This window comes from Marmota monax, unplaced genomic scaffold (assembly GCF_021218885.2).
Source record: "Marmota monax isolate L192 unplaced genomic scaffold, Marmota_monax_Labrador192_F-V1.1 WCK01_AAM20220418_F8-fsc00014, whole genome shotgun sequence".
Lineage (NCBI taxonomy): Eukaryota > Metazoa > Chordata > Mammalia > Rodentia > Sciuridae > Marmota > Marmota monax.
In genome coordinates, this window is record NW_026695222.1 from 11,538,422 (window position 1) to 11,610,510 (window position 72,089).

The following is a 72,089-nucleotide window of genomic DNA, read 5'->3' on the forward strand; positions in this document are numbered from 1 at the left end:
TCAAAGGAATTTTCCCAACTTGAAAAAGAGCATCCACAAAGGCCTATATATAAAATTACACTTAGTAATGAAAGACTGTTTCTCCCTCTAAGATCGGGAGTAAGCAAGGGTGTTCACTCTCACCTCTTACAACATAGTGCTGGAAGTGTAGACATGGGTGAGGGACACACAGATTGGAAAGGAGGAAATGAAACTTTCCCTATTGCAGATGACATAATTGTCTGCATAAAAAATTTCAAAGAATCTACTAAAAAACAATTCCTAGAAAAATGGGTCCAACAAGTTGACAGGATGAAAGATCAACATACAGCCATCAGCTGCATTTCTATACACTAAAAGTAAACAAGTAACCATTGACATTAGCATAAAAATATTGATGTATAAATCCAACAAAATATACACAGGATCAATATAAGGAAACTATCAAGATATTAATGGAAAAAAATTAAAAGGAACCAAATAAATGGAGAGATATCCCATGTTCAGGGAGAGCAACATTCAATGTTGTCAAGACATCAATTCTTCCTAAGTTGAATTATTGATTCCATACTTTGCTAATCAAAATTCAAGCCGGTTATTTTGTGGATATTAATGAGCTTATTTCAAAGTTTATTTGGAGAAGCAAAAGATCCATAACAGCCAACATAATATTGAAGAAGAACAAAGTCTTTAACGTTTTCTGTAAAGTTACAATAACCAACACATTGACAAATCTAACAGAATCTAGAGTCCAGAAATATACCCACACAAATACAGTCAATTGATCTTTTTTTAATATTTATTTTTTAATTAAAGGTGGAACATATCTTTTATTTTATCTGGTGCTGAGGATTGAACCCAGTGCCTCAAGCATGCTAGGTGAGAGCTCTACTGCTGAGCCACAACCTCAGGCCCCAGTTGATCTTTTTCAAAGAAACAAAGGTAATATAATAGATTTTTTTTAAAAAAAGAGGCTTTTCAACAAACAGTACTGGAACAAATCCAGATGCAACAAGATGAATCTAGACACAGACCTTACACCCTTTGTAAAAATTAACTCAAAATAAATCCTAGACCTAAATGTGAAAAACAAAGCTATAAACTCCTGCAAGTTAACAGGAGAAAACCAAGATGACATTGTTTATGTCTTGGCCTTTTAAAAAATTTAGATAAGTCACAGATTCAGAAAAAATTAGAGCTGAAGTTACAAATACTTCCCATATACTTCCTGTGTATGGCTTGTGTTTTTAATTTTCTTGACAGTGTCTTCAACAGAGCAAAAAAGATTAATTCTAATGATGTCCAGCTGATTGATGGATTGATGATTCCATCAACTATGCCTTGGTGTTGAATCTAAAAAGTCAAATCTTCCACAGACTAGGAGAAAATATTTGCAAAACACAAATTTATAAAAGACTCTTATTCAAAATATATCCAAAAACTCTTAAAATTCATTATTAAGTAAAAGAAAACTCTATTTTTAAATGGGGAAAACACCTGGACATCACATTAAAGATGACAAATAAGTATATGAAAAAATATTTTCATCAAGTGAGTAAAAGTAATGAAGAATCTAAGTAAAAAAAAAAATCTTGTCCATGATAGTTATGGCTATGCAGAAAGAAAGAAGACAAATTATATATTTGCAACAAGAGAATAAAGAATTGTATACATCCATGGAAATATACTGATCTTCCTTTGAACTCATAAAGAACAAATACTGAAAACAAATGCTTAGGTTACTAATGGCTACCAACATGATTTAGGTATAATAATTAGGTTAATTGAGCTGCATTCCAAGATTGATGTAGCACATGATAGATGAGTAATTTCAAGAGATTTTTCAATGATGCATTTCCAAGCATCCTTGGAGTACCTCTCCATGGACAGGAGAGGAAGCTGAATGAACTATAAGCACAGGTTGACCAGATAACTGGAATAGCAACAGAGAGAGGAAAGCCATTGAAATTGTCCACGTGCCTTAGTGGTTAACAGTGATCTGAGCCTGAGGAAGAGCTAAAGAGTCTCTGGGTTCATGAGTTTCTTTTTCATATCTCCTGAAGGTCACCAGGGCTGCCCTGTTAAATCAATGTAGGACCAGAAAATCTCACAACCTTGTTAATACTTTATTTTTATATCATATATAGTATATAAGCAATAACTGTTTTATTATAGGCTAACAATATTGCAGAATTAAAGGTCATAGAATTTATTTCCATTAAATCCTGACTGAAAAGGAGAGCTAAAATTCTCCTTAAGAGGTAAACATAAGAGAAGATCTTACAGTTATGCTCATTAATTAAGTATACCCAGGCATGCGGGTTGGTTTGGGATGATACTTGGCTAACCTTGAATATCCCCAATAAATGTTTACCAACAATTTATAGAAATATCTCATTCTAAGAAAAAAAAATATGTTGGTTTGATAAATGAAAGACACCCATTCTAAATGTCACCCTTCTGTTTGGTGTCAAGGTTAACAAAGGCTTTATTGATCACCTGGCTTTACATTAATTTAAATTGGGTCCAAAAAGTCAGCTTAATGTGGAACCAAACTAGGTGCCCTTCAACAGATGAATGGATATAGAAAATGTGGTATATATACACAATGGAATATTTCTCAACCTTAAATAAGAATGAAATTATGGTATTTGCTGGTAAATGGATGGAACTGGAGAATAGCATGCTAAATGAAATAAGCCAACCCCCAAAACCAAAAGGCAGAATGTTCTCTCTGATATGTGGATGCTAACCCACAACAAGTGAGGGGAAGATTGGAAGTTCATTGGACTAGACAAAGGGAAATGAAGGAAAAGGAGGGGGAATGGTAACAGGAAATACAGTAAAATTAATCAGACACATCTTTCCTATCCTCATATATAAATATAAGACCAATGTAACTCTACATCATATACAATTACAATAATGGGTTCTTAATTGGAATGAGTTATACTTATTCTATGGATGTATAATATTTCAAAATATATCCTACTGTCATATTAAAAAATAATAATATTTTTAAAGGTCAGCTTAAGGAAGTATGAATGTTTTTCTTACATGATAATCAAAAGAGGTGATTTAATTGTAACTGATGTATTGGAAACTGATACTTATCTTATACTCACCCATTACTTGCTTAGAGAAATATATAAATTTCTGTAATTCCATATTTATATTTGTAGTTCTCTTGAAATTACTGAACCTGAGATAAATTACGCCTGTGAGGACCTAGCAGAAAGGAAGGGAAATTCATATCCATTACTGACCCAAAGCTAGATGTCCTGTACCTATCTTGCTGGGTGAAGTTTTATAACTTTGTTTTTAACATTACTTTCTCTTCCTCTGGCTCCTGGAAGCCTTTATTCTTTAAGTTATTCTTCAGAAAAACTAACAGTAACAAGTAAAGCATAATTTTAATTTCTTTTTTCTCAATCGAATCTTAGCATCCCTTGGGTCTTCATAATCTGTCAAGTTTTTTACAACCTTTCAGTAGAACAGGGATGGGAGATCAGTGGATTTAGAAGTATTCGTTTTTTCTTTACCTTTCCACAAAATACCAAAGTTATATAAGGTCAATTTTTTAATTGCCAAATTAAAATGTTCTTCTTAAGTCAATAAAGCCTAAAACTTTCTCTTCTTATGCTAATCATAGAGAAATAATAGACATAAAGGAAGAGTGTAAATATTACATATAAATATGCAATAATGTATATAAAAGGGAAATAATGTCATTAAAATTCTACAAATAGAAAATTCTATTTGAATGTGTCATTAGTTACAGAGATAGTGTTATATATGGAAATACATTCTTCTGTGCTAATGTATGAGTTGCTAAAGTTCAAAACCTAATTTTCACTTTAGAATTTCTCTATCAGGCTTGTGGACAGGGCCTAAATTTTAGCTGCTTGAAAATGGAAGAGGCTGGTGGTGCATACCTGCTATCCCAGCCGCTTAGGGGGCTGAGGCAGGGGGATCGCAAGTCCAAAGCCAGCTTCAGATACTTAGCAAGGCCCTAAGCAACTTAGCTAGACCCTGTCTCAAAATGAAATACAAAAAGGGATGGGGATGTGGCTCAGTAGTTATGTCCAATCCCTGGTACAAAAAAACAAAAAAAGGAGAATGGTCTAATATTAATGAGTGTTAATCTCCTTATAGGAAATAGTATATTATAAATAGATAACAGAATTTATTATTTTTCATCACTTTTCTACTAATTATGGTGTTAATATCTCTTAATCCGGGGTACATTAATTCCAATAGTTTTTATCCTAAATTAACATAAAAGAGGAGTTTTTTATACAGCTGAGATTTCCTCCAAGGTGACCCCTCCCTCTCACACCCACTGAGGAAATGAATCACCGCTGGGTCCCTTCCTGGTCACCCCTCCTGCAGGTTCTCTTCCACCAGGGAGGGCGAGGGTGTCTATCATGTCTATCATCAACCCAGCTTTCACGGAAGAGGCCTGAAATCCACATCCGCTGGAGGACCCCTGCGACCTCTGGCTGAACAGGAAGTGGCTCAACATAGACGGGGTTGTCCTCAGATACCCTTTATCCCCTCAACAGAGGCAGGTCTTCTGTCCTCTGGAACCTCAGCATCTCTGGAGCCTCTCCTGACCTGTACAGTCGTGGGCCTCCTATTATGAACTAGAGGGTGCCTGGACCTGCAAGTTCCCCACCAGAAGCCACTGAGTGGACATGCTCTCTTACTAGACCTGGAGCTGCTCTGAAGAATTTTAGAGCGAACCGAGCACCCTTGCTCAGCAGCCTCATCCAAGGCCTTGCTTTTTAGAGCCCACCCTGAGGGAGCTGAGTCCCAACCACGGGAACTCCACACTCCCCGGGTCTGAGCACAGCCCTCCCACCCAAACAATGCTGCTTCCTTTGGGGCTCTGAAAAAAAAATCTCTCTCTCGCCCTCCTTTCGAATTAGCTTCAGAAAATACACTGAGAATTCAGAGTTCTGTCAGGACAGCCGAGCTTCCCCAGTATTGCTCCAAATTCAGCCACCTTCCCTCCATCCACCCCACCAAGGGCAATAGCTCCAGAGTCCTGTTAGCACCACACAGAGGCAGGCAGGCAGCTCTCTGATCCCTCCCTTGGCTGGGCCAGCTCCTGCTGCCTCCTTCTCTAGATTCTATTAGCTGTAAATGGTAGGATTTTCTCACAGTTAGAGAAGGAATGCACCTCAGCTTCCACTTAGTAGTGATGATGATGTGTTAGGCTACAGAGGATTCATCACATTAAGAGTTCCTCTTGCTCTTTTGTTAACCTTTCGTTAGGGTTTGGATGTGAGGTGTCCCCCAATAGCTCAAGTGTGAGACACTGCAAGAAGGTTTAGAGAAGAATTGATTGGGTTATGAGAGCCTTAACCCAATCTGTGAATTAATCACCTGGTGGGATTCATTGAGTGATAATTGAAGGCAGGTGGGGTGTGGCTGGAGGAGTCGGGGCATTGGGGGCATGGCTTTGGGGTATATATTTTGTATCTGGAAAGCGGAGTCTCTCTCTGCTTGCTGATCATCACGTGAGCTGCCTGTGTCTACCATCCGCTTCCACCAGGGTGTCCTGCCTCACCTTGAGCCCTGAGGAATGGAGCCAGCTGTCTATGGACTGAGTCCTCTGAAACTGAGCCCTCAAATAAAACGTTTCCTCCTTTACAATTGTGCCAGTTGGGTATTTTAGTCACTGTGGCAGAAAAAGCTGACTAAACCAACTTGAAAAATCAAAGAGCCATTGTGTAAACTGCCTAGATGACAAGGACCTGAGGGAAGCCTGGAGGAGCCGAGGGCCTCAGACCTACCCCCTCAAAGACCTGGATTCTACCAACAACCTGGGCCAACTTAGAACACACCTTCCCCGCTCAACCTCCGCATGAGAACACAGCCCCGCTCCCTGCTGCCGCCTCCTCCAGGTGCTAGAAGCTGCAAGCTGTCGGATTCTCCCACATTACACAAGAAATGAGCCCCACTTTCCCCTTAGTGGTCATGACTATCTGTCAGGTCACCAAGAAGGACACAAAGGGAATATTCTCTCTCTCTGAACTATATGATGGCCTCCTTTCTTCCTCCCCTCCCCTACTTTCAGTGTTTTCAGTGTTTCTCAAACTTTCTTTTTCCATAATCATCCTGCTAAGAAGTCTTTCTATATTTTTTGCTTCCCTATCACCCTGTTTTAGTTTCCAGTAGTTGCTGCGACAAGGGACTCAAACTGGGTGGCTTACACGGATCTGAAGGCAAAATACACAAAATTAAAGTGTGCTTGGGGTGGGTTCCCCCTGGGGCTGTGAGTTCCCCTCCCCTCTCCCAGCTTCTGTTAACCTCAGATCATTCTTCGGGTTGTAGAAAGCGTTCTCCCCGAGTCTTCACATGGCCTTACCTCTGTGGTCTCTCTGTGTCCAATTTCACCTTTTTATGAGGACTTCAGCCATGTAAGATTAGGGCCACTACTAGTGACTTTAAGATAAACCTGATTGCCTGTGTAAAGGGAAGGCTGACCCAGTTTTCTAAGGGCTTAATAACAAACCTGGGCTCCCATATAGGCATTGTATATATTTTGACTTAATCCCTGACTTTGAACTTTCAGTAGAATCTTAGTTTTTGGCTTCAGGACTTCAACATGGGTGAAGCTTGTTACCAAAAAGCCCAATATCTCCTGAGCCAAAAGAAGGGGCTCCTCAGGCAGGAAGAAATTCCACAGGCCTCCAAGATTCACCTATTCTGATATTCTGAGACCCCAAAGGTGAAGACTTCAACATATATTTGGAAGATGGATTAAATCCATAACACTCCTCCCTATGAAATTTTAATAACACAGATATATGTGCTTGTTTATGTGTGTAGGTAGGTTTTTATATGCTGGGTACTTTATACAGGGTAAGAATAAATCTAGAACTTCCTCCTGCTATTCTTCAGGGTTAAGTTTCACTAGAAAAAAAATTAAGGTAAAAGTTAATAAAAAATACCTGAGGCTAAAAAATTTTAACTTTATAATCATGCTTGCTGAATATAATGCATAGGCTATAAGGTGATCCCAAGTGCCCTGTGCATTCTTATGTTCACACCTTTATATAATCTCCCCTAGAGCGTGGGCAGGACTTGTTATGTTCTTCTACCCAGTAGGACATGGAGAAGGAGATAACTGTCACTCTTCCAATTATGTTAGGTTACATAACATAACTTATTGCACGGAGTACTGGAGTCAGTCTCTCTCTCTCTCTCTCATGCTGGCCTTGAAATAGAAAGGAGCCAGGAGTTGCAAGGAGTAGTGTGGGCTGCCTATGGAGAGACCAGAGAGCAAAGAATTGTAAGCATCCCACAGAAACTAGGGCCTCAATCTAATGACCACAAAGGCCAGAATTCTGCCAACAACCCGTGTGAACTTAAAATGAAACTTCCCCAGTTTAACCTCCAGAACAGAATACAGCCCAGCTGGCACCTTGATTGGTACTTGGTGAAACCCTGAAACAGAAAACCAGTTAAGCTGTGTCTGAAATATGGACACACAGCCTTGAAAAAAAATATGTGTCATTTGCAGCCATGAAGTTTATGGTGTTTTGTTACTCAGCAATGGGAAACAAGTACACTGGACTCAATAAAAAATAAATCAGTCAAAAGAAGTTTCCAGAGTTTTGTAGCACTTATCTTGCACATGTTATGTATCTCCCATGAATTCAAATCTCACTGCTGTTGTGTGATACCCAAGAACACATAGCAAGAGTAATTATGTATGAAGGAACACAATTGTGCTGGGAAGATTGAGTTTTGCTGAAACCATTGTAATATCTACAATGTGTGCACGTCCCGGGAACGAATTTGTACCTTGTAGGGGAAATATCAACCTTGAAAAATGCATGGCTCAGTGCTTACTTGGGGGGAATTGGAAGAGGGGTTTTTGCCTGGTGGAAGAGCTGATTCAAAACAGGAGCTGCCTCCACCTGCAGGTCATTCTCTGAACTCAGATCAGCAGCAAACTGTCCCTAGCTCGGGATCTTATTGGAGGACATAAAGAAAAATATGACTCAGGTTCAATCTCATATTTTTAAATGAAATCAACCGTCTATTCATGAAAAATATTTAGTGTCTACTATGTCCCATGCCATCCTCCTGTCCTGATGCAGGCGGAAGGTGCTAGCCTCCCTGGTCCCCTTCTCCTCATCCTACGTATAGTTTTTAAATGAAGGGTGCTACCCAAAGACTTAAAAGCAGCATACTACAGGGACACAGCCACATCAATTTTATAGCAGCACAATTCACAATAGCTAAATTGTGGAGCCAACCTAGATGCCCTTCAGTGGATGAATGGATTAAAAAAATGTGGCATATATACACAATGGGATTTTACTCAGCAATAAAAGCGAATAAAATCATGGCATTGGCAGGTAAATGGATGGAGTTAGAGAAGATAATGTTTAACTGAAGTTAGCCAATCCCTAAAAAACAAATACCGAATGTTTTCTCTGATATAAGGAGGCTGACTTATAGTGGGATAGGTAGGAGGAGCATGGGAAGAATAGATGAATTCTAGATAGGGCAGAGGGGTGGGAGGAAGGGAGGGGGCAGGGGGTTAGCAAGGATGGTGGAATGTGATAGACATCATCATCCAAAGTACACGTATGAAGACATGAATCGGTGTCAACAGAGTTTATGTACAACCAGAGATATGAAAAATTGTGCTGAATATGTGTAACAAGAATTGTAATACATTCTGCTGTCATTTTTTTAAATAAATAAAATAAATTAAATTAAGAAAAATAAAATGAAGGGTGCTAATACGTTTCACCCAAAGGTTGAGTAATGAGGCCCCTGACCTAGAATCAGACTCTCAAGCCATCTTGGAACAAGGCAAGGAATGTGAGAGATTATCCCAGGTTTCTTTAGAGGATCTTCAGATAAAGAATTCAGAGTGCATCAGCCTGAGAATTCAGAGTCAGTCAAAACTGGAGATGTCCTAACCTTGGCCTGCAAATGTCTGCCCTGCCACCAAAAGGGATTGTCTCATAGTTCAAGAAGGCCAGATGAGGACAACAATTAATCTAATTTCAGCAGAAGCCACTTCCCCTGGGTAACCCAAGTGGCAAAAAATAATTGGCCAGAAAGACAAATCATTCCATCTGTATCAGCGATGTGTCACTGAAGGATGTAGGCACCCAGTACTGTGTGAAGGTAGAGTATCCCCACGTGGAGTTTATGACGGGTCCAGACACCTACATGTCTGTGAAAGATGAGCACAGCCTCATACACCATTCCCTGGGCTCATTAAGATGAATTTTTAACAATCTGTACCATGCACCAAATTGATACACTGTACTTCCACCAAAAAAAAAAAAAAAAATCCCTGTGGGTTAGGATTTAACAGATGGCCCTTCTGATAAGCTATTCTAGAGTCTTGTGCCAAGTATTGAATCAAGCCATGTTTTTTTATAGGCCACACACTTCCCTGATGGTCAACATCACCAGAACTGAAGGTCATAGGAAAAGGGATATTCCCAAACAAAAATATAATATATTTGTGTACAGCATGGCTACGAGCTAAATGTTTTACAGGAGGTGAAACTGAGATTCAGTTACATTGAGTGAGAAGGGTATGTTGGTCAACTTTCCAAAACTGAGACCTGGAAGGCTGAATGACTTTTCTAAGAGTTTAGGGACAACTCAGACCTCCACTATATGCACTGTGTAAGACTTATTCTTTACACTTGAGGTTTCAGTCTAAGAAGTCTAATCTGAACTCTAATCCTCTGGCTTCAGAATGGAATTCCAACATGAGTGAAGTTGGATTCCAAGTGCCCAATATCCCCTGAGCCAAAACAAAGAGACCTCCCCAGGCAGGAAGATGCCACCTTGCCTGCAAGACCCCCCTCAGCCACCCCACATTACCATCCAGGATGTCATGGGGTACTGGCAGCAGGAACCTGAGTGGTCACCATATTCCAGTCTAGGGCCATGTTGCCCACACAGACATTCAATGACTAGACATGTCATCTCTCCACGGCTGGAGCTGCTTCTGGGAATTCTGACACCAGAGGAGAGGCCTTGTGTGCAGAAAGCCCTGCAGGAGGGATCAAGCCATGCTCCTGACACTGGCTTTCCCAGCTCTTCCCTGAGATTCCACTCCCTCCGTCTCTCTTCTCTTCTTCCCTGAGGACAACCTACGTTTCCTTCTCCTCTCTTCCCTCTGAAGTAACCTCATGAATGCAGTGAGATCAGGGGTCTTCCTGCTCAGCCAGGAGCCCTGACCTTCCCAGCAATGTTTCCCTGAGTCCAGGCACATTCTGTGGCATCCAACTGATCAAAGAACACCACAGATTTCCCTGAAGCTTGCTGATGGGAACAAAGACTTATTTCCTGCCACCCTCTCCCCGTCTCACCAGTCAAGAGTTTCCTCTCTCCCTAAATTCCTTTTAGCCTGTGATTTTGATGATTTGTCAACTCAACACAATATGGGGTATGTGGGTCAGTGGAGTATTTCCCAATTTTTGAGAACCCTAAGGCTCCACTATCTTGCCACAGTCTGGCTGGGCACAAATCAGGAGCCACTGAAGCAGGAACAAACTTTATTTTTAAACTGCAGGAAAACACTTCACACAGCTCCCGGGGAATCCTCCCCGAAAGCCACGAGGCTTGTCCAGGAACCCCCAGCCGAAATATCTCTCCCGGAAATCCCTCCTCCTGCACTTCCCCAACCAATGAGAACTCTCGGGGAATCCCCGGAAATCCCCACGAGAACTCCAAAATAGTGTGAGAACTCAAAAGTTGCTGCAGAGGCGGATAGTAATGCCTTGCCTGTCAATCAATACTGTTGGCAAAATGCCAGGGGCCATACTCCGTGGTGGCTCTCAGCATCTCCCCCTTTTTGTTTAATTAAACAACAAGCAATGTGGCTTAGGGACCGTGCCTGTTAGGCAGTCCAATTCAACATATGGTCCTTACCCGTCATCAGATGAACTGACCTCTAGGCGTCAGCCTCCTGTCTTAGGTTGGTACCACTGCAATTGGATCATACCCGTCACTGACTACCCATCCAGCATACAGCCATACTTGTGGATAGGCCTTTGCACCAGTGGGGGGGTGAGGTTCTTTGCCTCACCTCTGTTGGCCCCCAAATTTGGCCTTGGTGCCAGTGGGGGGTGAGGTTCTTTGCCTCACCTCTGTTGGCCCCCAAATTTGGCCTTGGTGCCAGTGGGGTGTGAGGTTCTTTGCCTCACCTCTGTTGGCCCCCAAATTTTAGACCATCACTAGTAGAAGGGAGGAGGATGCAAAATGCCATGACACTAAGCCAATTGAGGGCTCCTTTGAAAAATTGTACCACCGATGACACCATCAGCAAAAATACTCCAGCACTACCACAATTCGCTGCACCAACAGATAGTTCACAATGCATACAAGTGATACATAGTCCAGGCAAGTTCTCCAAGCAGTTCAAAGCAGAGGAATCTGTCAATATGTCCATTTCCTCCCAAAGTAAATCGACTCCTTAATTGAGCATTACATGTTGAGTTATTATTCATTGATGCATCAGTTTTTACAGTTTGTTGTGATAACTATCGAAGAAGCTGTAGTTTGGTTTTATCTTTGTCTTCACCGGCACTGGGATGAAGATAGGAATTTTGGCAATGATGCTAAGAAACAAATTATGTAACATTCCAACAGGCACTAAGAAAACAATTTTTTGAACAATTTACATTATCCTGAACAGAATTATTAAATATAATGAGAAGGAAAGGTGAAAGTAAACAAACAGATCTGTTAACCTCCTTATTTGTTCACATATTAAAACAATTTTCAACAGCTGTTTACCCAATCTAAATTAAACCATTAAAATCACGTGAATAAAAAAATTCGGATCCATTTATTCATGAGCGCTCCTCATATATGATATATGGACATACGCACATACAGACATACAACACAAAACAGAAGTGTGCACACATAACATACAACACATAAGACAATAGTAAAGGCCTTGTAGCTTTACCTAGGTGAAATCTCCATTGCAATGCTTAAAAATTCCACAGTCAAAAAATAAAACTGATCAGAAAAACATTAACCTAGGTTTATATGAGCTCAAAAATAAAATAGAACTTTATGATGTGGGAAAAGGAAAATAATAAAATAAATATTGAAAAAAGCATCTTGGTTAATCACTGTCGCAGATGTAAGAATAGCCAAACTGGAGTTCTGGATATCAGCTGTTATGGATTTGAGTCAAATCATCTTCCTTTTGGCCTGTAGAAATTGTTTTAGTTAATCTCTCTGGAATCCAAATCGGCTGCTGTTCTCCCTGTGGAAAAACACAAACAGAACCCCGACTCCAGACAATCACTGGGTCAGGACCTTTCCATTGTCCTGTTAGAATATCCTTCCAAAGTACCTTAGGCTTATGTACATCTTTTGGACACATATGCCTTTCCGCAGCACTAAGCCCTGAGGAATCCAAATTTAAAAAGTTTACAGTAAAAAGGGTTATTTTAAGTTTATCTTTGGGTGACATATACCCCTTTCCAATTCCCTCTTTTTGCTTTAGTAAGTACATTTTAATAGTTTGATGAGCTCTTTCAACTATGCCTTGTCCCTGTGGATTGTATGGAATTCCTGTTATATGAGTAATGCCAAATGATGAGCAAAATTGTTTAAAAGAGGTAGAAGTATAACCAGGACCATTATCTGTTTTTAACTGTTTTGGAATGCCCACAGTGGCAAAATTTTGTAAGCAATGAGCTATAACATCTTTAGTTTTTTCCCCGGAATGAAGGGAGCCCATCAAAAATCCGGAAGAAGTATCAACTGTAACATGCAAATATTTTAATTTTCCAAATTGTGGCAAGTGTGTGACGTCCATCTGCCAAATATGGTTAGGTATCAGTCCTCTAGGATTGAGTCCAAGATTAACTTGTGGTAAAAAGGTCACACAATTTTGACATTGTTTTATTATTTGTCTAGCTTGTTCCTTAGTTATTTTAAAACGCTTTTGTAAAGTATTAGCATTGACATGGAACCTTTTATGAAAATGTGTAGCTTCTTCTAGTGTAGAGAAAATATGTATGTCATGTGTAGTTTTATCTGCTAAATCGTTGCCCAAACTAAGGGCTCCAGGCAATCCTGTATGTTCTCTGATATGTCCTATAAAGAATGGATCTTTTCTGTCCCAGATTAGACTTTGTATAGCAGAAAACAAAGAGAAAACAGTAGAGGAAGGGGAAATCCTGCCAGCATCTTCAAGGGATACTATAGCATTAACTACATACTGACTATCAGAAAATAAATTAAATACAGAATCTTTAAACATCACAAAAGCTTGTAAAACTGCATTAAGCTCTACCTTTTGAGCTGATTGTTTGGGTACTAAAAATGTAAAAGTTTGATCAGGGGTAACTACTGCTGCTGTACCATTATTTGACCCATCAGTGAATACATTTGGAGCATTCATGATAGGGGTTTTTCTTGTCATTTTTGGAAAAACTACAGGATGCGAAGACCAAAAAGACAATAAAGGATTAGATGGTAAGTGATTATCAAATGAAACATTAGATTTACACATGATTATTGCCCAAGTATTTAACTCATTAGCTAACTCATCAATTTGATCCATAGTATATGGAGTAATAATTTTATTGGGAGAAATTCCAAACACTCCCTTTGCTGCTTTTATTCCTTTGAGTATTAATTGTCCTACAGCCTCAGGATACCTAGTAAGAATAGTGTTAGGAGAATAAGATAAATGTATCCACAATAATGGACCTTCTTGCCAAAATACTCCTGTAGGAATATTTTTTGTTGGTATTACAATAAATAATAAAGGCAAACTTATATCAATTCTATCCAAATGCATATTTTCCATATATGTTTCAATAATTTTTAATGCCTTTCTTGCTTCAGGCGTTAACATGAGGAGTGAATTTGGATCTGATGGACCTTTTAGGATATCAAATAAAGGTCCCAACTCTCCTGTTGGTATGCCTAGATAAGGCCTTATCCAATTTATGTCTCCTAATAACTTTTGAAAGTCATTAAGTGATTTGAGTTGATCTACTCGTATTTGAATTTTTGGTGGACGGACCATGGTTGAGGATAATAGAACTCCTAAATAATTAATTGGAAAATTTAATTGTACTTTATCTATTGCTATCTCTAGATTATAATTTTTAAATAAATTTGTAAGTGTGGCATAACATTCTAGCAATGTGTTTTTATCTTTGTGTGCTAACAATACATCATCCATATAGTGAAATATTTGTAGTTTAGGATTTTGATTTCTAAGTGGCTGGATTGCTTTGTTAACATAAATTTGACACATAGTTGGGCTGTTAGCCATCCCTTGAGGGAGTACTTTCCATTCATATCTCTGATCAGGACCTTCATGATTCAGTGCAGGGATAGTAAATGCAAAATGTGGACTATCCTCAGGATGAATTGGAATTGAAAAAAAACAATCTTTAATATCTATAGCTAAAACGTACCAGGTTTTTGGCAAAGCAGACAATTGAGGAATCCCTGATTGAGCAGGTCCCATAATAACCATCATATTATTAATGGCTCTTAAATCTTGCAATAATCTCCATTTACCAGATTTCTTTTTAATGACAAAAATGGGAGTATTGTAAGGAGATATGGAAGGTTGTATATGTCCCTCCGCTAATTGTTGTTTGACCAGGTCATGGGCTGCTTGTATCTTTTCTTTAGTCAGGGGCCACTGAGGAACCCATACTGGTCTATCTGATTTCCAAGTAATTTTTATTGCCTCAGTGACCCCTTCTGAAAACCCAGTCCATGTCTATTTATTCCCTGATCTATTTGAATTGGTGCTGCTATGCCTTGTTCTCCTAATCTTTTTTCTTTCCTGAAACCTTGTCTAGCCCTAATAGTGGGCGCATTTGGATTGATGTTATTTGTTAATGTCAAACCTAATTGATCTAGGACATCTTGTCCCCATGAATTTATAGGAAGATGATCCAATACATATGGCTGTATAGTTCCTTCACATCCTTCAGGATCCTTCCAATCTAATACCATTGCACTTCTATGGGGATTAGTCGCCACTCCTAGGCCTCGAAGCGTTTGAGTGGCTTGTTGTAACGGCCAATGTTTTGGCCATTCTTAACAAGATATGATGCTAAGGTCTGCACCCGTATCCAGTAGCCCATTAAATTCATGTCCTTGAATATTTAGTTTTAGCATGGGGCGAGAATCTAAATTTAAAGACAGCATAGCCCAATCTACACCTGTGGAGCCTAATCCCCTGGAACCTCTTTCTATAGTACTACTGGAAAATTTATCATGTAGGCTGGGTATTATTAATAACTGTGCTATTCTATCTCCTGGTGAAATTACTGATATACCCTTTGGAGAACTAGCTATAATTTTTATTTCACCTTCATAATCGGGATCAATTACCCCGGGACTTATCATAAGTCCTTTTAGCGTAGAAGAACTGCGTCCTAACAATAAGCCTACTGTTCCTTGGGGAAGAGGTCCTTTTACTCCTGTGGGAATGATTTGAACTCCCATCTCTGGAGTTAGTACTGCTCTGGTGGAGGCGCAGATGTCCAACCCTGCGCTCCCTCTGGTTCGTCTGATGAGAGATCTGATGGATAATGTGTCCTGGGCACTACCCTGATGGGGTTGCTGGGTTCCTCCATGGTGTTTCTGGGTTCCTCCAGTGCCCCGTACATTTGTGGTTGTGGGCCCCGGAGCATTGGGCCCCCCTGTCCGTTTTTTGGCAATGGAGCCCGATGCCTTTCTCCACGATATCGTGGGTAAACACTTGGTCCTTGTCTGTTTTTTGATAACGGAATACCCTCTATGGTGGTTTGAGAATGGCATTCATTAGCCCAATGTTTCCCTCTACGGCATCGTGGGCAAATACCCGGTATTCTATTCGTTTGATATCTAGCTTTGTTAAACCCTCCTCCTATGGGGCAACTCCTTTTAAAATGTCCTGTTTGATCACAATTATAGCATGTTTTTGGCCTGGCATCTAAAGCCTGTTGTACTGCTGCTAAGACTTGCCCTTGTTCATTAATGTCTCTACATAATTTAATATATGTGTTTAAATCTTCATGTTTCCATGGTCTAATGACCTCTCTGCAACAACGATTTGCTTGGTCATAAGCCAGTTGTTTTATAAATGGCATTGCCTGTTCTGTATCCCCAAAAATTCTGGAAGCTGCTTGAATAAGCTTATCTACAAATTCAGCGTAAGGTTCATTAGTTCCTTGTATTACCTTAGATAATTGACCTTGTAAACCTCCATGCCCCTGTAAAGTTTTCCATGCCCTAACCGCATCTACAGCAATTTGTGCGTATACGCCAGGATCATATTCAATTTGTTGCCGTTGACCCTCATAAGGTCCTTTTCCTAACAACATATCTAGATTTCTTTGAGGGTAACTGGCTGCTGCATTTCGTCTAGCTGTCTCCCTGCAAAATTCCTCATTGGCAACCTTCCATAACAAATATTGTCCTCCATTTAGCACAGATTTACACATACTAGCCCAATCTGCTGGCGTCATGTCCAAGTTGGTAATGGATTCGACCATGCTTACAGTGAAGGGTGCTTGAGGACCATAGGTTGTTACAGCCTCCTTTAACTGCTTCACTGTTTTGAAATCTAAAGCACGGTGAATTCGCTGCCCTCCTGCCTGCTCAAGTACAGGGCATGCTAATCTTTGAGGTCCTGTCTCAGGATCCCATCTATCAACTACGGGGTTTGAGGGCCACTCAGCTATCTCCATAGGGGGAGCTGTTGGTTGAATTACACCCTCTGGTGATAGAACGGTGTTAGTAGCAGCCTCCTGTTGTAGCTTTTTCCCTAATAGCTGTTTCTCCTCTAAGCTTTCTTCCTTTAAATTTTCTTCCTCTGCCTGACTAGCTTGAGAGACCTTCTCTTTTGCTTGATCTAAAATGTCTTTCTCCATGGTCTGAACCTCTAACAATTTACTTAACACTCTTTCAGTTTGTTTTTTACTAATTTCTAATCTGTTATAAAGATAACGCAACCCAATAAGATAACACAAAACAAAACCGAAACAGAATGAAACAAAAACGGAACAAAAAATCGTTGTATCAATTTTCCTATTTTCTTGACATGTGCATTTGTGGTCTATTTCTATCTCTTCCTCAGGGGCGAACAACTTCAAACCTTGAGCCAACCATTTTTCCCAATCTGCCTGAGAAAATTCTAGGGATAGGCAGCTTGAAACAAACACAAAACAAATCAAAACAAGAACACATTGTTTTTTAAAATGGTCACCCATTCTCTCGCCTTCCCTCAGGGGCGAGCAATTTCACTTACCTCCAAGTTTCAGACGTTCCCCGTTCGGGCCACCAAATGCCGCAGTCTGGCTGGGCACAAATCAGGAGCCACTGAAGCAGGAACAAACTTTATTTTTAAACTGCAGGAAAACACTTCACACAGCTCCCGGGGAATCCTCCCCGAAAGCCACGAGGCTTGTCCAGGAACCCCCAGCCGGAAATATCTCTCCCGGAAATCCCTCCTCCTGCACTTCCCCAACCAATGGGAACTCTCGGGGAATCCCCGGAAATCCCCACGAGAACTCCAAAATAGTGCGAGAACTCAAAAGTTGCTGCAGAGGCGGATAGTAATGCCTTGCCTGTCAATCAATACTGTTGACAAAATGCCAGGGGCCATACAGACTCCGCGGTGGCTCTCAGCACTCTCTTATTCTTTTTTTTTTTTTTTGGTACTGAGGATTGAATCCAGGGGCGCTCTGTCACTGAGCCACATCCCCAGCCCTTTCTATGTTTTATTTTGAGACAGAGTCTCACTAAGTTAACTAGGTCCTTGCTAAATTGCTGAGGCTGGCTTTGAACTCACGACTCTCCTGCCTCAGCCTCCCAGGTCGCTGGGTGCCTGGAATCACAGGCATGTGCCACTGAGCCCAGCTCACTCTCTTATTCTTCAGGAAAGCAAACTGTCCCTCTCTCCCCTCTTAAAGAGATGAGCAGTGGGGCTGTGCATGGGAACAATGACCACATCTTTCCATTGTGCTATCTCTTGACTTTCTAAGCACTAATCTCTGCACAGATTCTGAGGACAGATGAAGGTCAATTCCAAACTCACTGGAGGAGTGAAGTGGCAGGATAGTGACACCCACCTCCAAACTTGAGTAAGTTCTGACTTCTGGATGAGTAAAGCGACTCGTGTCTCTCAATGAACACTAACCCAGCCCGATGGCCCCACGCTTCCTGTGCCTCCCTCTTACGTGGCCAGGAACTGAGAAACGGAACTGAGGAAGTGGTGGCACCTGGTCCTCAGGACTGATGCCCCTCTTGCAGCACTGAAGGTTTAAGGTCTTTCTGTTCTTAGTGTGGGCATGTGTGCATGTCATTAATAGAAGGAAGGTACAAGACCCAAACATGACCTGCATCCAAGCCATGAGAAATGATTTTCATTTCTTTCCAGAAATCACAGACAAGGTGTTCGAGCTGCAACAAACTGAGATGGTACAGACCATGTCACCTAAAGAGACAATCACCGTGGGTTGCAACTGCCAGTTCCAATCCCAAATGGAGCCTGTCTCACGATTCAAGGGATCTGAACAACCCCAAAATTAATCTACGATTCCTAGAAAGGCCACATTCCTTTAGTAAAAGCAACTGGAGACACCAACAAACCCAACAGCACACACTTTTTCCATTTATATCAGTGAAATCTCTTGCAGATGCTAAGTGACACAGAGTACTAATCAGGTCAGGGCACCCAGGTGTCTGTTATTGGTGAGTATGTCTCCTACTCGGTCTGGTGTGTTATTACCTCAATAATCATGACTCCCATTCATTGAATAACTGCCATCTGCCAAAAACAACAATATCTACATTAGTATGTTAAGAGATCTGTGACATAAATATGTAAAATAGGACATCAAAATTCAAAATAAGGGGAGGAAGAGTGAAATGTAAGTTTTTATTAATATTTCCATCTCTTGTTCCTTAACTTTACAATTAAGATTAAGTGTCATTATTTCAAAATAATTTGAAATAAAATTTTAAAAAAATCAAAAGATGTCCTTGTAAGCCTTATGGTACCCACAAAGCAGAGAAATCTGTGTTCCATCCTGAGTCTAGGAAAATATGAGCACCTGCTCATATATTCCTTCCCTCTTCCAGTACCCACTTTCTAGATATCAATAAATGACATGATCATAAATATAACTGACATGATCAATTTTAATTCTGAGTAGTTTTTAGACTTAAAATTATATAAAATGCCTTGAATAGTTGCTGGCTCACCAACTCTAATTGGTTATCTATTGTCCTTCTTGGGGCCTCACCCTCTCTGGCCATGGCAATAGGCCCATGGGACCGGGCCCTACTTGGGCAGACTGTGAATCTCAGCTGCTTGTCTTGTGGCTTCTTTCCCAGAAAAACATCACCCTGAAGTAGTTCAAAAATGGAGAGGAACCTTCATCCCTCCAGGTGTTCAGCTGAAGAACAGTAGTAATGCCAACACAATCCTAAGTACCTTGGTGATCCTGGCTCCAGAGGACTTCAGCTCTCATGCCATCTGCAGTGTGGGCCACACCAAGCCTGCAGCACCCTCTTCATAGAAATGCTGAGTTGGATGGGCTCATGCATGTGCTAGGAATGCCACCAGGCTAGGCAGGTAGCAAATAAATGGCCACCAAGTAGTGATCAAGGTGAATCTGATTATTTCATGAAGTCTGAGCATTTGTCCTGAGCTATTTCCGTTTCACCAACAATGTCTATTTTTCAAACCCCATCTCAAATGACAAGAGGCAAAGTTCTAGCCCCAGAATGCACAGTGGACCTGGAAGAAGAATGGAAATGTCTCCCAGACAGATGAGACTCTAATCCCCACCAAAGGCAGGGATGGACTACGCAGTGAGCAGAGCTTCATCCCAGGGAAGAAAACTGACCACGTGGAGGACACTGTCCTCACCTGCCAGGTGGAACAAGATGGGCAGCAGAAGGTCTCTACAAAAAGGACACTTTTGGCTTCTGCTCACCAGGACAAGTCTAAGATGTAGCCAATGGCAAGGCCTCTGTGATTTATTTAAAGAGGCTACATCATCTTTCTTGAAGACTTTCTTCTCCAACATGAAATTTAAATTATGACAGCAAATCCTGCACTGCCCTCTCTCCCCCCTCTTCCTCCCTCTCTCTCTTTCTCTCTTCCTCCCTCTCTCTCTCTCTCTCTCTCTCTCTCTCTTTCTCTCTCTTTCATGCATACACAATACTCTCACTTTTGCTCTTTCATTCATTTGCTTGCTCTTTTCACTCACACACACACACACACACACACACACAATCCAAAATTGTGTAATTACCTATTAAAAACTAAATATTAAAAATCAAGAGCTGGGGTTGTGGCTCAGCGGTATAGCATTTGCCTGGCATGTGTGAGGCACTGGCTTCGATTCTCAGTGCTCCATGTAAGTAAGTAAGTAAATAAATAAATAAAATAAAGTTTTATTGACAACTAAATTTTTTTAAATAAATTACACCAAATTCAACTCTGCGGAGAGAGCTCCTATTTATGATCTGATGTACATACTTTTAAGGCCTCATGTACCCACAAAGTAGATTTGGGGTACTGGCAATGAGGAGGACTAGAGAATGTTTGAGACTCCTACCAGACCAGTGAGTCCGTGTTTCCTTGAATGCTCTTAATGATTTCTTGCCCAGAGATTTCTTTTTTTTTTTTTAATTTTTTATTGTGGGTTGTTCAAAACATTACAAATTTCTTGATATATCATATTCCATACTTTGATTCAAGTGGGTTGCCCAGAGATTTCTAAAGTTTCCTCATTTCCTGCATGAACCCAGGTCCTGGTGCGGAGCAAGTCAGCCTTGAGCTCTCCCGACAGGCGCTGTCTAGATGCCACTTACTACCAGGGTAGACATGCTCCTATGCCCTGATGTTGTTCTCCTGGTTTCCAGGCTCCAGGTTCCCAGTGTCTGGGTGTCTGGGTCCCCTGTCCTATATCTAGAGGGACAGCAGGAATGGACATGTGGGTTCCAGTCTCACCACCTTGTGACCCTACAATCTCTGAGCCTCAGTTTCCTAACCAACATGGAGATGATAAACCATGTCATGTGACTATGCTGGGAGCAAGCAAGGTGTGCAAGGTAACTAATGGTGGAGGAGGGTGAGATGCTGTTTTCCTGGGCTCCTGCCTCAGGTTTCTGCACCAGGGAGGGTGCGCTGTGCAGCAGGAATAGTTGTCACCACGGTGGGCCTCAGTGACCTCGGATGGGAAAGTGAAGGCCCTGGAGGAGGGGTTCCTGTGTGACCTCTGACAACCCTTCTTGCCACCCTTGCTCTTGTGACTCTCCTCCTAGGCCTCAGGTTGCTTCTGGTGATGGAGTCTCAGCCTTCATTCTGCAGGAAACAGAGGGCTGAGGAGAAGCTGGAGGCACAAGGACACAGGACAAGAGTGACCACAGCCTGACTCAGGAGCAGGCTAAGGTTAGGGGAAGAAGCCAGTCCAAGAAGGCCCAAGGGTGCCACGTTTCATCTGGACGAGGGGAACACCCAATTCTGTCTTGGGTAGTCCTCCGGGAATCTCCTGAAGTCCACTAAACAGCTCTGCGTGGTGAAGAAGGAAGCAGAGCTTGAGCAAAGCTTTGCAAAAGGTCTCCCAGAAGAACGGAGAGGATTAGAATCCATGGAAGAGGTGGCCTCTGGCCTCACAGAGGTGGGGTCAGGGATGAGCTGGCTGTGTGGCCACTACTGTGGTGGTTAGTGAGTGTCAGGATTCCTGGCTTTAGTCAGATTTTTCATTGCTGTGGCCAAAAGACCTGACAAGAACAATTAGAGGAGGAAAAGTTTATTTGGCTCTTGGTTTCAGAGGTCTCAGTCCCTAGACGGCCAACTCCATAGCTGCGGGCCAGAGGTGAGGCCGGGCATCGTGGTGGAAGAGCACAGCAGAGGAGAGCAGCTCAGGACGTGGGCGATCAGGAAGCAGGTAAAGTGTCTTCATGCCAGGGCAAAACGCAAACCCAAGGCACGCCCCCAGTGACCCACCTCCTCCATCCACACCCTCTCCTGGTTCAGAAACACCTGAACAGAGAAGACCACGCCCTGTTCTCACTGAGCTGTGTGCTCCATAAGCAAGACAAGTATGAAATACAAATGGTGAGTACAGACTCTGCCAAGGATGCTAGTGAGAAGGAGGAGAAGGAGGAGGACGATCCCCAGGAGATCCAGTGGCCTCAGACCTAAGGAAGAAAGAGAGGAGGACGGTGGGGACTTCAAGTGCCCGCAGAGAGGTCAGTGGAGCTGAGCCCAAACATAAGTGAAGGCTGGAGTGCAGCTGGCAAAGGATCGGGGGCCAAATCAGGGCGGACGAGAGAAGGGTTTCAGAGTAATGGGAAGCCGCCGAAAGAGAGTGACATGAAGCCACTGAAAGTGTGACGTGATCAAACTTCTCCTTTAGCAGGACCACCCCAGGGTAAGCAGATGGCTGACACAGGGAAAGTGGATGAGGCTGTCCGTGCCAGGGGTGACTGTGGAGAGGGAGGTGCAGCAGGTGTCACACGCTGAGATAGGGACCCAGGAAGGCGTGAGAGGGACATGGCAGGTGAGTTTGTTTTGTAGATGCCAAGTAGGACACCAGGCATGGAGATGACCTGCCCACTGAAAACACCAGTGTCTGCCGAAGAGCAATCAGATCCTCCCTCCGGCCCTGTGGTCCTGCCCCTTCCCATCCCAGCCTAGGGTCAGCCACTGCGAAGGAGGCGGGGCTTGGGAGCAGTGGGGAAACTGAGTCACGGGAGGCTATGTCTGGCACTAGGCTGCGGCTCCGGGCACACTCTTGTAAGCCTGCTGCTGCTCAAAAGTACATTGAAAGAGGAAGTCCTTTCTTGGGATGATGTTTTCTGGCCCCTCCACTCCTTCTCCCCAGAGCTGGCTTCAGACCTAGATGACCAGGAAAGGCACCCTCCTCGCCACCCGCAGCTGATTCTGGGCATGAGCTCTCCTGCAGCGTGAGCAGGCCGAGGCTCAGGCGCCACCCCCACTCTTCCAGAACAGAAACCTCCCTCCTACTCCCAAGGTCTAATTCCATACACCTCACCCAAAGCCACTTCCTCTAAAAGGGGACTCTGCCCAAACACAGCCCCCGTCAGACACGAGTTCTTTGACCCTGGCACCTCTGGAGAGAAGAGAAGGAGGGCCTGGCTCCTGGAGGCCCCATGCCCAGGAGCCTTCCTCCTGACCCCAGCTCTGCAGCTCACCTGTGCCCAGGGGGAGCCTGTCACACAGACCACACACGCCCTCCACCAGGCCAGACTGCCTCCAGGGTCCCTCATGAGGAATGGCCATGGGTGCCCCTCACGTAGAAATTGAGGGGTCCAGGAACAGAGCCTGGGTGCTAGAGGAGTCCCCTGGGGCCTCTGCAAGCACCTGGGGACTCTGACATCAGTCACTTCTGAGCTCGTGCCTAGTTCCCATTTCAGTCCACCAGCAGGAAGTGCCAGGATCCCACAGCCCTTCCCTCGGGTACTTCCTCTTATTTCACCGAAGACAGATACTGCCTCTTTCCAAGGAGCAGGGAGTCTGGAACCTCCTCGGACAGGAGGCTCTAGGAGCAGATGATGCCCACCTCTGCCTCGCAGCCCCACCTGCCTCTGGTGCCCCTGCTGCTGCCTCTGCTGCTGGGACTCTCAGGTGAGCACTGGCCACGGGGCAGATGGACCTCTGTTCCAGGGCCTCTTTCCCTGCTGCCCCTTTCTTCTCTTTGAGACACTTCCCTCCGCCAACCCTCCAGATCCTCGTTGATTGGAGGGATCCTTTCCTTTCCCACCCAGATCCAGACAGCAACCGTCCCGCCCAGGCCTCCCTCAATGTCAGGGGTTCCCAGCCCCTCCTCTCCTGCACTCCTGACCCCCTCTAAAGGCTTCATGACCCCCATGTGCTTGACGGGCAGGACCCGGTGCCCTTCCAAGGGAGGAGGGAGAGGGGTGGCAGCTGACTTCTTGGTCCTGCTGAAGGCCATGGCACCCAGGGCTTGCGGGGGAAAGGGTGCTGTCTTGGTTCTGAAGGATGTAGATGGCTAGATGGAGAGAGAGGGAAAATTTCAGGACTATACATGGAATGTGGACTGTTAGAAAAAAATTGGAAATTGGTGCTTTTTAGACCATGTCTCCCAGAATCCCAGCATCTTACAACGACATTATTGATATGAGCCTTTCTCCTGCCTGTCCCCTCCCTTCTCCCCACAGCTGACTCAGGCAGGCAGGAGAGGCAGCCCTCCTCCTCCCATGATTATCAGCATCTCAGGTGAGAGGCCATTTGAAGTGGCTAAAAGCACAGATATTTTTCAAAACCAACCTGCCAAGGCTCAACTTCATATTTCATCACTTGGAGGCTGTTTGATTCTGGGCAAGTTACTAAACTTCTCTGTGCCTGTGTTTTCTTGAATGTGAGATGGTGATAAATAATAATGTCTTGCTAATAGGGTTGTAGTAAAAATTAAACTAGTTAATTGTAATTGAGTGTTTAGAGTAAGATGTAGCACACGGAAGTATCTATGTAAGCTCTGGCTGCTATATCCTTCCAAGATTTAGTAAATACAAAAGAATATCTCAAAAATGGTTCTAACCATGAAAGGACGCTCTCTGTGTGTCCTTGGCAATCTGAGTCTTTGTTTAAATTCACAGTAGTGATGGGAAATAGGAATAATCTATTGTGCTCCATAGAAGAAACTGGAAGAAGATGGAGGGAATGGGCCTCCCAGAATTTCCAGACCTGAAGCCCCACCTTGAGACCAGATCAACCTGATGCCCAGGCCAGGCCCTCATCCTCTGGACTCCAGGTCAATGGGGAGAGGCCCTTTGTCTTAGTTGGTTTTCTGTTACTATAACGGAATACCAGAGACTGGGTAATTTATAAAGAAGTTTATTTTGGCTCCCAGTTCTAGAAGCTGGGAAGCTCAAGGATCAAGCTGCCACAATGGTGAGGGCTTCATCTGGCTTCAACTCATGGTGGAAAGGCAAGTGGAGCATGCAGAAGACACAGAACATGAGGGATGGACTAGCTTTAAAACAACCGAGTTTTGCTATAATTAACCCAGTTCCATGAGAGAACTCACTCACCTTATGAAAGAAATTAACGCATTCATGAGAGCTGTACCTTCACAACCCAGACACCTCCCAGGAGGCCTGACCTCTAACACTGATGCACTCAGGAATTCATCTTCCAACACGAATTGGCGGGGAGGGGGGAGGAATGCTCAAACCATAGCAACCTTCTTGCAAAAGTCCTCCTATGAGTCTTGAGTATTTCTCAAAGGCTTTCGGGTTTCAGTCTAACAATAAAACTACAAGGAAAGTCTCACTTCCCACAGTGTTTATGTGGCATAGATGAAAATCTACAGCTCGGGAAGGCTAAGTAATTTTTTTCAAGGTCAAACATCAAGTAAGCAAAAGAGGAGGCATTCTAATGGATCCAAGGGGGCCCACAAGCCTTTTGTTTAACCTCTTTACTATGTTGCTTCCACATGTGTTGAACTCAAAAAGAAACAGGATTACACTCAATGTTTTATTTCTCTTTCACTCAAAGACAAATTGGAGATCTTTTTCCATGCCAAGATACGTATATCTACATCATCATCAATACCAACATACACTTCAGCCACGTCATTTTAACTATTAGTTTCTTTTCTTTCTATTTTGGTTTTGATGTTGTTGTCTATGTCCTTGCTGATTTCTTTTTCTTCCAGTACTAGGGATTGAACGCAGAGGCCCTCTACCACTGAGCCACATCCCCAACCCTTTTTACTTTTTATTTAGCGACAGGGTCTTGCTAAGTTTCTTAGGGACTTGTTAAGTTGCTGAGGCTGGCTTTGAACTTGGGATCCTCCTCCTCAGCCTCCCGAGCTGCTGGGATGACAGGCCTGCACCGCTGTCATCCATTTATATTCCTTTGTGTGTCCATTTATATTACTGCCTGCCGTAGGGTGGCAAATGGGGTTCCCCTCGGTGGAAGGGGTTGGCTGAGAAATAAAAGCTAAGAGGAAATGAAATGCAGAAAATGCCACGAACACAGAAATTAGTTTCAAAAGCACGGGCAAGACTGGCAAGCTGATCCAACTGATGGAGCTTCTGGCAAAATGGAGCCCACATCTGCTTTATTTATCCTGGGAGGCATCAAAGGCCTTCCAAAGAATGTTCTTCTCCAAAAAAGGTTCAAGATACGCTCTTCAGTTCCTAACAGGTTACACCCACCTGTGGAGCTACTAGGAGGAACCTTCCTAGCCAAGTGGAGGGAAAGGTCACTTGCATTGGGGAATCTATTGCTGTGGGAGAGGCACGGAGAGTTCCCAATGCCAAGCCTCTCTCTCTCTCTGGCTTCCATGCCGAGAGAAGATCCTCGTGTATTTCACGGGTGGCTTCCTGCAGTGGCAGTAGCCTGATTCATGATACCATTCCACGACACTGTTAGCAACATTGAAAGCTGACAATCATTTTCATTTCTACCAAACTAACATTCTAAAAATAGTGTATGCTTTTAGAAGGGAGAAATGTTTTGTTTTATTTTTATTACAAGCTTGTCAAATAATCCAAACAGGGAAGAAATAGACAAGTCATTGATACAAGTCTCTATAGCCATCCCACTTCCTGGAGGATATCACATTTTTAAAGTTATATTTGTTTTCTTATCAAGAGTTTTCTACCAAGGGAGTACAATATCCGCTTGATTGCACAAGAAATCTGCATAGTTTCCTATACCCAATTTTAGTCTCTCTCTCAGTGTCATTGACCGTTCTGTGGGCCTTGGTATCAACCTGTCTCTTTTATTGCAGCTGGAAAACGTGCCCTCGTGTTTCATATGCTGAGTCTTGCCTAAATTTTTTTTGTAACCCTTCCAGCTAGTCTGCTATAGCCTTTAGCATTGTGCTTTTGGGTTAAATGTACATTTCACTGGTTTACTGTGGTTACTGAACAATTTTTCAGAGATTTGTTTCTTCCCTGTGACTTTCCTGTCTGAATCCTTCACAAGGACTCTCTTCCTGTCTGTTCTTTGCGAAGCTCCTGGCATCCAGTTCAGCCATTTTCCCATCCTAGATGCTAATGCATGATGTGCGAAGAAGGAATTAATGGGACTTCAATTGCAGTCTGGACCCAAGCACCCAGCCTCAACCCGGGATGGGCCAAGACAGGGCGCTTGAAACTAAGTTGTAATATAGCTCAGTTGGTAGAGTGCTTGCCTTGCATGCACAAGGACCTAGGTTCTAATCCCCAACACCACAAAAATAAATAAATAAAAAAGAGTGACCGAGTTGTGTTTCCTTGTAGGAATGACAGGTGAGGAGGAGCCACAGGTGATTCAACCTGTGAAGTCGGTGTCCATAGCAGAAGGACAATCAGCCTCTCTGCGGTGCATTGTGACCTCCCTGCTCCCCGTGGGATCCATTAAGTGGTTCAGGGGCACTGAACGGGACCGGCAGTTGATCTACAGTTTCAAAGAAGGCCACTTCCCTCGGATAAAAAGTATGTCAGACGTCACAAAGACAAACAACACGGACTTTTCCATCCGCATCAGCAACCTCACCCTCGCAGACGCTGGCACCTACTACTGCTTGATGCTCAGGACAATAAGCGATGGCAACGTGGAAGTTAAGTCTGGACCAGGCACCCTGATACTTGTGCGTAGTAAGTCCAGATCCCTAGAGCCCTAGATAAGTTGTTCCTCGACAAGTCACAAGCCCCAGGAGCTCAGCCCCCTTTGTTAGCTCTTGTGTCAAGACTAGGGACAGATGAGGAGGACAGTGGAGGGTCCCGGTGACGGAGCTGTAGTCTTGACCTTCTGAATCTTGCCTCTCCTAAAGGCTCATGAATAGGTTGCACTAAAGTACAGGCTCCAGGGCCAGGTACCCCGGGTTCCACTTTTAGCTCTGCCATTTACAAACTGAAATGAGATTCTTCAATTCTCTATGCCTCATCTGTAGGATAGGTAGGATAGGGATAATAATAGTATCCATCTCGAAGATTTGTTGTAAGGATTATAAATGTCAATGTATTTATGAATATAAAATACTCAGGAGAGTTCCTGCTGCACATTAATTAGTACATATGATTAGTATTCGGGATATTACAGCCAATTAAACTTTAGAATATTATCTTTAAAGCATCAAACCATAGATTCCCATATGATATAAATATTAGAATTACTGAGATTGAAAATTATAAGGATTGCATTTTTTTCATATTCAAGTATTTTTCAAAAAACAACAACAACAAAACAAAGAAAACATGTTGGCTTTTCATTTAACAACATTCAGAAATATTTTGGAGTGCCTGCTACTTACTCATCAGTCAGTGTAAAACTTAACATCTTTTTCCCTATTTGTTAAATGGTGCTATAACAAGTATACGCCTCAGATGATGGGAGATAACAGTTGCATCATATTTATTTTTTTAAATTTATTCTAATTTGTTACATATGACAGCAGAATGTATTTCAATTCATATCTATGGTTGTACACAACATAGTTACACCATTCATGTCTTCATACATGTATTTAGAATAATTATGTTCATCTCATTCCTATCCCCTTTTCCCCTCCCTTTCCCTCCCTCCCCTTTGCCCTATCTAGAGTTTGTCTATTCCTCTCATGCTCACCCCCCCCACTCCCATTATGAGTCAGCATCTTTATATCAGAGAAAACATTCAGCATTTGGTTTTTTGGGATTGGCTAACTTCACTTAACATTATGTTCTCCAACTCCATTCTTTTACCTGAAAATGCCATGATTTATTCTCTTTTATTGCTGAGTGATATTCCATTGTGTGTGTATACATACCACATTTTCTTTATTCATCTTTCGAAGGGCATCTAGGTTGCTTCCACAGTTTAGCTATTGTGAATTGTGCTGCTATAAATATTGATATGGCTGTGTCCCTGTAGTATGCTGTTTTTAAGTCCTTTGGGTAGAGACTGAGGAGTGGGATAGCTGGGTTAAATGGTGTTCCATTCCAAATTTTCCAATGAATCTCCATACTGCTTTCCAATTTGCAGTCCCACCAGCAATGTATGAGTGTGCCTTTTTCCCCATATTCTCGACAACACTTATTGTTGTTTGTGTTCTTAATAGCTGCCATTCTGACTGGAGTGAGATGAAATATTAGAGTGGTTTTGATTTGCATTTCTCTAATTGTTAGGCATGTTGAACATTTTTTCATATATTAGTTGATTGATTGTATATCCTCTTCTGAGAAGTGTCTATTCAATAAGGATTGCATATTTTGATGTAGATTATATATCCCTATATTTCTTAAATTCTTGAATTCTTAAATTTGGACCTGGCTAATTCAATCATGGCTGAAGATAAAGCTCATGAGGCTCAAAACGGTATCCACAAAGGCCTGGAAGCAGAGCACTTAGCTCACTTGGCCTTGTTTATGTTGGTAAATTGATAATTATGATATTTTTTTAAATGAGTGGAATAATTTAAAGGAATCATAGAAACATATATTCCAACAGAACTTTTTAATTTTTAGGTTCTCAGAACCTTAAGGCCATGGATAAAACAAAGAGAATATAGATAGCATTCAAGGACTAAGAAAAGGTCTTATCATTTTCAGGAATTGGAAATTAAAATCCACATTATAAGAAAGTGTCGAGGATGAGATCAGGAGCAGATGGCTAAGGGCAGCATTGGGTACCCAAAGACAAGGGCTACTGCCTTTGCCTTCCAAAGCCTCAGGGAAAAATATTTCCAACCTCAAGTTTACACCCAGCCAATTTACAGAGTTTGCAAGATCACAAAGGATTGCATTTTATGCATCCTTTTTGAAAAATGGGGGTTAAACAAAGCAAAAATAATGAAGAGAACTAGGAACAGAGAATTGGAGACCCCAAGCTGCCCACCATTCAAGAGGCACAGGGATGGCCCCTGGGCCCTTCCAGACAGGAGGATCCAAAGAGGTAGACCTGCTAGAGCATTCAAATAGTCTTCAAAGTCATACCCACCATTTCTAAAATTGTTTAACACTGTGTTGAACTATTGGCCAATGTCTTTAGAAAGAGAAAGCAACCAATATAGAATGATAAAGAAAGTGAGCAAATTCTCTTTACAGATGATGTGGTTTCTGGAAAACTGAATTGAATCAACACTAAGCTATTACAAACAAGATAATGTAGCAATGTAGAAAATTATAAAATCAACAAACAGAAATCAATGACCTTTATATATACCAACAAAATCCAATTCGAAGATGCCAGGGAAAAGGTGAGAACATATACAATAACAAAATGCTGAGGGGTGATCTCTGCCTAAACAGCAACAGAGGCCGGATTCACTCTCCCACTAAAGTCTGAGCAAACACTTGGAAAAAAATCATAGACATGACATTGGACATCAGGCAACAGACAGTGATCCCATTAGAAGGGAAATTCATATGATGAACACTGGGACTGTCCCCAGGGTACTCCCTGGGAAAGCTTAAAGGCCACAGTGCAGGAAGGGTGACCTCAGGTAGAACCTGGAGCTCTCCTTGAAGGATCTAGAAGTTCTCAGAGGCCAAAGGGTGACTGGATCTCCAAAAAGCAGCTAGCTGCACAGAGAAAGGACATCAGAGACCTGTGAAAGGTCCCCTTGAGAACTCAGCAAAAGACTGAAAAGGATGTTCTCATGAGGAAACTACCCAAAGCTAGGGGCAAAATGTTTGAGGACCTCATTCAGGCCAAGAATGGTGTCTGTTGCCACAAATCTGAATGAGAAACCTCATAATTCATGGACCACCTGTTAGAACACAGAGAAGCACTCGGTCTCAGTAAAAGGAGAACCATCAGAGCTAGACCAAATGACACTGTGCTTCTGCCTCACAACACTTTCATGTGAGACAGAAAAATAAACTGTCTCCCATGTAATTTAACCATGTCCCAAAGCGAGCTCAAACCTATTTATAGAAAGGCAAAATACTCAATACCCAATGAAGTCAAATCCACAATGTCTAGCATCCATTAAAAAAATTATCAGGCATGAAAATGGCACAAGAATATGATTTCAAATGAGAAAGATCATTTGAAACCTAGTGAGAAAAGACAAATGGTAGAACTAGTCTACAAGGACATTAAAGTGACCATGAGTTATTCTGTATGTTCAAGAAGCTGTTGCGGTAGGTGCAAGGAGAATACGAAAAAAATCCATATTGAGCTGAACACAGGCGCACACACCTGTAATCTCAGTGACACAGGAGGGTGAGGCAGAGGGTCACATCTTCAAGGCCAGCCTTGGCAACTTAGTGAGGCCCTGTCTCAAAATAAAACTTTTTAAAAAGGCTGAGAATGTTGCTCAGTGTTAGAGCACCCTCAAGTTCAATTCCCATTCCCTCACCATCACCAAAAAAAAAAAAAAGATGGAAAAGTGAAGTTAAATTTTCCTCTAAGGAGTACAAATCAGTGCACAGATGGCATTCAAATTTCTGAAGTATTCTAAGTTTTCTTTTCAGTTTTTCTAGATGAAAGAGTTCCAGAGATGAATGATAGTGATGGGCGCAAAGTCACAGGATTGCACTGCACACCACTGGCCACTAAAATGTGGTCAAGATGATAAAGGTGACATGTATCTCACCACGATGTTAGAAATGAAGTTAAAGACTTGATCAGACATACAAAAGCTGGGATAATTCATGATTGACAGACCTGCACTCTAAGAAAGGTTAAAAGAAATCCTTTAAGCAGAAGTAAAATATTACCAGATGGAAATATGGATCTATACAAAGTAATGAAGAGCATCAGAATCTGATGCAGGGGGGCAACACCTGTAGCCCCAGCTACTAGGGAGGCCAAGGCAGGAGGATCACTTGCACCCATGAGTGCAAGGCCAGCCTGAGCAACTTCAATATAGTGATGTGCTTTTCCCATCTCAGAAAAAAATAATAATAATCTAATTTAAAGAGAGCTTCAGAGGTGGTAATAATAAATATAAAGAATTTTTTATTAATTTAACTTATTTGAAACATAGTTGTTCAAAGAAAACATAACATCTGGGGGCTTATAACATATGTGGAAGTAAAATGTGTGACAAAATAACACAAAGACTAGAAAAAGAGAAGTAGGTATGTGCTCTTATAAGTTCTAAATGAAGTGGCATCCTATCCCTTGATGGACAGGGAAGAGTTAATAATGTACACCAGAAATCTTAATGCAAACAAACAAAAAAAAAAACACAACAAAGAATAATAGCTAATAAATTTAACAAATGAGATAAAAGGAATATTAAAAACAAAGACAGTCAGAAAATGAAGTACAGTGGAGAAAATGAAGTACAGTACAGGAGCCAGAGAACAAACAAAAGATGGTATATTTCAGCCTAGCCAGAGAGGGCTGGGGTTATAGCACTTGTCCAGCTTGCGTGAGGTCCTGGGTTCAGTCTTCTGGACTGCAAAATACAAAAGTAAAAAAGAAAAACCTTAGACAGATGTTATTTAGTCACCCTAATGAAGAGATTTTCAGATGATATTTTTTAAAATAGGGCCCATTACACATTTCCTGCAAAAAAATAAAAAATAAATCCCTTTAAAACTATAGCACAACTAGATTTAAAAATGAAAGGATGAGCTGGGTATATTATGGCACACCTGTAATCCCAGTAGCTCGGGAAGCTGAGGCAAGAGGATTACAAGTTCAAAGCTAACTTCATCAAAGGCAAGGTGCTAAGCAACTCAGTAAGACCCTGTGTCTAAATAAAATAAAATATAGGGCTGGGGATGCGGCCCAGTGGTAGAGTGCCCCTGAGTTCAATCCCTAGTACCCCAAACTAAATAAATAAAATAATAGAATGAAAAAAATATATGCCACATTAACAATAATTTTTTTTAAATCTGAATGCCTACATTGATCTCAAAGTAGATCTAGCATAAATAATTTACCAAGATTCAAGAAGGTTGTTTCATAATGATAAAGTGAGCAATTACACACAAAAAAAAATACCATTTCTAATGTTTATGCCTCTAATAATAGAGCTTCAAAATACATAGCACCAAAACTTACAGGATCAACAAGTCTAAAATTACATCTGAGGTTTCAATACCCCTCTTTCAAAAATTGATACAGCAGAGCAGGGCACAGAGGTACACACCTGTAATCCCAGCAGCTCTAGAAGCTGAGGCAGGAGGTTGCAAGTTCAAAACCAGCCTCAGGAAAAGCGAGGCACTAGGCAACTCAGTGAGACCCTGTCTCTAAATAAAATACAAAAAAGGTCTGGGGATGTGGCTCAGTGGCCAAGTGCCCTGGAATTGAATCCCTGGTACCCCCACTCCAAAAAATTTTTTTGGTAAAGCAGATAGTCAGGAAATCAATAAGGATGTAGAAGAATTAAACAACAATATACATCAACTTAAATTAGCAAATGTTTATAAAACTTTCCATTCCAAAAGAGAGTAATACAGATTCTTTTCAAGTGCAAAGGCTAGATTGAATTCTGGCTCATTGATAAGTTTCAGTAAATTTAAAAATGAGTCAAGTCATACAAAGTGTGTGTGTATGTGTGTGTGTGTGTGTGTGTATTTTATTACAGTGGAATTAAATTACTAAAGTGAAAAGGTCTCTGGAAAGTTAACATTTGAAAACTAACAGTTCTGAATAATATACCATCAAAGAAGAAATCAAAAGGAAAATTAGAAAGTATTTTAAACATTGCTTGCAAAAAAATATTACCTTAAAACACAGGCACAAATCAATTCAAAAATAGAAAAAAATAAAAGCACAAGATACAAATATGTGGAACACAGCCAAAACAGTACTTAGAGGAAAAGTTATAGTCCTTAATTTCTATAATTGGGCAGGAAAAAAGTTTCAATTCAGTGATCCTTAAACTTGGGCAGGGGAGAGGGGGAAGAGTGAAATGCAAAATAAGCAGAAGAAAGGAAATAATAAAGAACACAGAAAAAAATCAGAAATAAAAAATGGAAAAATATAGAGCAAACTGATGAAGCCAAAAGCTAATTCTTTCAGAAAATTAATAAAATCAATAAACCAACAGCCACAAAATCAGGAAAAATGAAAGAAGATACAAATTACCAATATCAACAGTGAGAGAGATGGCCCAGGTACAGACTCCACAAATGTTACAAGTTTGATGAGGGAACTTCGTGAAAATCTCTATCAATAAACTCAAGAACTTAGAAAAAATGGACAAATTCTTTAAAAAATACAGATTACCAAAGGCTCTCTCAGCCTGATTATTAGTGTATCTACTCAACAAATTGAATTTATAGTTTATGCATCCTCCCACAAACAATAATCCAGGCTCACTGAGGAATTCTACTGAACATTTAAGAAAAAAAAACTTCTAAGTAATTCTGCCCATATTTTTCCATAAAATTGAAAACAAAGTATTGCTTCCCAATCAATCTGTGAGGCCAGCATCACTCTCATACCAACCAGATCAAGGCATAGGCAAAGAAAACTATGGTCCCTATCCCTCATGAACACAAAATATTATAAAGCTGTAGTAACCGTACAGCGTGAGACTGACATTAAGATAGACAATAGAGATTCCAGAAATAGATCCACACGAATGTATGGTCCATTGATTTCTGCGAGGAAGATGTATGTCAATTCAGTGGAACGAGGAGGGTCTTCAAGGATGGTGCTGGGTCAGTTGCAGTGTTAGTACATGGACCAATGGAACAGAAGAGAAAATCCAGAAATGTATCCAGCACCTCCCACCATACACTAAAATAAGTCCCCAATGGATCAGAGATTTAAATGTAAAATATGAAATTGCAAGTGCTAGGAGAAAACATATGTGAGTTCTTTTATAACCTGGAAGTGAGGGGAAATCTGTCTAACTATAATTCAAATTTTTTGTTTTTACAAAAAGAGGGGGGAATGGTAATTCCCATCATATTATACAAACAGAAACTTGTGTATGAATGTGTGCATATAATATTTTGCAACTTGCAGTAAAAGAATCATCCCTGACATACAGAGAGCTTCTAAAATTTTAGAAGACAAGCAAATTTATAGAATCCTAGCTGATAAATATGAAAAGATAAGTTATAGAAAATTAGATACATATAAATTAGATACATATAAAAGTACGTTCAGCTATCCCTGTATAAAAAGAAATGCAAATTAAAACAACACAGGGACATGGTTTCTCCCCTATCAGCTTGGCCAAAAATCAAAAAGTTTAACGGCATATTCTGCAGGGGAAGCTACAGAGAAACATGTATTCCACATTTTGCTGGTAGGAAGGCAAAATCATATAACCCAATAAGAGGTGAATTTGCAATATATAGCAAAATCACATATTACATATACACATAGCATACACATATTACATATACATCTCACCTAATACATATGACCCTATAACTCAACAATTCCACTTCTGGAAATTTATCCGGAGATCTGCTCACATAAATTCAAGATGATTTACACTTTAGGCTTTTCATCACACTATTTATAAGAGCAAAACCTGAGCTGCTACTAAATAAATCAGAGTTCAGCGACACAGCTGAGCACTGCGTGGGTTCAGAAGGGCCCATGCATGACTTAACTAGACGAAGATAAACGATTTCAAGGGATTTTGTAAAAGGGTTTACCTGAGCAAAGTGGTGAACATCTATAATCCCAGAGACTCTGGAGGCTGAGGCAGGAGGATTGCAAGCTGGAGGCCAGCCTCAGCAACCTAGAGGGGATCTATGCAACTTAGGGAGACTCTGTCTCAAAATTAAAAAACAAGTGAGGCTGGGGATATGGCTCAGTGGTTGAGTGCCCCTGGGTTCAATCCTTGATACCCCCCCCCAAAAAAAAAGAAGAAGAAGAAAAACAACAACAGAGTTTAGCTTGGGTTCATTAAGAACCAGACCCTGAGGCTAGAACTTGAATTCAAGAAATTCCAGTAAGAGAAGAGTGTCCTCAGAAAACAAAGGGTGTGTTATTATCAAGCCCACTACCACAGTCAGCATTGGGTGCTCACTCCTGTTGAAAAACCATAGGAAATAGTAAGGAATGTGGTATAGAATTCAGTAGGGATGTTGACCTGGTTTGCTTTTTTAAAAATATTTATTTATTTATTTTTATGTGATGCTGAGGATTGAACCCAGTGCCTCACACATGCAAGGCAAGCACTCTGCCACTGAGCCACAACCCCAGCCCTGACCTGGTTTTTTTCTACAAGTAAAGGCAAATGATAAAAAGAGGAAGAGAACTTTTTTAGATTAAAAAAGGCTTAAGAGACATCAACTGAATATAACATATGGCTCTTGCTTGGATCCTAATTCAAACAAACCAACTATAAAATTATATTTATGGGACAAGCAGAAAAATCTGAATGCTGACGAATATCAGATGATATGGAGGTATTGTTTTTGAATCTTAATTATCATCATGGTGTTTTGCTTGTTTAAAAAGAATTCTTGACTCAGACAAACATTTTATTCCTAGTTAGGAATGAAACAAGAGAGCCTGGCATTTGTTTTAACATAACCCAATGTCATCACCTCCTGGCCTTTTGGCTAAGAGTCTGAGTTTTATCAGTTTAATATCTAAAACGTCCTCTTTCCAAGGACAATGTGGTAAGTGGATTTTGGGAGCAGGGAGATGGACTGGGAACTTGCTGCATCCACTCCACATCATACTGGTATTACAGTGCCTCCAGGAATGGGGCGCCTCTTGGGGACATTCAAGAAATAAAACAGCCCAGTGTCTGGCTGCCTTAACTAGCATAATGCCCTCTAAAATTCACCCACGCTGCAGCAAATGGAAAGATCTCCTCTTTTAAGGCTGAATAATCTTCCACTGTGCAGACTCCTATACCACAATTTCCTTCTCCACTCATCCGTTTACAAACCCATACGTCGTTTTCATGTCTTGGCTCTTGTGAATAATGTTGCCATGAACATGGGGTGCAGAAAAGTTTAGGAGGGGATGCTTTCATTTCCTTTGGGCATATACCTAGAACAGGAGTTGCTAGATCATGGCAGCTCTATTTTTCATTTGTTGTCCTTATATGAGGAATCTAAAAAAAAAAAATGACTCAAATACATAGAAACAGAGAGTACAATGGTGGTTACCAGCAAAAGGCAGTGGGTAAAATGAAAGTCAAAGTAACAAAATTTTATTTATATAAAATAGGTAAGTCTAGAGATCTAGTGCTCAGCCTGAGGCATAGTTAATAATAAGTTATATACAGAATATTTACTAAGACAATAGATTTTAGGTAACTTTACCACATACAAAAATGTGACTAAGACAATAAATAAATTATCTTGACTATAATAAGATCGTTTTATTATGCATACATACGCCAAGCCATTATGTTGTATGCATTCAGGATATACAGTTAAAATAGATAAACTAGTAGATGGTAGGAAAAATATAGATGAAACAAGATCTCTATTTGTTGATAATTATTGAAGTCCCATGATGAGTGCTTTCTAATTTTTTTGTGTTTACGATTTATCAACATGAAAAGATTTTTTTTAATCCAAGCCTGTATACCCCTTTGAAAAAATGTTTGTGCACTCCCCGGTCTATATTTACCCTAAGCTGAAGTCCATTTGAACACTTAGCAATTCCTTAGTAGGAGGAATTATAACCATTTGGAAAAAAAATCAGGAATGAATTTATTATACGTTCATAGAAACTAAGCAAATAAAAATAATGAGGCCATTAAAAATTCCTGGGAAAACAAAAGGCTGCCCAAGAAACGTAATGCTAATGTATTACATGGCCCTGCTTCAGGAGATGCTCCTTGGTCATAATAATCTAAATGCTGAATACTGATAAAACAAAAAGAGATAGGAGGATGCAGGGGGGTGAACTGCAGGTGGTCCTTGGAGGGAGATGGCAGAGAGTTAAATTATCTTCTTCCACAATATTATATAAAATTGAAAAAATGAGAAATGACAGTGTAAAGATGTTGTTTAAAACAGAAAGAAACACTCAATCAGCTAAAATAGTTAAAAGCATTTGGTCTATAATTTTGACAAGGATAGGAAATTAAGAGTTCACTGTTTTTCATGCCATGACTTCTATAACTTTTTAACAATACGGTTTGTTGACACAGGGAGGGAGGAGAACAAGGAAATGATGTCCATGGTCACATCTGGAATTTAAGACCCCAAGCATGGACTGGAAGAGTTGGGAAGCAAAGTTAGGCCCTTGAGCTGGTTTATAATGAAGCGATAATAAGACTCACGAAGAGGAGGGAACTGAAGATGAGAGAGAGGCTGGAGTGGGGGAGGCTGGAGTGGGGGAGGCTGGAGTGGGGGTTCAGGCAAGGTGAACCCTGAGGGTGGCCGTGGTGCCAAAGTGCAACTCGCCATCTTCACCTCTCTCTTTCCTCCTCCTTTGCCCTGATCCAAGCTGAACCCTCCCCTCCAGAGATCTCTGGCCCCTCCAGCAGGGCCAGCCCCGGCCAAGTCCTGAATCTCACCTGCATCTCAAAGGGCTTCTTTCCCAAACACATCGACCTGCAATGGTTCAAAGACGGCAGGGAGCTGCCGGCCTTCCACACCCTGGTCTTCCAGCCTGGAGAGGAGCCCTCCTACGCCATTGTCAGCACCACTCTGGTGTCCCTGACCTTCTCCTCACTCTACTCCCACGTCACCTGCCAAGTGGCCCACAGTGAGTTGCAGAGCCCCCACAGAAGGCACGTGAACATCTCGCAATTCCTCCAAGGTAAGACCCCCCCCACCTCCTGGGCCGACCTTTGGTGGTGGCCATGGGCTCCCCAGTCGGAGCTCTTCCCTGCATCCTCCCATTCATTCTCCAGGGAACCTCGAGGGAGCTGAGCGTGAGGTTCTTGATGTATCTATCCCCCTCCCACATCAGAGCTTCCTAGTGTCTTTGGGAGGTGGAAATTCATTCATTCATCCAATGTGTTGACTAAGCATCTGCTTTGGGGATGGCATTATTCTAGATGCTGGGGATTTCATGGCAAGCAGAACAGACCTCGTTCTGTCTCATGAATTCCATCCGCCAAGTCCCAAACGATTATACAGAACATGTGCTCTGAGGAGAAAGAACAGATTGCTGCATTGATATAACAGGAGAAGTCTGGTTTATTGGAGAAATGTCTTTTGGAAGAAGTGACGTTTGAGTCAAGATATGAAAGAGGAAAAGGAATCATCCAAGCAAAGTAGAGTGTTCTAGGAAGAGGAAACAGCACATGCAAAGGCCCTGTGGTGGGGCAGTGGTGAAGAGTTAAGACATGTTTGAGGAACAGAAAGAAGATCAGGGTGACTGGGACCTAGTGAAAAGACAGGTGTGTGGAAAAGGAAAGGGAGTGGGGACCAGATTGCTCAGGGCTTCTAAGCCTCAGCAAGGATGTTTCTCCCACTTGAACTCCTAACAACATTGTCCAGGTCCTGCTTTTGAAATATGCTTCTTCTACCTGCCACTCCACCCCACCCTGGGCAGGCAGGAGCAGTGCAGGCTGCGCCTCCCCTTCTTGTTCTGCCTTTATGAAGGGAAAGCCTCTTGTTCATTCCCCAGGAGCAAAGCCCAGGCTGTTGTGTTGAATCAAACTGCAGAATAAGTAGGCAAGTAAAAGAAATTTCTCCAGCTGCTACTCAAGTCCATGCCCTGGCCTGCAAGGGGCCTTTCCCCCAGGGTCTGCTCTCTCCTTAGCGCCTCAGCAACCTCAGCATGGCGAGGTCCCACTTACCTCCTGCAGGTGGTGAAATTCCTCCCAGGGGTCCAGTGACCGAGTTGTTCTTCTTTCCAAATCCAGCCGTTGAAAACCAAAGATCTCCCATTACCAGCACCATGATTTCCACAGCACCCTCCCTCCCCATGGAGACAATCTCTGGTATCCCAATAGACAGAGTTCAGCTCTTTATGACTCAAATGCCTGCATCCCAAAATAGGAGTCTGCCTGCTTAACCAAAAAATCAAAGTTTTAAATTCTACTCTCCACCTTGAACACCCCAAAGAAACTCTATGGCTCTTCGTCCTGGTTCCTGCAGATGAGGAAACCGAGGCCTGGAAAAGCTAAATTCTTGCCCAAGGTCACATGACTTTTCAGTAAGCACACTTCAGAGTCCCTTCCCTCCCTTAAGAATCACCGCTGTGGCCAACTGAGGAACTCTGCTTCCGGCTCTACCTCCCCCCAGAGAAGCCGTTCAGTCATGGTCAGCCTAGAGATGGGCATGATCCTTTCTCCCCACTGTCTCTGTCACACAGTTCCTCTGCCTCCTCTGTGGATGAAGGGAGCACACTCTCCATGAACCGGCTCCCCAGCCCGGAGAACCCTCCTTGCCCAATCCTTCACTAAATTCTATTATTCCCCCTTAAATCTCCTCTAAAATCCCAGCAACTCAAGAGGCTGAAGCAGGAAGATCACCAGTTCAAAGCCAGCCTCTGCAATTTAGCAAGGCCCTACATAATTTAGTGAGACCCCCATCTCCAAATAAAAATTTAAACAGGCCAGGGATGTGGCTCAGTGGTTAAGTGCCCCTGGTTTCAATTCCTGGTACCAAAAAAAAACGTCTTTTGAGCCCATACATTTCTGTCTACTTCCACTATCTGAATTAATACCCAAGTTCAAGCCGACATTATCTCTTACTTGGCAATCGCAATAGCCTCCTAATTAATCTCTTGTACCCATGTGCCTTCTGCAGTTCATACACTAACCCTCCAGCAGCCAAAGCCATTTTTCTAAAGAAAACCAGACCATGCCCCTCCTCTGCTTAAAACCCTACAGTGGCTCACCATTGCTCTTAAGGGTAAAAAAAATCTACTGGAATGCTTACCAAGCATTTTTGCTCATATACCCAAAAATACTTATGGAGGGCTATGTAGTTTATCATGTATTTTAAAGTTGACACCTAAAATTATTCATCATAAGCTTAAATGATTGCATACAACATAATCCCTGAGAAGTTACATCCATCTGAAAATATTTAATGGAAAAATAATATCATACTTCCACTATCATCCATTGAAACATAAAGTCTTCTTTGATAATAAGAAATTGTACAGCACTCCTTTCTCTCCCTAAATTTGTGTCTTTATTCTAATTCCATATTGGAAAGTTCTTTTTATTGACCACAATATCATACAGACTTATTATCAAAGAGAACCACGAAAATACAGAGGACTCCAACAAGACTGAAATTTTTTAAAAAATTTCTTGCTACCATAAGGCTCTCAGTGTTCAAAAAATTATTTCACGTTGAGTTAGTTACACGATCGACTAAAACAATCTAAAAGTATGACAGGTTTTATAAATAATTATTAAAAGAGTCTTTAGAGATGTGATTGGGAGCGCAGTTTGGTGAGGCGGTGGGAGGTCTGTGATGCTGTGGCCAGGACGGGCTTCCTGCCAGCAGGTTGGTGAACTGTCCTTTTATCCTGGGTCCCAAAGTCTTCAAGCTGAGGGCAATGCACCATAGCTAGGTTCGGGACGTGTGGGACAAAGGCCTTTCTTTTGTGAAGTATGAGGAAGAAAATTCAGAAACAAAGGAGGTCAGAGAGGAAAGGCCTTGATGTTTACTCTCAGGCCATCAGTTTACAAAAAGAGTCCTATGGGGGTCAGGATTTGGAAAGCAATTTAATGAAAACCATCAGGGTCTCTACTCCTTAGAATGCCTTTCAGAGCCTTCAGGGGTGGCACTCATAAGCACAGCTACTAGAATGGACTGGGAATTTGGCCTCACCTCACCCATACTCCCTCTCTCTCACTTTGGTCTTGTATCTTAAAGCTTTGGAACCTGCTAAGCTTCACCACAGGGCCTCTGTCCATGCCCTTCCTCTGTCTGAGATGCCCTTCCCCAACCCCCTCTCTCCCAGATCCCTTCTTCCTGACCTTCCCCAGCTCCTTTGGCCTAATACTCCAGCTACCAGGCTGTTGTGTTGAATCAAACTGCACAAATAAGGAGTGGAGGTAAAGGAAATCACCCTGCATAGGTCCTTTTCCCAGGGGTCTGCACTTTTCTTAGCTCCTCACCAACCTCAGCCTGGTGAGGCCCACTTCGCCTCCTATAGATGATTAAACTCAAATTATTTTTATCCAAGTTATTCCAGTACTCCCAATTTATTTCAAATCCTCCACATCATTACACTCACAGATTCTCGGGGTCAGAAATTCTGACGGAAGTGGAGCAGTGGTGGCTGGTCTCTGCTCCATGATGCCTGGGCCTTGGGCAAAGGCTGGGGCCTGGCCTTGGTGCTGGCTTCAGGCTTGGGGCCTGGGTTCTCCTTGACACAGGCCTTTCCTCATCGTCTTTGCACGTGGGCTGGTTTGGGCTTCCTTATGGCTGGGTGCTGGGTACGAAGGGTGTATCCCAAGAAAGATGGCGCCTGAGCCAGGTGAAAGCCATGTCAATCTGATGACCCGGCCTTAGACGTCCCACAGGCCATCTCTGCCACATTCTGCTCATCAGACCGTCACAAAGTCCCACTCTGATTCCAGGGAGAGGAGAAACAGACTCCATCTCTGATGAGGAGAGGTAAAATTTTGGAAGACCATGTGGGGCTTGCTGTCACCATTTTTTAGAAAATACAATCTGTGCATATAGTTAACTCCAAGTATGTTATCTTTCCTATTTCTGCCCAAAGATCATTTCCTCCAGAAACCTGCCCTAGTCTGTCTACCTCCAGACCAGGTGAGGTGGCCCTACTGTAGGAACCCCTGTGGGAATCCCATGATTGCTTCCTCCTCACCAGAGTGGGCACGCCGGGAGGCAGGGACATGCCTTCCTGGTTTACTGTTATATTCCAAGAACTGAGCACAAGGCCTAGCAAGGGACAGATGCTCCTTGGGCCTTTTTGCACAAAGAAAGAAAGTAAAAGAAGGCTATTGTTTCAGTTGTCCCCACAGTGTACACCTCAGCACACTACATCCCAGGACTCCAGGTGGCCCTTCTCACCTGCTGTGTGCAAAGGTTTTACCCTGAAGACATGCGAATCACCTGGCTGGAGAGGAACGGGTGCTTCAAGATCTGCGCGGCCTCTGCCCCCACCGAGAACCCAGACGGCACATTCAGCCAAGACAGGCACATCCTGGTCAATGCTTCAGAGTTGGAGAACCCAAGGCTGTTCACCTGCCAGGTGTGGCACAATGACCAGGTGCTGGTCCAAAAGAGCATGCACCTGAGTGAGTCTGGAGGCCTGCAACTGAACTTGGGTAAGTGGGAGCGGACTCACCGCACAGACCTACAGTCACACAGGCTGGTTGAGAAACTGACCCTGCTCTACTCACTGTGTGTGAGTGACCTTGGAGAAGTCACTTCACCTTTCTGGAACTCTTCATCTGTAATATGTGAAGGCAATCACAGTATCCTCTTCAGAAGGTGATGCCTTTGGTACCAAAGAGCAGAAGTGCTGTTTTCACAGCTGCAAGCTGACCACCCACCCATGTGACCAGGTGGGCAAGCTCACGTGAAACCTCCTTCCTCAGTTCCCACCCAAAAGCCATTCAGCTTCAACAATTACTGAGCACCTACTAGGTCCTTTGTGTGGGTGTTGTCACTCCATACAAAGACTTCTCAAGAACATGTTCCAATGCCCACTTTAAAGATGAGGAAACTGAGGCTTAGAGAGGTGAGGTGACTCCCTCCAAGACCAAGGTGTAGTCTTGGTACCTGGGTCAGGGCAGGGCTGAGCCTGTCTGGGGGTTGAGCAATGGTAGAGGATCCAGGCTCACCCTGACCATCCTGATGTCCTTCTGTCATCAGGTGCCACCGTATACAGCTACATTCTTCTCCTTGGCTGGAAGTTGTTTCCTCTGATGGCACTTTGTGCCATCTATGCTCTCAGGAGGAGCCTCTCTTCCAGGTAAAGTGGGACCCAAGATAAAGAATGTGATGTCAGGGAGGGACCTCAGCTAGAGAAGAAAGCCACCAGGTCCTCCCTGACCTCCTCTACCTTGAAGGGGTATTGAATCTGGAGGACCCTGGTAGCTGTGCCCCAGTCCCTCAACCTTCCTCTCTGTCTCTCACATGTGCTCTGGTCTGGACTGGAAGAGAGTCAGGTGCAGTGGCTCATGCCTGTAATGTCAGCTACTCTGCTCAGGAAGCTGAGGCAGGAGGATTCCAAGTTTGAGGCCAGCCTGAGCAACTTAGCAAGAACTTGTCTCAAAATTTAAATAAATAAATAAATAAATAAGAGAGAAGGGCCGATGTAGCTGGGTAATAAGTGAAAGGAAAGGCAGATGTAGCTTGGTAATAAGTGCGGCCAAGAGAGCTTTATTGCAGTAGTACAAAAGAGGAGAAAGAGAGAGAGAAAGAAAAAGGGGGGGGGAAGAAAGAGAAGAGGAGAGATGGAGAGAGGGAGAGAGAGAGAGAGCGCACGAGCAAGAGAGAGGGGCCCGGTAGGAGGGAGTTTTTATAGCCTAAATCTAATGAGGTCTCTGGGTCTGCAAGCTGCCTTGTCGGTACAAGGAGGGTTAAATGTTCAGCCTTGAGTGGGGGGGTTGACGCAAACAGGTGATAAAGGACCAGACAGAGGGGGGTTTGAGTGTGTGGGCTATCCTGCAGATAACAAAGTTCAGCCTGCCCTGCACCTAACAATAAGCACACCTGGGTTCAATCTCCAGTACTGTGTGTGTGTATGTGTGTGTGTGTGTGTGTGTGTGTGTGTGTGTGTGAGAGAGAGAGAGAGACAGAGGGGGAGGGGGGAGGGAGAGGGAGAGAGAGAGTGTGTTGGTGTGGAGATGAGAAGAACAAGGGTCCTCCTCAGCTTCCTGGTTCCTCTTCAGGTCACAGGCACTGCCAGGACAGGCCACCTCAGGGACATAGGACCTTAGTTCCCTTCTGTCTTGTTCAGGAGGACTGCGGGATGCCTGCAGCTGCCACATTGGCTTCTGCCTTGTCAGCCTGCTGACATCTGCCCCTCTCTAGCTCTCCTTCCTCCCTGTCTCCTGCAGGCCCCAGAGAAGGTGAGAACCTGGACCAGGAAGGTCGGCAGTGAGAGGTGGCTTCTCATACCCTCCTCAGGAAGGAAGTTTCTGTAGAGATTCTGGCCTCAAAGTCTATGACTCTGACCAAGAAACCAAGATGGAAACACACACCTGCAGTTCTACTGGCCCTTCCTAGCCCTTTGGGGACCCAAGTGCTACCATGAAACTCTGGCAGCCCCTTAGTAAACAGGAAACACCTTGGCAAAGCCACACTGAGGTGCCATTTTGTCCCTGTTCAAATAGCAAACTAAAGAAGCAATTGAGTCTTTCTTACAATATTTGTAGGCACATAAATATGGGCATAGCTACTTTTGAAAACATTTTGGAAAATGTTGTTGCACTGAACATTCACATACCCTATAACCTGGCATTTCCAATCTTGGGTGTAGAAGAAACTCTTGCACCTGTGCCCCAGGAACTGTGTACAAATATATACATAATAGCATTTTTTTAAATTAGCAAAACCTGAAAACTCTCCAAATGCACATCTACAGGCTGTTACTCAAATAACAAGTGGTAGAACCAAGACATCCAGCTTCAAATCCGAGTCCAAGTTCCTTCCTGTTCATTTGCATGATCTCTCAGACCCTACTCAGTGCTTACTGGGACCATTCCAATGGCCGCCTCACAGGGGTGCCCTGGAGCCTTCCATCCATCCATTACAGCAGAGCGGTCTTTTCAAAGCATTTATTCAAAAACTTTAGATAGTTCATCATTCCCTAAATCAAACCTCAAAAAGGGTTTAGAGGATGCCCCAGGTATGTCATACCTTGAAACCAGATGAAACATGTAGCTGGAAGGGTTCCCATTTGGACACAAAGTTTCTTTCGGGTGTAACTCCAGATTGGAAATGCCAGGTTGTAGGGTTGTATTCAATGCAACAACATTTTCCAAAAAGATGCATTATCCATTTAAGGAAATGGCCTCATCCTAGCCCAGCCCATCCCAGAGTTAGCTCACTGTAAAGGCTCTCTCTTCATTTACTCCACAAATATCACTGGGTATGTACTGCGTACCGCTGGGTAGACACTGAGCAAACGCTGGTCAATGCTGATAAAGGCGGTCTCAGCCTTTATGGAGTTTACAGACTGCTGAGAACATAGGAAATAGAGAAGAAAGGACCCAGGCTGCAAAGAGAAGGTGGGGGGAAAGGATGACAGAATGTAAAGCATGCTCTGAAGAAAAGAAAAGTGTCTGCAGAATAATGGGATTACAATGACAGAGATATCCACGGGGGTCAGGAATTAAGTGGCTGCTCGATACAAAGAATGGTTGGTGGGAAAGCCTTTCTAAAAAAGAGGTGCATTTGAGCTAACAGCTCCAAGAGGCTGGGAAATACCTTATTATCAGAGGGAATCTATTGTGCCAAACCCTCCAGTGTGGAGGACCTGGGGAGGCTCAAGGAAGTGGAAGGGGACAGCGGGGGGGGGGGGGGGGGGGGCAGGAGAGTGCAAGTAACAGGACATGGGGCAGAGCCGCAGGGATGCCAGGGAGCCATCTTACACAGGGATGACAGCCACCGGAGAGATTTAGGATTTTAGTCAAAGAACGCGAAGACTCGAGAGTTTTAATCCACAGAGCAAATGACAAGATCTGATTTACATTTATAGCAATTACCGTGGCTCCTGTGGGGTAAGTAGATTAGAGCACAGGAGGTAATGATCAAATTCAGACGTTTGGTGACCACAGTGAATCAAGAGGCCATGAGGGTGCCAGGAGCTGTGGTGGTGCTGATGCACATGGAGACAGATCGACTAACCTCGGGGTTATATCCTAACAGTGGAAATGACAGGGCTCACTGGGGACTGCATGTGAAAGGTGCCGGAGGAAGAAGAATTAGGGATGGCTTTAAGGCAAGGTTAGGGTTAGGGGGAGGAAGGCAGGTGGGAGAAGGGGGCTGGTCATGGGACTTAACAGTTCAGCTGTAAACAGGAAGCAGAGATGCTGAGTAGGAAGATGGACAGATGTGTATGGAGTTCAGAGAGAGAGGTCAAAGCTGGAGAGATATTTTTGGAGCCATCGGGCCTGGAAAGCTGGTTGCCAGGGCAGCCAAGCAGCAGAACTAAAATATCTAGATTTTCCTTTTCTGTCCTTCTGGCCTCCCAAAAGCACTTGGATACAACGTGATCTCCAGGCTCTGGTACAAAACAAGGACTTGCACAGGCATGAATTGAAAGGAAAAACAGAAAGACAAAATTCTTTCAGTTGTCAGGACAGCATGATTATAGATATATTTTTCTTTTCTTTTTTGTTTTCATATCTACTGAGAGTTGTTGGTGGGTTTCTTCAACTAATCGTTTTTTAAATAATTAAATATAGTCTTGAATAAGTGGCCAAAAAAAAAAAAAAGTAACCGGGTGCAGTGGCACACGCCTGTAAATCCCAGCAGCTGGGGAGGCTGAGACAGAAGGATCGAGAGTTCAAAGCCAGCCTCAGCAACGGCAAGGTGCCAAATAAAATACAAAATAGGGCTGGGGATGTGGCTCATTGGTTGAGTGCCCCTGAGTTCAATCCCCGGTCCAAAAAAAACAAGTAAAGTAAACCTTGATGCCTGCAGGGGTTGGGAATGTCCCCCTTGTTCCTGTCACCCTGGAGTATCCTGGTAATTCTCAGTAGCTTCACTGGATCCTGGGAAGAGATCTTGCAAAGACAGCCACAGAGGCAGGAAGGCATTCACAAATGGACCCTGAAACATCTGAGAGACGCTGTTCCTTGACATCACAATCTGAGCTGGAAAAGCTTTTGGTGCCACCCGGTCCCACCCCTCTACATCAACCTCAGTTAATAGATGGGAATGTTATATCCTGAAGAGACTGGACGATATCATCAAAATAAACCAATGCCACCATTCCAGGTGTGCAAAAACATAATACCATTTTAAATTTTTCCACCATCTAACATGATTTCTATTTTAAACACCCTTTCCATGGATTTAACCTTGGTGGTTCAGGATGTTCTCCATCAAATCAGATTTCCCCCACCTTCCCGTCCCCAACATGTCTCAGGTGCCTTTGTGACCTGGATCCACACAGGTGCCCCCAGCGTGAACTTCTTCCTGACCCCAGGGCTTCTCCAAACCTGCTGGCTTTGAGCTGCACCCACAGTCCTCTTATGCACCCTGGATGATTTGGCTACTCTGGCACCCCAGGAGCTCTGCAAGGTGGCTTGAGGGCCCTTCCTCTCAAACACAATGTATACTCCATCGGCTCTTCTGTGGCCAGGTCAGGCTAGGGACACGAACTCCACAAGCTCTGTCACCCCAAAGGAAAATTTGAGTACTCTGACTCTTCAATCCTGCCAAATTTGACCTGGGGCTGAAGGGAGCAGGTGGCAGGACCCCTTTAGAGTGCCCTTCCCCCTCCCCTCCTGTGTCCTGCCGCAGCCCCCCCGGCTGGCTGCAGCAAAATAACCTGGGGGTGACGAACAACTTGTGTACCTTGATACAGCAGGAGTAGGAGCCGTTTATTGCAGGACAGGAGCAGTATTTATACATTCCACACAGCTTATCTAATTAGCATAAACTAGATACATCAGTCAACCAATAAGGAATCTCCACACTTAATGGCTCGCTTTTGTTACTTCTCAAACCACTCCCTCTGGCATTTTGCCAAGCACCATCCAGACTTGTTTACGAGCTCTAACATTCCCCTGGCAAAATGCCAGGTGTTATTTTGACTTGTTTACAGACTCTAACAGTGTCCCTCACCTTGAGCAAGCTTGCCCTACTCCAGCAGGTAACTGAGGTGGGGGTGGGGGGCAGCCAAGAAGAGACTAGCTCTCAGGAGCCCATATTTTCCCAAACTTTTGCATCTCTCTCATCTGGATCTCAGCTTCTGAAACTCGAGTGCATTTGTTCTTTTTCTGCAGTGATGGCCTTGAGACAGACGCATTATATTCATCGGCTGCCTAATTTGGTCACAATAAAAAGCTCTGAGGGAAAGACACCTTGGAAAACGGGGCTGCAGAGCTCAGCAGCGCCACCAACAGGCAGATTTTATAATGACCTGTCAGAATTAGACACTCCAGGGGTGCATGATAGCTTAATTCTATCAGAGAAAAAAGATGGAAGAATTTGCAATAGTATGGGGTGTTTGTTAAAAATTATTTGACTTTTATTCGTTTATTTTTTCATAAACACTAATGTGAATCTAGGGGGGAAATTGAATGCATTCAACCCCATACAGAACCCACCAATTCCCCATGTGTCTCGCTCCTACAAATTTCCTGCAGTCCTCCATTAGTAAAATGTGGAAAGAGAGAAAATAATGAGTTTCATGAAAACCACTTGGAACCCTCATTTTCCCCCCAGATTTCCTGGCGGAGTTGATCTCAAGCTTGGCAGGAAGAAGCAAAAGAGTCATGTAGAGGGCAGATTCACAGTGGGATGTATTGCCTGGCCCTCAGAACCTCTTACTCTGAATCTTCTGCCTTACTTTCTATGATTCTTTAACAAAGATAATTTCTACTTCTAAACGTAATTTCTATGGTGTTTTTAAAAAGGTATGTATTGAACTGATCCATAGAAAGGTTTTTCATTTTTCACCATCTCCACCATGCACAGAGATGGTGATCTCGTGGAATATCTTTCCCAGAAACCTCCAGCAGATTTTCCTTCCCATCTGATTAGCCAGAATCTCAACACATGTCCCAGACTCAACCAGTTATTTGAATAATCATTGCCCAGAGTGTGGAGCTGCGTAATTGGCTTGAACCTATGAATATTCGTCTCCTGGGGTTCTAGAAGAGCCTAGGTTCCACTGAAACTCGTTTCAGTATGGAACAGGGATTCTGTTGGCAAGGCAGGAGAGGGAAATGGCCGTGGAGAGACCCTAACAAGGGTATCTTGCAGAGTGTAAGTGGTGAGTTCAGTGAGGTATGAAAAATTGCATCTTGCTAGGATGAAAAGCCCTGAAGGTCCCTGGACCTGGGGTCAGGGTGCTGAACGCATGTCAGAGAAGGTTTAGGTTCCAAACACCAGATTCTTGGGGGTTTCATCAAATGTCCCCCAAGAAAAAGCTTGGTATGGAGAGAATGGAGTAGCCAGCAGAGCCAGGCACCTGCAAATGAGTCGGTTAGGCCTGAACAAGGAGCAGTGGTCTCAGTGACCCCCACCCCCAAAGACTGAGAACTAAGGCTCATCCCATTTGTCCTGTAGGCAGTCAGCCCAGCTGCCTTATATAACCAGAAAATGGGGATAGGGGGGCATGAGAAATAGCTACTATTTGCTTTCTTCCCGTCCTTGCTAGGAGGAAAGTGTTCAACCGAATTTAATAGGAGTTAGAAAGATATTTTAAGCGACATACTTATTAATGACAAAAGAGAAAAAAGAAAACAGTCAAAATGCCTGGCAGATATCACCAAGTAATCAAAGTGAACATGGCCAGTAATAGGACACATTCAAAGTGGGTGCCCCCTGGTTGGGTGCAGTGAGAAGAACATAACATCCATTCTGGACATTTCTGCCAAAGATACAAAAACCTGTTTCTAATCATGAGGAAGTGTCAGAAAAATCCAAAATGAGGGACATTCTACAAAATAACTAGCCAAAAGTGTCAGGGTCATGAAGTGGAGGAATGAGGCATTGTTCCATTTTAAAGGAAACTGAAGAGCTGTGGCACTAAGTGCAACTGCATTCTTTCTGTCAGAGGATAGATAATATTGGAGCAACCGGTGAAATGCAAAGGGCGTCCGCAGATAAGAAGGAGGTAATGTATTCCTCACTGGCATTGATGGAAAGGCACAGAAGGGCCCCAAGGATACATTATTTTTAAAGAGGAGTGAAATCAATGGGATATTCAACAGCATCCAAGAATTTCAAAAAGATTTTATAAGTAAAAAGAGTGATGTCAGTAAATGGAGAAATAGGAAACCCCAGACCCTCTTCTGCCCAAGGAAACATAACAAAATGGGGACCAACCACCATAAAAGGGATCCAGAAACAGGAGGTTCCTGCACCCACTGAGCTAACTACATTTAAACTCTGTAAGAAGACTCATGCCCTGCACTTACCAAAACCTCCTCACCCCAATGACAGAGCATGATTGGAAGGAAACCTCAAATCCTGGCTTCTACCTGAAGAGGGGAAGGAGTGTACCATAGTTTGAATGTGAGGTGCCCCCCTCCCAAAAAAAAAAAAAAAAAACTTTGTGTTGATGCAGGAGTGTTCAGAGGCGGATCATTAGAGCTGTAACCTATCATGCTAATGTGAATGGCCGGGCTAGGTGGTAACCGTAGGCAGGTGGGCATGACTGGAGGAGGGGGGTCACTGGGTTTGCCTGGAAGGGTTCATCTTCCCTGCAGTCCTCCCACACTACTTCCCGGCTGCCAGGAGCAGTGCAGCTTCATTCCACTACACCCTTCTGGCGAGATGTTCTTGCCTCACGATGGGCACAGAACAGCAGGATCAGCTGACCATGGACTGAATCTCTGAAACCCTGAGCCAAAATAAACTTTCCCTTCTCTAAGATGTTCTTGTCAGGTATTTTGGTCACAGCAAACACAGAATGTTCATTGGAATGTTCCGGCTTGGGGGGGTTCTACCCAGGGGGATGGTATTATAGTCCGTTTTCCTTTACTATAACAAAATACCTGAGATGGGCTACTTTTGAAGTAAAGAGAGAAGCATATGTAATTCACAGTTCTGAAGGTTCAAACGTATGGTACCTACATTGGCCGACTTCTGGTGAGCATAGAGACTGGTGGCACATCATCATGAGAGAACAAGTAGGAGCAAACAGTTCATCTCAAACTGGAGGAGAAGGTCAGAGAGACCAGGGGTTCTGCAATCTCCTCCGATGGCCCACCCTCAATGACCTAAGGACCTCCCCCTGGGCCCCACCTCTTAAAGGTCCACAGATCATCCCAACACCACCACTATCTAAGGACCAAGCTTTTATATATGGACTTTTGTGGGACACTCAACATCCAACCCATGACAACTGGCCTCTTTCTTGCCCAAAGCTAAACACAGAAAAAGATTCCTGCTAAGAATATGTCTGGGGAATGATGGTTCAGAGCTAATTAAAAACAAGATTAATTAAAAGTTTTTAAAAACAAAGATTACTGGGCGCGATGGTTGCACGCCTGTAATCCCAGCTGAGGCTGAGTCAGGAAGATCATGAGTTTGAAGCCAGCCTCAGCAATTTAGCGAGGCCCCAAGCAACTCAGTGAGACCTTGTCTCAAAATAAAATACAAGAAAAGCCTGGGGATGTGGCTCAGTGGTTGAGTGCCCCTGGATTCATTCCCCTGTACCCAGAAAAAAAAAATTGAAAAACTTATGGTGAGCACCAGAGTCTGTACTATCACAGTCACACACTAGGAGGAGTGTTGAGAGCCACAGCCGAAGGGGCCGCAGCAAACTTCCAGCTGCCAGCAAACTTCCAGCTGCCGGCTGATGATTGGCTCACAGCGGCCCCAGCAACATCTAGCTGATTGGCTCCTCTGCGGTGATGCTCATTGGGCTGTTTCCCTGCCCTTTCAGACCACGGAGCTGCTCATTGGGGGACTTTTTTGGCTCTGCCCACGCGACCCAGCCAATCAGCCTCAAGAGCAGGAGGATGGGGGGAGGTGGAGAGAAGCTTGTGTGGGAGAGAGAGGCTTGTGGAAAGCCGGTGGTGGCAGTTGAGGCTCTGAGGGTTTTTCCTGAGAGGCTGTTTTGTTTGGCGTGTGTGGTTCTAAAAATAAAGTTAGTTTCTTTTGACAAGTGGCTCCTGATTGTGCCCAGCCAGACTGCGGCATTTGGTGGCTCGCACAGGGAGCGACTGAGGGTAAGTGAAACTGCTCGCCCCTGAGGGCAGGGCGAGAGGATGGGTAGCCATTTTAAGATTCCTCTTTTATTTTGCTTCACTTTTGTTTTAAGTTGCCTGTCCCTGGAGATGAGTGAGACGGAAGAAAAACCGCTCACATCTGAGGAAAAACTATTTACGTCTGAGGAACAGATAGGGAGAAAGGACGGATGCACATGTCAGGAGGATAGAAAGGCTATAATGACTTTTTGTTGTTCCCTTTTTATTTCATTCTGTCTCGGTTTTGTTTGGCGTCATCTTGTTGGGTTGTATTATAGTAGAAATACGGGATCAGAAATTAGCAAAAAACAAACTGAAAGAGTGTTAAGTAAATTGTTAGAGGAAGGAGGCATCTCAGTAAAATCAAGAACAGTCAGGGCATACGTTGATACAATACAAAAATGTAGCCCATGGCTTTTTAAGGAAGAGTTGTTAAATATATCACAATGGAACCATCATGGTGAAGATTTAAAAAGAATAGAAAAGAAAAGCCCAGGGACTCTGCCAGTTGGCACATTGCCATTGTGGACGTTAGTATCTTGTTTGCTTAGTTCAAAGCCTTCAGTTCAGACAATGGTAGAGGAAGGAGAAGACATAATGATTCAAGTAAAAGAGAAGGTCTCTCAAGTTAGTCAGACAGAGGAAAAGATTCAAGTAAAAGAGAAGGCCTCTCAAGTTAGTCAGACAGAGAAAGAAAGTGTAAAACAGAAAAAGCCATCAGGGGGAAAGTTACAACAGGAGACTGCTACTAACACCTTTCTATCACCAGAGGACGTAAGTGTCCAACTAACAAGGCCACCTCCATATGCTGGGAGGTCCCCAACCCCCGCAGTTGATAGTTGGGATCCTGAGACAAGATCTCAAATATTAACATGCCCTGTATTTGAGGCAGGAGGGCAGCGATTTTACCAAGTTTTAAATTTCAAAACAGTGAAGCAGCTAAAAGAGGCTGTAACAACCTATGGTCCTCAAGCACCCTTCACTGTAAGCATGGTCGAATCCATTAACAACTTGAACATGACGCCAGCAGATTGGGCGAATATGTGTAAAGCTGTGCTAAATGGAGGACAATACCTGTTATGGAAGGTTGCCAATGAGGAATTTTGCAAGGAGACGGCTAGGCGAAATGCAGCAGCTGGTTATCCTCAGAGAAATCTAGATATGTTGTTAGGAAAGGGACCTTATGAGGATCAGCAGCAACAAATTGCATATGATCCTGGTGTATATGCACAAATTGCTGTAGATGCAATTAAGGCATGGAAGACTTTACAAGGACATGGAGGTTTACAAGGTCAATTATCTAAGGTAATATAAGGAGCTAATGAACCTTATGCTGAATTTGTAGATAGGCTTATTCAAACAGCTACCAGAGTTTTTGGGAATACAGAACAAGCAATGCCATTACTAAAACACCTGGCTTATGAGCAAGCGAATCGTTGGTGCAGAGATATCATTAGACCATGGAAACATGAAGATTTAAACACATATATTAAATTATGTAGAGACATTAATGAACAAGAGCAAGTTGTGGCAGCTGCAGTAAAACAGGCTTTAGATGCCAGAGACATTAATGAACAAGGGCAAATTGTGGCAGCTGCAGTAAAACAGGCTTTAGATGCCAGGCCAAGAACATGCTACAATTGTGAACAAACAGGACATTTTAAAAGGAATTGCCCCATTGGAGGAGGGTTTAACAAAACTAGGTATCAAAGGAGTAGAATACCAGGTATTTGCCCACGATGCCGTAGAGGGAGACATTGGGCTAATGAATGCCGTTCTCAAACCACCATAGAGGGTACTCCATTATCAAAAAAGGAACAAGGACCAGGTGTTTATCCACGATATCGTGGAGAAAGGCATCGGGCTCCATTGCCAAAAAATGGACAGGGGGGCCCAATGCTCCGGGGCCCAAAACCACAAATATACGGAGCACTGGAGGAACCCAGCAACCCCATCAGGGTAGTGCCCAGGACACATTGTCCATCAGATCCCTCATCAGACAAACCAGAGGGAGCGCAGGGTTGGACATCTGCGCCTCCGCCAGAGCAGTACTAACTCCAGAGATGGGAGTTCAAATCATTCCCACAGGGGTGAAAGGACCTCTTCCCAAAGGAACAGTAGGCTTATTATTGGGACGCAGCTCTTCTACTCTAAAAGGACTTATGATAAGTCCTGGGGTAATTGATCCCGATTATGAAGGTGAAATAAAAATTATAGCCAGTTCTCCAAAGGGTATATCAGTAATTTCACCAGGAGATAGAATAGCACAGTTACTAATAATACCCAGCCTACATGATAAATTTTCCAGTCGTACTGTAGAAAGAGGTTCCAAGGGATTAGGCTCCACAGGTGTAGATTGGGCTATGCTTTCTTTAAATTTAGATTCTCGCCCCATGCTAAAACTAAATATTCAAGGACATGAATTTAATGGGCTACTGGATACAGGTGCAGACCTTAGCATCATCTCTCGTCAAGAATGGCCAAAACATTGGCCATTACAACAAGCCACTCAAACGCTTCGAGGCCTAGGAGTGGCGACTAATCCCCATAGAAGTGCAATGGTATTAGATTGGAAGGATCCTGAAGGATGTGAAGGAACTATACAGCCATATGTATTGGATCATCTTCCCGTAAATTTATGGGGACGAGATGTCCCAGATCAATTAGGTTTGACATTAACAAATAACATCAACCAAAATGCACCCACTATTATGACTAGACAAGGTCTTAGGAAAGGAAAAAGATTAGAAAAACAAGAACAAGGTATAGCAGCACCAATACAAATAGATCAAGGAACAGACAGACATGGGTTGGATTTTCAGAAAGGGCCACTGAGACAATAAAAATTACTTGGAAATCAGAAAGACCAGTATGGGTTCCTCAGTGGCCACTGACTAAAGAAAAGATACAAGCAGCCCATGACCTGGTCAAACAACAATTAGCAGAAGGACATATACAACCTTCTGTATCTCCCCATAATACTCCCATTTTTGTCATCAAAAAGAAATCTGGTAAATGGAGATTATTGCAAGATTTAAGAGCCATTAATAATGAGATGGTTATTATGGGACCTGCTCAATCAGGGATTCCTCAGTTGTCTGCTTTGCCAAAAACCTGGTATGTTTTAGTTATAGATATTAAAGATTGTTTTTTTTCAATTCCAATTCATCCTGAGGATAGTCCACGTTTTGCATTTACTATCCCTGCACTGAATCATGAAGGTCCTGATCAGAGATATGAATGGAAAGTACTCCCTCAAGGGATGGCTAACAGCCCAACTATGTGTCAAATTTATGTTAACAAAGTAATCCAGCCACTTAGAAATCAAAATCCTGAACTACAAGTATTTCACTATATGGATGATGTATTATTAGCACACAAAGATAAAAACACATTGCTAGAATGTTATGCCACACTTACAAACTTATTTAAAAATTATAATCTAGAGATAGCAATAGATAAAGTACAATTAAATTTTCCAATTAATTATTTAGGAGTTCTATTATCCTCAACCATGGTCCATCCACCAAAAATTCAAATACGAGTAGATCAACTCAAATCATTTAATGACTTTCAAAAGTTATTAGGAGACATAAATTGGATAAGGCCTTATTTAGGTATACCAACAGGAGAGTTGGGACCTTTATTTGATATCCTAAAAGGTCCATCAGATCCAAATTCACCCCGAATGTTAACGCCTGAAGCAAGAAAGGCATTAAAAATCATTGAAACATATATGGAAAATATGCATTTGGATAGAATTGATATAAGTTTGCCTTTATTATTTATTGTACTACCAACAAAAAATATTCCTACAGGAGTATTTTGGCAAGAAGGTCCATTATTATGGATACATTTATCTTATTCTCCTAACACTATTCTTACTAGGTATCCTGAGGCTGTAGGACAATTAATACTCAAAGGAATAAAAGCAGCAAAGGGAGTGTTTGGAATTTCTCCCAATAAAATTATTACTCCATATACTATGAATCAAATTGATGAGTTAGCTAATGAGTTAAATACTTGGGCAATAATCATGTGCAAATCTAATGGTTCATTTGATAACCACTTACCATCTAATCCTTTATTGTCTTTTTGGTCATTGCATCCTGTAATTTTTCCAAAAATGACAAGAAAAACACCTATCATGAATGCTCCAAATATATTCACTGATGGGTCAAATAATGGTACAGCAGCAGTAGTTACCCCTGATCAAACTTTTACATTTTTAGTACCCAAACAATCAGCTCAAAAGGTAGAGCTTAATGCAGTTTTACAAGCTTTTGTGATGTTTAAAGATTCTGTATTTAATTTATTTTCTGATAGTCAGTATGTAGTTAATGCTATAGTATCTCTTGAAGATGCTGGTAGGATTTCCCCTTCTTCTACTGTTTTCTCTTTGCTTTCCACTATACAAAGTCTAATCTGGAACAGAAAAGATCCATTCTTTATAGGACATATCAGGGCACATACAGGATTGCCTGGAGCCCTTAGTTTGGGCAATGATTTAGCAGATAAAACTACACATGACATACATATTTTCTCTACACTAGAAGAAGCTATAAATTTTCATAAAAAGTTCCATGTCAATGCTAATACTTTACAAAAGTGTTTTAAAATAACTAAGGAACAAGCTAGACAAATAATAAAACAATGTCAAAATTGTGTGACCTTTTTACCACAAGTTAATCTTGGAGTCAATCCTAGAGGACTGATACCTAACCATATTTGGCAGATGGACGTCACACACTTGCCAGAATTTGGAAAATTAAAATATTTGCATGTTACAGTTGATACTTCTTCTGGATTTTTGATGGGCTCCCTTCATGCCGGAGAAAAAACTAAAGATGTTATAGCTCATTGCTTACAAAATTTTGCCACTGTGGGTGTTCCAAAATAGTTAAAAACAGATAATGCCCCTGGTTATACTTCTACCTCTTTTAAACAATTTTGCTCAACATTTGGCATTACTCATATAACAGGAATCCCATACAATCCACAGGGACAAGGCATAGTTGAAAGAGCTCATCAAACTATTAAAATGTACTTATTAAAGCAAAAAGAAGGAATTGGGAAGGGGTATATATTCCCCAAAGATAAACTTAAAATAACCCTTTTTACTCTAAACTTTTTAAACTTGGATTCATCAGGACTTAGTGCTGCGGAAAGGCATATTGTCCAAAAGATGTACATAAGCCTAAGGTACTTTGGAAGGATATTCTAACAGGACAATGGAAAGGTCCTGACCCAGTAATTGTCTGGAGTCGGGGGTCTGTTTGTGTGTTTCCACAGGGAGAACAGCAGCCGATTTGGATTCCAGAGAGATTAACCAAGGTCCTGACCCAGTGATTGTCTGGAGTCGGGGGTCTGTTTATGTGTTTCCACAGGGAGAACAGCAGCCGATTTGGATTCCAGAAAGATTAACTAAAGCGATTTCTACAGACCAAAAAGAAGATGATTTGGCTCAAATCCATAACAACTGATATCCAAAACTCCAGTTTGGCTATTCTTACATCTGCAACAGAACCAGGATGCTTTTTTTCAATATCTATTTTATTATTGCCCTTTGCCATATCATGAAGTTCTATTTTGTTTTTTGAGCTCATACAGACCTAGGTTAATGTTTTGCTGATCAGTTCTATTTTTTTGACTATAGAGTTTTTAAACATTGCAATGGAGATTTCACCTGTAAAAAGTTATAAGGCCTTTACTATAATGTTATGTGTTGTATGTATTATATTATGTGTGCACACTTGTGTTTTGTGTTATATGTTTGAATGTATGTACGTCCATATATCATATATGATGAGCGCTCATGATAAAATGGATCCAAATATTTTTTTTCACGTGATTTATATGGATTAATTTAAATTGGGTAAACAACTGTTGAGGATTGTTTTAATATGTAAACAAAAAAGAAGGTTAACAGATCTGTTTGTTTACTTTCACCTTTCCTTTTCATTGTATTTAATAATTCTCTTAAAGACAATGTAAATTATTAAGAAAATTGTTTTCTTTTAGTGCCTTCTGTAATGTTACATAATTTTTTCTTTAGCCATTATTGCCAGAATTCCTATCTTCATCCCAGTGCCGGTGAAGACAATGTAAATTGTTAAGAAAATTGTTTTCTTTTAGTGCCTTCTGGAATGTTACATAATTTTTTCTTTAGCCATTATTGCCAGAATTCCTATCTTCATCCCAGTGCTGGTGAAGTCAAAGATAAAACCAATCTACAGCTTCTACAATAGCCATCACTGAACTGCTTGCAGAACTTGCCTGGACACATTGTGAGCTCACCTGTATGCATTGTGAACTATCTGTTGGTGCAGCGACTTGTGGTAGTGTTGGGGTATTTTTGCTGATGATGTCATTGGTGGTACAATTTTTCCAAAAGGAGCCGTCAATTGGCTTGGTGTATCTTCCTCCCTTCTGCTTGTCATGATCGTCCAGCTAAAATTTGGGGGCCAACAGAGGTGAGGCAAAGAACCTCACCCCCCCCCGCTGGTACAAAGACCTCTCCACAGGTGTGGCTGTATACTGGACCGGTAGTCAGTGACGGGTAAGATCCAATTGCAATGGTACCAACCTAAGGACCATATGTACTATTGGACAACCTAAGGCAGGCACTGTCCCTAAGCCACATGCTTGTTGTTTAAACAGAGAGGGGGAGATGTTGAGAGCCACAGCCGAAGGGGCCCCAGCAAACTTCCAGCTGCCAGCAAACTTCCAGCTGCCGGCTGATGATTGGCTCACAGCAGCCCCAGCAACATCTAGCTGATTGGCTCCTCTGCGGTGATGCTCATTGGGCTGTTTCCCTGCCCTTTCAGACCACGGAGCTGCTCATTGGGGGACTTTTTTGGCTCTGCCCACGCGACCCAGCCAATCAGCCGCAAGAGCAGGAGGATGGGGGGAGGTGGGGAGGCTTGTGGTTGAGAGAGGGGCTTGTGGAAAGCTGGTAGTGGCAGTTGAGGCTCTGAGGGTTTTTCCTGAGAGGCTGTTTTGTTTGGCGTGTGTGGTTCTAAAAATAAAGTTAGTTTCTTTTGACAAGTGGCTCCTGATTGTGCCCAGCCAGACTGCAGCAGAGGAGCTCTAAACCATGGTGTACTACAGTACCAGAGGAGCCACAGCATGGGAGCTCCTGGATGAGGAACTACAGACCTGTTCCATTACAAGACGACATGCACAAGTCCAAAAAGGTTGTGTTCCCCGAAAAGACTTAATAAATCTCCAAGTTCTCTAGCCAGGCTGATTTGAGAAAGTCTTCCTATACAAAACTACACCACAAACACTGGGAGAAGTAGCTTGAGTTTTCAAATGCCAAAGTCCCAACAGATGATAATAAGACATAAAGAAATAGGGAAACTTGGTCCATTCAAATGAACAAATAACATTGCTAGACACCAACCCTAAGAAATATAGATATATTCATTACCAGACAAAGAATCCAAAATAAGTGTCCTAAGGATACTCAATAAATTTAAAAAGAGTATAGATTGACAATTAAATGAAATCATCAATATGCATCAACAAAATGAGACTATCAAGAGATAGAAACCATGAAAAAGAATAAAACAGAAATTCTGAAAATGAGTAATACGAGAAATTTCATTAGAGGGACTCAACAGCAGACTTAACCAGTTAGAAAAATGAGTGAATTCAAAAATAGACCTTTGAGCTGGGCATGGTGGTGCACACCTGTCATCCCAACAGCTCCAAACGCTAAGGCAGGAGGATCGTATGTTTGAGGCCAGCCTTAACAACTTAGCAAGGCCCTAAGCAGCTGAGTGATCCCCTGATACCCTGTCTCCCAATAAAACATAAAAAGGACTAGGGATGTGGCTCTGGATTCAAACCCCAGGACCAAAAAAATTAAGATAAAACTTTTGAAATTACTGAAGCAGAGGAGCAAAGAGAATTAAGAAAAGTGAAGAGAGTATAAGGAATTTGTGGGGAACCATCAAACAGAACAAAATATGCACTCTGAAAGACTGAGAACCAAAGAAAAAGAGGAGACAGAGGACCAATTTGAAAAATAATGGCTAAAAACTTCCCCAACATGAGGAGAGAAAATGACATACAAATTCAAGTCTAACCAGAATTTTTTAAAAATTTACACGAGACACATCTATAATCAAACTGTCAAAGTGACAAAGAGAATCTTTAAAGCAGTAAGAGAAAAGATACTTGTCACATTCAAAAGAGCTCTTACCAAATTATCTGAAAATTTTTAGAAGAAACCTAATATACTAAAAAGGAGTGGGTTGCTCTATTCAAAGTAATAAAGAGAAAACTGCCCACAAGAAGATGATTTCACATAGCAAAAACTCAGGAGAATTAGACTTTCTGAGATAAACAAAACCAAAGGAGTGTACCACTTGACCTTCCCTATGACGGATGTTGACAGGAGTCCTTCAGGTTGAAGGGGAAGGTAGATAAACAATGAAACAAAACCGTAGGAAAACATAAACTCTCAGGTTAAGATAACCTAGACACAAACCTACAGTCCCATGGTATTGGGATGTGTGTGTGTAAATGATTTATAAATTTGACATACAATTTTTAAAAATGTAATTTTTTATAAATCAGTTAATGGACAAATGATATAAAAAGAGGTAATTTGTGTCATCAGTTAAGTGAAAGGAGAAATGTAAGGAAGTACTTATATGTAATTGAAACAAAGTCATTATCCAATGAACATAGTTAACTTTTTTTTTTTTTTTTTTGGTACCAGGGATGGAACCCAGGGGTGCTTAACCACGGAGCCACATTCCCAGCCCTTTTAACATTTTACTTTGGGACAGGGTCTTGCTAAGTTGCTTAGGACCTTGCTAAATTGCTGATGCTTGCTTTGAACCTGCAATCCTCCTGCCTCAACCTCCTGAAGAACACAGTTAACTTTTTAAGATGTTTGAATAGTTGCAATGGTCACCACAAACAAAATATTTATAGAATACACTCAAAGGGAAATGAAAAGGAAACCAAAACATGTCAAAAAAATCAATGAAACACAAAAGAAAGCAATAAGGGAGGAAGAATAGACCAACAAGCTGTTAGATAAAAAAATAAATAACAAAACTATAATATGAAGGCTTTGCATATAAGTAAGTACTTTAAAGATAAATGGACCAAACACCCCAATTAAAAGACATAGATTGATCAAATGGATAAAAACCCAAGATCAAACTAGTCTGTAAGAGACTCACTTCAAATCTAAGGACACAGAAAATAAAAATGAAAGGATGGGGAAATATATACCACACCAACAAGAATCTGAAGACAGCAGGGATGGCCATACTTCTACCAAAGAAACTAGACTTTTAAGCCCCCAAAAAAATCTATCATAAGAGATGAAGGAGGTTATGATGTCATGGTAAAGGGTCAGTTTCACCAGGAATACACAACAATTATAAATATTAATGCATCTGACATGAGAATTCCCAAATATATGTTGCCAATGCCAACAAAACTAATGGAAGAAAAGAGATAAGAGTGCAAGAATCATAGGAGCCCTAAACATCCCACTTTGATTACAGGAAGAACAACCAGACAGAAGATCAACAGGAAACAGATGGGAACTACGCTGCAGACCAACTGGACCCACAGACTACACAGAGCCCTCCACCCAGCAGCAGGAGAACACACGTTCTTTCCAAGGGCGCATGGACATTCTCCAAGTTAGAATACAATAGTCCACAAAAGTGGCGTCGTAAAAAGTATAAGAAGACACGGGCACGGTAGCCCACACCTGTAATCCCAGAGAGTCAGGAGGCTGAGTGGGAGGATCCCAAGTTCAAAACCAGCCTCAGCAATTTAGGAGGACCCTGATTCAAAATAAAAAATAAAAAAGGGCTGGGCATATGGTTCAGTGGTTAAGCACCACTGGGTTAAATCCCCCGTAGTACCCCCACCACCCTCCCCAAAAACAGTTTAAGAAGACTGAAATCGTATAACATCACAGAATGAAAGTAGAAATCAATAGCAGAAAGAAAATGGGGAAATCTAAAAGTATGTGGAAATTAAACAACTCGCTGTTAATCACTGTGATTTTAAAGATAAAATCAGAATGGAATTGAGAAAACACCTTGAAATAAATGAAAATGAAAATTGCAGTATGTCAAAACATGGGATGCACGGAAGCAGTCCTGAGAGTGTAATGCCAGATTCTTGGGACCCCAATAGACCTCCAGGAGCTAAATCTGATGCAATCACACAAGAGTCTTTATTGCAAGCTGGAGCCTGGACTCACAACCGTTCTGACGCAGCAGTCCCAGGGAGTGAGTCCTGGTCCTTTGTTCAGTGAGATTTTGGGTTTGGGGGTGGGAAAATCAAACAACAACTCTTAACATTGATTAGCACATTCACTAGCGGGAACAAGTTGGGTAAGGGTGATTGGTTAGTACAAGAGGGGGATTCTTTTGAACTGATTGGTTTAAGCCACAAGGGGTGTATGTGCTGAACTACGTGGTTTCCCAACATGTTATCAACCACCATAAACTACTGGGGGGTCACCTGGCATCCCAGGTATTTTCCCTGTCTCATGCTGCTTGTGGTTGCTAGGAGGTTGCTATGGGTCCTCACCTAGCCTGAGTCTGGGACACCTGGTGCTGCAGATCTCTCCTGTTATTTGTAGACAAACAACTCAGCAGGGAGTGCTCTGTGGATCTTTCCAAGGACAAGTGTCAGGCCCCCTTCCTTAGGCTTTGCTCTGAGGTAGAGGCTGGTTTCTCAAAAATGGAGTCACATCAGCTTCTCAAGAGCATTGATAGGGATAAATGACTTTAGCTCAGCAACTTGGCACCTCATAGAACTGCAAAAGGAGAAACTAAACCAAAAAGTACCATAAGAAGAGCAATAATAAAGATTAGGAAAGAGAAAGAGAGAGCAGGGAAACCAGAATCAACAAAGCCAGAGCTGGGGTGTAGCTCACGGGGAGAGCGCTTGGTTAGCAGGCAGAGACCCTGGGCTTGATGCCAGCACCTACAAGAAGAGGAAAAAGCAACAAAATCAAAACTCAATGTTTTTTTTTTTGGTTTGGTTTTTTTTAGAAATACCAACAAATTCAACAAACACTTGGTTAGACTAAGAAAAAAATACTTAAATTATTAAAGTTAGAAATTGAAGGGGGCACATTACAATGAATATCACAGAAATACAAAGAGACTACTATGATCATTTCCATACCAACAAATCAGATAGCATTTAAGAGATGGATGAATTCTTAAAAATACAACATGCCAGGCTGGGATTGTGGATCAGCGGCAGAGTGCCTGCCACACGTATGAGGCCCTGGGTTCGATCCTCAGCACCACATAAAATAAATAAATAAAATAAAGGTATTGTATTCAACTACTTCTAAAAAATAAATATTTTTTAAAAAATAAATAAAGGTATTGTGTGTCCATCTACAACTAAAAAATTTTTTTTTCTAAATACAACATACCAAGACTAAATCATGATGAAATTAAAAAACTGAATAGAACTTCCACAAGTAAGGAAATTGAAGCTGTAATCAAAAACCTCCCCAAAAAGAAAAGCCTCAGACCAGATGACTTAACTGGAAAATTCTATTCAACATTTAAGGAATTCAATCCTACTCAAACACTTCCAAATAACTGAATAGGAGAGAAACTTCCAAAATCATCCCCCCCACCAAAAAAAAAACAAAAAAACAAAAACCTTATTCTATGAGGTCGGCAAAGAGAGAAGAAAGAAGAAAATTACAGGCCCAAATCCTGATGAATATTAATACAAAAATCTCCAACAAAATACGAGCAAGTTGATTTGATAAACATTCAAAGATTTACACCCTGACCAAGTAGAGATTATGTCTGGTTCATCAAACAAAAAACAAATAATACGAATTAACCCACTGAAGGACAAAAACCATGTGATCATCTCAATTGATTCAGAGAAGGCATTTGACAAAATTCAGTACCCTTTCATGATAAAATTTTAAAAGCTCAACAAACTGGGAATAGAAGGAAACTATATTAACATAATAAAAAGCCATAAATGAAAGGCCTACAGCTATCATCGTACTTTATGGTAGAGACCAAAAGCTTTTTCTCTGAGATCAGGAACAAGACAAAGATGCCTACTCTTGCCACTACTGTTGACATAACACTAAATGTCTGAGCCACAGCAACTAGGCAGCTTAAAGAAATAAAAGTCATCTGAATTGTAAAAAGAAGTAAAATTATCTCTGTTAGATGATATGATCTTACACGTAGAAAATCCTAAATATTACACATACACATGATTTCGGCATAATTGCAGGATACACAAATCTCAAAAAGCACACAAAACAAAAATCAGGTGCATATCTATACACTGACATTAAGCAATCCAAAAACAAAATTAAGAAAACGATCCAATTTACTATAACATTAAAAGAATAAAATGCTTGGAAATAAACAACAAAGGAGGTAGAAGAGTTGTACAGAGAAAAACATACAAAACATTGATGAAAGGAACTAAATAAGACACAAGTCAATTGAAAGACAACTGTCTTGGTCCATTTTCTGTTGCCATAACAAAATACCACAGACTGGTATTTTAAAATGTATAGAGAAAATTAGTTTACTTAGCTCACAGTGCTGGAGGTTGGGAAATCCAAGTGCATAGGGGCAGGGTCTGGTGAGAGCTTTCTTACTGCATCATACAGGACATCCCAGGTCAAGAGGGCAAGTGAGCACTTGCAAACAAAGTTCACTTTTACAACAAAATGACTGGCCCAAGAACTCATCCACTCATAAGAACAGGCTTACTTCATTTAGGAGGGTGGAGCTGTCATGACCTGAACACCTCTCATTAAGCCCCTCCTCCCAACACTGCTGCATTGGGAACTAATTTTCCAACAGATGAACTAGTAGGGGACATATTCAAATCATAGCAACATCCTATGGTCATGGATTGAAAGACTTAATCTCATTAGATATCATTACTACCCAAAATGATCTACAGATGCACTGCAATTCCTATCAGAATCCTAATGGCACTTTTTCTGAAATTAAAAAATTTCTAAAATTCACGTGGCATTTCAGGGGACACTGAGCAGGCCAAACAATCCTGAAAAAGAAAAAAAAGTTGGAGGCCACCCATTTCCCGATTTCAAAACATGCTATAAAGCAACAGTAATTGACAAGACATAATACTGGCATAAAGATAGATATAGGACCAATGGTGTAGAATAGAAAGCTCAGAAATAAATCCATTCATATGTGGTCAAATGACTTTTGACAAGGACACCAAGACTACACAATGGGGAAAGGGCAATCTCTTCAATAAATGGTGTTGGGAAAACTGGATACCCACAATGTAAAGAATGACTTTGGACCCTTACCCAACACCACATGCAAAAACTACCTCAAAATGCATTAAAGAAAGACCCCCAAAATATCAAAACTACTTTGAGAAAACTTGGAGAAAACTTCAAGATATCAGATTTGGTAATTATTCATTAGATATGACAAGAAAAGCAAAACAAGGCAGCAATGAAGTATCACCTCATCTCCAGTAGGATGACCACTATCAAAAAGAACGGAAGCCGGGTATCGTGGCACACACCTGTGATTCCAGCAATTTAGGAGGCTGAAGCAGAAGGATCACAAGTTCAAGGCCAGCCTTGGCAACTTAGTACCAGGGTCATATCCCCAGCCATTGTTTTATATTTTATTTAGAGAGAGGGGTCTCACTGAGTTGCTTAGGCCTTGCTAAGGCTGACTTTGAACACACAATTTTTCTGCCTCAGCCTTCCAAGCGGCTGGGATTAGGGGCATGTGCTCCCATGCCCAGCAGGCACAATTCTTACTATCCAAGAGATGGAAGCAAATCAAAAGTCCACAGATAAATGGATTTCTAAAAATTGGTATGCACATAGAATAGAATATTATTTATCCTTTCAAAAGAACGAAACTAGGGCTGGGGAGTAGCTCAGTGGTAGAGCATTTGCCTAGCATGCTCAAGGCTCTGGGTTCGATCTCCAGCAGGGCAAACAAATAAAGAGAAGGAAATCCTGTCACATGGTACAATGTGGTGGAATCTGCAGGACATCATGTTAAGTGAAATAAGCTAGGTACCACGGGAAAAATACCGCATAAGTCCACTTATATGAAGTACCTAAAGTGGTCGTAATTCTGGTGACAGAATATAGAAAGGCCATGTCCAGAACTGGGGAAAGAAGGGGTGATTAGCAGTTAGTGCACATAGATATCATCCCTTGATATCTGTGGGAGATTGGTTTCAAGATCCCCCATCAGAAAACAAAAGTGGGGAGCTGGGGTTGTGGCTCAGTTGTAGAGTGCTTGCCAAGTACATGTGAGGCCCTGGGTCAATCCTCAGTAGCACATAAAAATAAATAAATAAAATAAGGGTATTTTTAAAAAGAAAGAAAGAAACAGATTGTGTTTCTTGCACAAAAGAAAGAAAAAGTGGCAGATTCTCCTTTACATAGTATTTCTCCTTTACATAGTTAAGCTACACACATCCTCAATACCCTTTAAATCATCTGTAGATGACTTACCATGCCTAGTACAATGTAAACGCTATACATACAGTTCTTACACTGTAATGCTTAGGGAATGACGGCCCAAAAGCCTGGACATGTTCAATACAGATGCAGTTTTACAAAATATTTTCAATCCCAGAAGTTGGTTGAATTTATAGATACAAAGGGCCAACTCCACAGAGTTTGGGAATTACAAGATGAAAAAGTTCTAGAGACTTTCAGCACAACAGTGTATACTTAACACTCCTGTTACATTTGAAAATGGTTAAGATGGTAAATTTAGTGCTATGTGGTTTTCCACAATAGCCCACACAAAAAAAACAAAGAAAGAAAAAGAAAAGCCAGACACCAGTTGCTGTTTGACTATTTCTATGCAATTGAAGAACAAGCAAAATAATTTATGATGATAGAAATCAGAGCAGTAAAGCCCAGGGCAGTGGTGCACGTCTGTAATCCTAGAGACTCAGGGGGCCGAGGAAGGAGGGTCTCAAGTTCAAGGCTACCCTGGGCAGCTTAGCAAGACCCTGCCTCAAAATAAAAAATAAATAAATAAAAAGGGCTGGGGATATAGCTCAGTGCTAGAGCCCCCCTGGGTTCAAACCCTAGTGGAAGAAAGGAAGGAAGGGATGGAGGGAGGGAGGGAGGAAGGATGGGTCAGTGGAGGGAGGGAGGAGAGCTGGAGGAAGAAGGGAGAAAGAAAAGACAAAGGATATCAGAGTTGTATTTACGTCTGGGTCCAGAGACTGAATGGAAAGGAACAAGAAAGAACCTTCTATATCTTGGGGTGGTGATTACACAAATATAAGAAGTCTAAGGTAGCAGAATACAACAGTCACTAATATGGCATTATGTAAAAATGTGAATGTGTAACCGATGTGATTCTGCAATTTGTATTTGGGGTAAAAATGGGAGTTCATAACCCACTTGAATCAAATGTATGAAAGATGATATGTCATGAGCTTTGTAATGTTTTGAACAACCAATAAAAAAAAAGAAGTCTAAACATTCACTGGGCCACACATTTAATATCTGCACCCTTCCCTGTATGTAAGTCCTCCCTCCCTGAAAATTTAAAACACCAGCATCAAAGCATATGTCACAGGATTTGACATAAAACAGGAAAAGGAAGCAAGAAAGGTCAACTGAACCATAAAGTGGGACAAGTTACAAATAGTAAAAAGTGAGGTCAAAGACCTTAGAGGCTTCAGTATTAAGACAACAAAATCTTTCTCCTGAATGAAAAGGGTGGCAGAAATGATGCTAGATGACTTCAGGGTTAGGCATAAAAAGCCACACACCACCGCTCTGTTCCTGTGGGAATCCTAGCATTGGGGGCTCAGCCGTTGGAAATCCTCGTAAATCTCCAAGTTCACTGCTGGGTCTGAAAGTAAATCTCCAAGTTCACTGCTGGGTCTGAAAGAAGCGGGAACCTGAGAGCTCACCAGGAATCCCAGTGTGATTTAAATGTGATCTACAGAAGATCCAATAGGGTAAGCACTGCAAAACTTCACGTTTGCAAAAATTAAATCTGCTGCTGCCCAAGTATCTGCCGCTCTCTATTCTGGAGGAGCAATCATGCCTGTCCTCTTTCCCCTTCAAGATCTCGTGCAAGCACCTCTCCTAGTAGAACCAACCTAATCTAACAGCACTGGTGAGGAGCACCAGAAAATGTAGCTCTCGGGCTTTCAGCCTTCTGATGAAGAGAGCAGAGGAAGAAGTGGAGATAAATGCTAACTGCAAAGACACTGGCATTGCTGGGGTTCTTGTTGTTTGTTACTGGCTAGGGACTGAACCTAAGAGTGCTCTACCACTGAGCTCCATCCCCAGTCCTTTATTTTATTTCTTTTTTTTTTTTAATTTGAGATAGCCAGCCTTCAATTTTCAATCCTCCTGCCTCAGCCTCCCAAGTTGCTGGGATCACGCATGTGCACCACTACACCTGGCCACACATAGCATTAGAGTATTTTTTGTGCTTTCTCTCTCCTTGTCGTATTCACTTTTTTCCCTGGAAACTCTTTCCCATTTTAAAGCTGGAGTATGAGGCTTGTTGCTTTGAGGAGACAGCAGAGGGTTCCTGCTAGAACAGAGGAAGCCCTCTGTTAGGAAGAGGGCTGTTAGGAAAGTCCCAACCAGGGCGAAGAAGGGGAAATCCTCCCCATGCGATTTGGTGGGAGGGGGGCAAGAAAAAGGACAGAAAGTGAGATACTAGTGTCCCAACACCCCTCGACCCTGGGCTGACACACTCAGATGGGAGTGGGGTCTAGAAATCCAGTTGGTTTTTGGAGAGTATAGGGACTATGGCCCACCTTCCCTGTGACAGGTGGGAGTTCTGGACACCAAGATGGCGGAGGCAAGGTATCCGAACGATGCTGCTGGTGGGCACGACAGGGAGACGGGTCATCATGTCTCTGTTTACAATAAGTACCGTTACCATGGCAACTCCCACCACTGAGGATCTATCACCATGGGTTTGGTATTTTAAAATGACCAAGGAGGGTAAAGGGGTTTTCTAAAGTAATCAATGGGGGGAAATCGGACACTGTTCTAATCAGGTATCATAAGGTAACCAACGGGGGCAAATGGGGTAAGATCACTTCAAAGAGGCTCTGATATGTGGACCTCCTCAACAGGAGAGGCAGAGGGAGCCATGGAGTAAGAAGGTGAAACCAATACAAGGCCACAAAGGTCCAGATGAGCCAGGCCCAGGGGTGCACGCCTGTAAGCCCAGCTACTGTGGAGCCTGAAGCAGGAGGATCACAAGTGCAAGACCAGCCTGAGCAACTGAGAGAGACCCTGTCTCAAAATAAAAGGGAAAGGATTGGGGGTATGTTAGAAATACGGGGTACGGCAAGGAGTCAGACATGTGCTCAAAGTAGGCTGGCAAGACCAACTTCACTTCTGCAGAAGGGCGTGCTACCAAAGAAAGTCCAGCAAGCAAGCACACCTAGGTGGGCGGCCACCTGTTTTTATCGCTAAGGCAGCACTGCCCCCTTGCTCTGATAGGAGGAGCTTGGGGTTACAGTCTAGGCAATTGGATAATTTTAAAATTGGGGGAGGACAAAGAGAAGGGCTATAGTTAAAATGGCTACCATTAGATCTTACATCCCAATTAAGGTTAAATACTACATTTTGAAAATGGACCACTGACCTTTCTATTTCTCACCGGGTATAGCTCCATGACAGAACATCGACCTAGCAGGTGCAAGGCCTTGGATTCAATCCCCAGAACCACAGAAAAGAAGTCCAGACAGAGCCAGCACACCCCAGGGACCAGGCCAGAATGACTCCTCAGGGAAGAATCTGCACCACAGGGGAGGGTCCATAGTTCAGACCTAAGTCCTGCCAATCTGTCCCAAGAAGAAACAAGTTTCCCCTGCACACAGGACAATCTGAAGTAGGAAGAATGGAGGGAAACACTGAAATTCTGAGGGTTTTGTTTTTGTCTGAAAAAACTCAGTTAAACGAAAAGAGAATGGCCATCACATTGACAAGTACTTTCTTGGCCCAGACATGCAACCATATCTTATTCCTGTTTACAGATCAGGAAACAATTTGTGTGTGGTGTTGGGAATACAACCCAGGGCCTCCGGCATGCCAGGCAAACATCTCATCACTGAGCCACATCCCCAGCCCCAGGTTAGGAAACAGAGGCACAAGCACTCAAATGATTGGGTTCAAATCTTGGCTTTACCCAGATCAGGCCGAGTGACTCTTGTTGTCTTATGTACCCCCAGTTCCATGCTAGCTTGTCTGACTTCCCTGTGTGATAACATACATTTTGATTGGGTATTCGACACTATTCAAGTGTAACAGCGTTGCAACCTTGTTGGGCACCACCGATTTGAGGGTCAGCAAAGTTGCACCTGCACACTGAATGTGCCTCGCTGGGGTTTTTGTCTTGGGGGTGCATGTGCACATAGTTATTAAGTGCTTTCCGTCACTTTTCTCTCATCCCTTGGAGAGCCCTAACCACACCACACATCAACGACAACAATGGCTAACATATCTAGCATTCACATCGTCCTGAGCCCTCCTAAGTGCCTTGCGCATGTGATCCTCTCAACGACTCTCTGAGGAGGGGATTGCTGCTGACCTCCTTTTGCAGAGAAGACAGAGGCTCAGAGAGGGCAAGTGACTTTGAAAGCTCACATGGCCAGATGAAGACACACCCAATGGTTTATTCAAAGTGCCGCTGACACCAGATACACCCTGTGACAGGGGTGCTCATCATCCTCCAAGGTTCCTACACAGGGCCAGTGGCATGGACACATTAAGGTTTTGACACAGTCTTTACAGGAACCATAACCCCAACATGAAAGCCGGAAACCCTTGGACCCAGCTCCTTCCTCTTGCATCACAAGCCTTGACTTGTAGTGAAAACTTCCCCCAAGTAGCCGGGACAGAAGGAAACAGAAACAGGCTCACATATGGGCCCAGCTCAGACTCCAACACTCACCAGAGAGCAGAATGCCAGCCAGTCTTGGGGACCACAGGAGACACTGGGCACCCTTCACAACAACCACCCCCACCCTTGTGGCTCACTCACCTGTCTGTTTCCTGCAAGTGGCACTATTCCTTGTCCTTTCAGGTGAGTGGAATCTGGAGCTGAATGGGGTCCACCCCTGGTTTGTCTCAGAGAAAGGCACCAAGTGCTCTGGCATGCCAGGAGGTGTCTGACCCACCAAGAGTGCGGGTTGTGCGTGGAGGGGGACCCCGAGAACTCTCCTGGCCCCAGCAGAAAGCTGATCCAGGGTCTCAAGAGACATGAGGAAGTGACTAAGTCCCCAGGCTCTGGGCTTGAGCCACGGGGTTCTGGCTGGAACTTGGGTGCCCATGTCTGATGCTGAGGCTCTGTGAGCCTCTGTTTCCCCAAGGATCCTGCGAATATTAAATATCGAAGTGGTGAAGCTCAGACCTGGACCTGGTACATAATTTGTGGGGCCAATGCAAAGTGGAAATGCAGGTCTCTTGTT

The 72,089-nt window shown here is 42.5% G+C and overlaps 2 protein-coding genes and 1 pseudogene across 4 annotated transcripts in view; all 3 read left to right on the forward strand.

Annotated features, from left to right (window-relative positions):
* The first annotated feature begins 23,097 nt into the window (after positions 1-23,097).
* Positions 23,098-45,037, forward strand: LOC124085502 (signal-regulatory protein beta-1-like). The gene is made up of 6 exons (XM_046433182.2): positions 23,098-23,629; positions 27,259-27,615; positions 38,288-38,602; positions 42,735-43,052; positions 43,603-43,702; positions 44,793-45,037. Exons 1-6 carry the CDS (start codon positions 23,554-23,556, stop codon positions 44,806-44,808), a joined length of 1,182 nt encoding a protein of 393 aa, XP_046289138.1. The 5' UTR covers positions 23,098-23,553; the 3' UTR covers positions 44,809-45,037.
* Positions 36,416-36,594, forward strand: LOC124086005 (U2 spliceosomal RNA; annotated as a pseudogene).
* A 26,465-nt stretch (positions 45,038-71,502) lies between the features above and the next one.
* The window catches only part of Sirpb2 (signal regulatory protein beta 2), an 8,193-nt gene continuing 7,606 nt past the window's right edge, over positions 71,503-72,089 (forward strand). For all 3 annotated transcript variants that reach the window (XM_046433194.2, XM_046433195.2, XM_046433196.2), the window contains exon 1: positions 71,503-71,704. In XM_046433194.2, coding sequence (XP_046289150.1) covers positions 71,584-71,704 — 121 coding nt within the window. In that variant the 5' untranslated portion in view covers positions 71,503-71,583. The remainder of the gene's footprint in view (positions 71,705-72,089) is intronic.

Excerpts from the sequence above, each read along its gene's own strand:
- LOC124085502 (XM_046433182.2), top strand. The coding sequence starts at position 23,554 with ATGATGCCCACCTCTGCCTCGCAGCCCCACCTGCCTCTGGTGCCCCTG. Across the intron at positions 23,630-27,258 it reads TCTGCTGCTGGGACTCTCAG|GAATGACAGGTGAGGAGGAG; the intron begins GTGAGCACTGGC and ends GTTTCCTTGTAG. Across the intron at positions 27,616-38,287 it reads CACCCTGATACTTGTGCGTA|CTGAACCCTCCCCTCCAGAG; the intron begins GTAAGTCCAGAT and ends CCCTGATCCAAG.